Source organism: Solanum dulcamara, chromosome 6, assembly GCF_947179165.1.
Source record: "Solanum dulcamara chromosome 6, daSolDulc1.2, whole genome shotgun sequence".
In the NCBI taxonomy this organism is placed as follows: Eukaryota; Viridiplantae; Streptophyta; class Magnoliopsida; order Solanales; family Solanaceae; genus Solanum; species Solanum dulcamara.
In genome coordinates this window covers 77212011-77284099 of record NC_077242.1, presented here as the reverse complement: position 1 = coordinate 77284099, position 72089 = coordinate 77212011, and the positions used below count along the sequence as shown (strand labels likewise).

At 35.8% G+C, this 72089-nt stretch overlaps 3 protein-coding genes across 3 annotated transcripts; 1 reads left to right on the top strand and 2 right to left on the bottom strand.

The window, feature by feature from the left end:
• Window positions 1-28213: 28213 nt before the first annotated feature.
• Window positions 28214-51692, bottom strand: LOC129891626 (diacylglycerol kinase 7-like). Its single transcript, XM_055967039.1, has 12 exons — window positions 51175-51692; window positions 46479-46601; window positions 46230-46367; window positions 46042-46127; window positions 41897-41984; window positions 34896-34971; window positions 34588-34670; window positions 33164-33234; window positions 32232-32309; window positions 31883-31970; window positions 30730-30846; window positions 28214-28597 (listed from the first exon to the last, which is right to left on the bottom strand). Exons 1-12 carry the CDS (start codon window positions 51526-51528, stop codon window positions 28439-28441), a joined length of 1461 nt encoding a protein of 486 aa, XP_055823014.1. The 5' UTR covers window positions 51529-51692; the 3' UTR covers window positions 28214-28438.
• A 1214-nt stretch (window positions 51693-52906) lies between these two features.
• LOC129891625 (ribonuclease S-4-like) lies at window positions 52907-54508 on the bottom strand. Its single transcript, XM_055967038.1, has 3 exons — window positions 54215-54508; window positions 53242-53768; window positions 52907-53139 (listed from the first exon to the last, which is right to left on the bottom strand). Exons 1-3 carry the CDS (start codon window positions 54476-54478, stop codon window positions 53133-53135), a joined length of 798 nt encoding a protein of 265 aa, XP_055823013.1. The 5' UTR covers window positions 54479-54508; the 3' UTR covers window positions 52907-53132.
• Window positions 54509-64285: 9777 nt separating this feature from the next.
• LOC129891623 (ribonuclease S-2-like) lies at window positions 64286-66652 on the top strand. Its single transcript, XM_055967037.1, has 3 exons — window positions 64286-64572; window positions 65416-65880; window positions 66451-66652. The coding sequence occupies exons 1-3, from the start codon at window positions 64318-64320 to the stop codon at window positions 66517-66519; spliced, it is 789 nt and encodes a 262-aa protein (XP_055823012.1). The 5' UTR covers window positions 64286-64317; the 3' UTR covers window positions 66520-66652.
• The last annotated feature ends 5437 nt before the right edge of the window (window positions 66653-72089 follow it).

Genomic DNA, 72089 nt, shown 5'->3' with positions numbered 1-72089 from the left:
TGCCAGTTTTTTGTGTATGTATTAGCCCACAGATCTTTTAGGTGCCGGAGGTCCGGGTCGAATTTTCTTAGATTCTTCCATATTAGCATATGTAACTATCTGGGGAACGACTTCAGTAGCCCCGGTGGTGCTTTAGATGGGTTTATGAGCATTTTATTGGCGACGCAATAGAAGTTCGTCAATTTTCCCAGTTTTTCGTGTGTGTTAGCCCATGGAATTTTTAAGTGCTGGGTGTCTGGGTCGAATTTTCTTAGATTCTTCCATAGTAGCATCTGTAACGACCTGGGGAACAACTCCAGTAGCCCCGATGGAGCTTTAGAGGGGTTAAGGATCATTTTATTGGCATCGCAATAGGAAATAGTCAATTTTGCCAGTTTTTCGTATGTGTTAGCCCATTGATTTTCTAGGTGCCAGGGGTCCAGGTCAAATTTTCTTTTATTCTTCCATACTAGCATTTGTAACGACCTACGGAATGACTCCACTAGCCTCGGTAGCACATTAGAGGGGTTTAGGAGGATTTTATAGGCAACGCAATAAGAATTAAGTGATTTTGCTAGTTTTTCGTGTGTGTTAGCCCACGAATTTATTAGGTGCTAGGTGTCCGGGTCGAATTTTCTTAGATTCTTTTGTAGTAGCATCCGTAAAAACTAAGGTAACGACTTAGATAGCCCCGGCAGCGGTTTAGAGAGGTTTAGGAGCATTTTACTCGCGACGCAATAGCAATTAGGCAATTTTGCCAATTTTTCGTGTGTGTTAGCCCACGGATTAATTAGGTGCCAGTGGTCTAGGTAGAATTTTCTTGGATTCTACTATATTAGCATATGTAACTACCTGAGGAATGATTTCAGTAGCCCCGACGGTTCTTTAGAAGGTTTTAGGAGCATTTTATTGGCGATGAAATAGAAATTAGTCAATTTTGCCAATTTTTCGTCTGTGTTAGCCCATTGAATTTTTAAGTGCTGGGGTTCTGGGTCAAATTTTCTTAGATTCTTCAATAGTAGCATCCGTAACGACCTAGGAAACGACTTCAGTAGCCCCGACGGAGCTTTAGAGGGGTTAAGGAGCATTTTATTAGCAACGCAATAAGAATTAGTCGATTTTTCCCATTTTTTATATGATTTTAGCCCATTGATTTTTTAGGTGCCGGGTGTCCTGGTGAAAGTTTTTTGAATTCTTCTATAGTAGCATCCGTAACGACCAAGGTAACGACTCCAGTAGTGCCGACGACGCATTCGAGGGTTTAGGAGCATTTTATTAGCGACGCAATAGGAAATAGTCGATTTAGCCCATTGATTTTTTATGTGCCGGGGGTCCACATCGAATTTTCTTGTATTCTTCTATTGTAGCATCCGTAAAGACCAAGGTAATGATTCGGTAGCCCCAACGGCGCTTTAGAGGGGGTTTAGGAGCATTTTTTTGGCAACACAATAGGAATTAAGCGTTTTGCCAGTTTTTCATGTGTATTAGCCCACAGATCTTTTAGGTGCCGGAGGCCTGGGTCGAATTTTCTTAGATTCTTCCATGTTAGCATATATAACTACCTGGGGAACGACTTAAGTAGACCCAGTGGTGCTTTAGAAGGATTTAGGAGTATTTTATTGACGACGCAATAGAAGTTAGTCAATTTTCCTAATTTTTTATGTGTGTTAGCCCATGGAATTTTTAAGTGCTGGGGGTACGGGTCGAATTTTCTTAGATTCTTCCATAGTAGCATCCGTAACAACCTGGGGAATTACTCCAATAGCCCCGGCGGAGCTTTAGAGGGGTTAAGGATCATTTTATTGGCGTCGCAATAGGAAATAGTCAATTTTGCCAGTTTTTCGTATATGTTAGTCCATTGATTTTCTAGGTGCTAGGGGTCCGGGTCGAATTTTCTTATATTCGTCTATATTATCATCCGTAACGACGTAAGGAATGACTCCAGTAGCCTCGGTAGCGCATTAGATGAGTTTAGCAGGATTTTATTGGCGACGCAATAAGAATTAGGTGATTTTGCCATTTTTCATGTGTGTTAGCCCACGGATTTATAAGGTCCTAGGTGTCCGGGGCGAATTTTCTTTGATTCTTCCATAGTAGCATCCGTAACGACCTAAGAAATGACTCTAGCAGCCCCGGCGACGCTTTAGATGGGTTTAGAAGCATTTTATTGGTGACACAATTGGAATTATTCGATTTTGCCTATTTTTCGTGTAGGTTAGCCCATGGATTTTTTAGGTGCCGGGGGTCCAGGAGAAATTCTCTTTGATTCCTTCATAGTAGCGTCTGTAACGACCAAGATAATGACTCCAATAATCTCGACGGCGCTTTAGAGGGGGTTAGGAGCATTTTATTAGCAACACAATAGGAAACTGTCGATTTTGCTAGTTTTTCGTGTGTGTTAGCCCACAGATATTTTAGGTGCTAGGGGTCCGGGTCGAATTTTCTTATATTCGTCCATATTATCATCCGTAACGACGTAAGGAATGACTTCAGTAGCCTCGGTAGCGCATTAGACGGGTTTAGCAGGATTTTATTGGCGACGCAATAAGAATTAGGTGATTTTGCCATTTTTCATGTGTGTTAGTCCATGGATTTATAAGGTGCTAGGTGTCCGGGGCGAATTTTCTTTGATTCTTCCATAGTAGCATCCGTAAAGACCTAAGGAATGACTCTAGCAGCCCCGGCGACGCATTAGAGGGGTTTAGAAGCATTTTATTGGTGACACAATTGGAATTATTCGGATTTGCCTATTTTTCGTGTAGGTTAGCCCATGGATTTTTTAGGTGTCGGGGGTCCAGGTGAAATTCTCTTTGATTCCTTCATAGTAGCGTATGTAACGACCAAGATAATGACTCCAATAGTCCCGACGGCGCTTTAGAGGGGGTTAGGAGCATTTTATTAACAACGCAATAGGAAACTGTTGATTTTGCCTGTTTTTTGTGTGTTAGCCCACAGATTTAGGTGTCGGGGGTCTGGGTTGAATTTTGTTGTATTTTTCCATAGTAGCATCTGTAACGACCTGGGGAATGACTCCAGGAGCCTCGATAGCGCATTAGAGGGGTTTAGGAGAATTTTATTGGCGACACAATAAGAATTAGACGATTTATCTGTTTTTTAGCCCTAAAACTTTTTAGGTGCTGGGGGTTTGAGTCGAATTTTCTTGGATTCTTCCTTAGTAGCATCCGTAATGACCTAGGAAACCACTCCAGTAGCCCCGATGGCGCATTAGAGGAGTTTAAAAGCATTTTATTGGCAACGCAAAATGAATTATTCAATTTTACAAGTTTTTTGTGTGGGTTAGCCCATGGTTATATTTGATGGAAGGGGTACGGGATAAATTTTCTTGGATTCTTCTGTAGTAGCATCCATAATGACATAGGGAACGACTGAAGTACCCCCGGCGATGTATTAGTGGGGTTTAGAAGCATTTTATAGCGATGCAATAGGAATTAGTTGATTTCACCTGTTTTTCGTGTGTGTTATTCCACAAATTTTTTAGGTACTAGGCCGGGTCTAATTTTCTTGGATTCTTACATAGTAGTATCCGTAACGACCTGGAGAATGACTCCAGTAGCCCTGGCGGTGCTTTAGAGGGGTTTATGATTATTTTATTAGCGACTTAGCAGGAATTAGGCAATTTTGCCAGTTTTTCGTGTGTGTTATCCCATGGATTTTTTAGGTTCCGAGGGTCCGAGTTGAATTTTCTTAGATTCTTTCATAGTAGAGTCCGTAACGACCTAGGTAACGACTCCAGTAGATACGAAAGCGCATTAGAGGGCTTAGAAGCATTTTTGTGGCGACGCAATAGGAATGTTTTGATTTTGTCAGTTTTTCGAGTGGGTTAGCCCATGGATTTTTTAGGAGATGGGGTTCCAGAGTAAATTTCTTGTATTTTTTCATAAATGCGCCTATAATGAACTAGGAAATGACTCTAGTAGCCTTGGTAGCGCATTATAGAGGTTTAGGAGGATTTTATTGGCGACGCAATAAGAATTAGGCGATTTTGCCAGTTGTTCGTGTGTTAGCCCACGGATTTATTATGTGCTAGGTGTCTAGGTCGAATTTTCTTGGATTCTTCTGTAGTAGCATCCGTAACAACCAAGGAAATGACTATAGTAGCCTTGGCGGTACTTTAGAGGGGTTTAGGAGTATTTTATTGGCGACGCAATAGGAATTAGGCGATTTTTGCCAATATTTCATGTGTATTAGTCTACGGATTTATTAGGAGCCAGGTGGCTGGGTCAAATTTTCTTGGATTCTTACGTAGTAGCATCCTTAAAGAACTAGGGAACGACTCTAGTATCCCCGGTAGTGCAATAGAGGGATTTAGGAGCATTTTATTGGCGAATCAATTAGCATTAGTTGATTTTGCCAGTTTTTCGTGTGATTTTAGCCCATGGAATTTTTATGTGTCGGGAGTCTAGGTCGAATTTTATTGAATTCTTCCATAGTAGCATATTTAACGACCAAGTAAACGACTCCAGTAGTTTCGGCGGTGCATTCGAGGGTTTAGGAGCATTTTATTGGCGATATAATAGGAAATAGTCAATTTTGCCAGTTTTTCGTGTGTGTTAGCCCACGGATTTTTTAGGTGCCGGGGTTCAGGTCAAATTTACTTAGATTCTTCCATAGTAGCATTCGTAACGACCTAGGGAATGACTCTAGTAGCCCCGATGGCACATTAGAGGGGTTTAGAAGCATTTTATTGGCTACGCAAAATGAATTATTTGATTTTGCCAGTTTTTCGTGTGGGTTAACTCATGGATTTTTTAGGTGCCAGGGGTCTAGGTCGAATTTTCTTGCATTCTTCTATAGTAGCGTCCGTAACAACCAAGGTAACGACTCTAGTAGTCCTGGCGGTGCTTTAGAGGGGTTTAGGAGAATTTTATTGGCGACGCAATAGGAAATTATCAATTTTGCCAGTTTTTTATGTGTGTTAGCCCACAGATATTTTAGTTGCCCGGGGTACGGGTTGAAATTTCTTGGATTATTCCTTAGTAGCATCCGTAATGACCTAGGTAATGACTCTAGTAGCCCCGGCGGCACATTAGAGGGTTTTAGAAACATTTTATTGGCGACGCAAGATGAATTATTTGATTTTGCCAATTTTTCGTGTTGGTTAGCCCATTGATTTTTTATGTGCCGGGGGTCTAGGTCGAATTTTCTTGTATTCTTCCATTGTAGCATTCGTAATGACCAAGTTAATGATCTGGTAGCCCCGACGGTGCTTTAGAGCGGTTTAGGAGCATTTTGTTGGCAACACAATAGGAATTAGACGATTTTGCTAGTTTTTCGTTTGTGTTAGCCCACGGACTTTTTAGGTGCCAGAGGTCTAGATCAGATTTTCTTTGATTCTTTAATAGTAGCATTCATAACAACCTGGGAATGACTCCAATATCTTTGGCAGCGCTTTAGAGGGGTTTAGGAGCATTGTATTGGCAATACAATAGGAATTAGGCGATTTTGCCAGTTTTTTGTGTATGTATTAGCCCACAGATTTTTTAGGTGCCGGAGGCCCGGGTCGAATTTTCTTAGATTCTTCCATATTAGCATATGTAACTATCTGGGGAACGACTTCAGTAGCCCCGGTGGTGCTTTAGATGGGTTTATGAGCATTTTATTGGCGATGCAATAGAAGTTAGTCAATTTTCTCTGTTTTTCGTGTGTGTTAGCCCATGGAATTTTTAAGTGCTGGGGGTCCGAGTCGTATTTTCTTAGATTCTTCCATAGTATCATCCGTAACGGCCTAGGAAATGACTCCAATAGCCCCGGCGGAGCTGTAGATGTGTTAGCCCATTGATTTTCTAGGTGCCAGGGGTCTGGGTCGAATTTTCTTGTATTCTTCCATAGTAGCATCCGTAATGACCTAGGGAATGACTCCAGTAGCCTCGGTAGTGCATTAGAGGGTTTAGGAGGATTTTATTGGCGATGCAATAAGAATTAGGTGATTTTGCTAGCTTTTCGTGTGTGTTAGCCCACGTATTTATTAGGTGCTAGGTATCCAAGTCGAATTTTCTTGTATTTTTATATAGTAGCATCCGTAACAACTAAGGTAATGACTCCGGTAGCTAAGGATGTGCTTTACAGTGGTTTAAGAGCATTTTACTGGCAACGCAATAGGAATTAGGCAATTTTGCCAATTTTTCATGTGTGTTAGCCCACGAATTTATTAGGTGCCAGGGGTCTAGGTCAAATTTTCTTGGATTCTTCCATATTAGCATATGTAACTACCTGGGGAACGACTTTAGTAGCCCCGGCGATGCTTTAGAAGGGTTTAGGAGCATTTTATTGTCGACGCAATAATAATTAGGTACTTTTGCCAAAGTTTTGTGTGTTAGCCCACAGATATATGAGATGATATGGGTCCGGGACAAATTTTCTTGGATTCTTCCGTAGTAGCGTCCATAACGACCTAGGGAATGACTGTAATACCCCACCGATGCATTAGTGGGGTTTAGGAGCATTTTATTGGCGACGCAATAGGAATTAATCGATTTTGCTAGTTTTTCGTATGTGTTATCCCACAGATTTTTTAGGTACTGGGGATGGGTCAAATTTTCTTGGATTCTAACATAGTAGCGTCCAAATGACCTGGGAAATGACTCCAGTAGCCCCGATAGTGCTTTATAGGGGTTTAGGAGCATTTTATTAGCGATGCAATAGGAATTAGGCGATTTTACCACTTTTTCATATGTGTTATCTCATTGAATTTTTAGGTGCCCGAGGTCTGGGTTAAATTTTCTTGTATTCTTAAATAGTAGCATCCGTAACGACCAATGTCATGACTCTAGTAGTTCTGACGGCGCATTCGAGGGGTTTAGGAGCATTTTATTAGCCACAGAATAGGAATTAGGCGATTTTGCCAGTTTTTCGTGTGTGTTATCCTGCGGACTTTTTAGGTATTGGGGGTACGGTCGAATTTTCTTGGATTCTTCCATAGTAGCATCTGTAACAACCTAGGTAAAGACTCCAGTAGCCACGATGATGCTTTAGAGGGGTTTAGGAGTATTTTATTGGCGACGCAGTAAGAATTAGGCGATTTTGCCAAATATTCATGTGTGTTAGCCTACGAATATATTAGATGCAAGGGGTTTAGGATAAATTTTCTTTGATTCTTCCGTAGTAGCATCCATAACGACCTAGGGAATGACTACAGTACCCCCGGTGACGTATTAGTGGGGTTTAGAAGCATTGTATGGCGACGTAATAGGAATTAGTCGATTTTGCTAGTTTTTCGTGTGTGTTATTCCACAGATTTTTTAGGTACTAGGGGCCGAGTCAAATTTTCTTGGATTCTTAAATAGTAGCATCCGTAACGACCTGGGAAATAACTCCAGTAGCCCCGGCGGTGCTTTAGAGGGGTTTAAGATTATTTTATTAGCGACTCAATAGGAATTAGGCGATTTTACAAGATTTTTGTGTGTGTTATCCCATTTAATTTTTAGGTTCCGGGGGTCCGGGTCAAATTTTCTTGGATTATTTCATAGTTGAGTCCATAACGATCTAGGGAACGACTACAGTAGAAGCATTTTCTTGGCGACGCAATAGGAATTATTCAATTTTGCTAGTTTTTTGTGTGGGTTAGCTTATGGATTTTTTAGGTGTTGGGGGTCCGGGTTGAATTTTCTTGGATTCTTCCATATTAGCATCCGTAACGACGTAGGTAATGACTCGAGTAGCCCCGGCGGCGCTTTAGAGGGGTTTATGAGCATTTTAGTGGCGACGCAATAGGAATTAGGCAATTTTGCTAGTTTTTCATATGTGTTAGCCCATGGACTTTTTAGGTGCTGGAGGTCCGGTTGAATTTTCTTGGATTCTTCCATAGTAGCATCCGTAATGAACTAGGTAAAGACTCCAATAGCCCTGGCGGTACATAAGAAGGGTTTATGAGCATTTTATTGGCGACGCAAAGAATTAGGCAATTTTGTCAGTTCTTTGTGTGTTAGCCCACAGATTTATTAGGTGTCGGAGATTTGGGTCGAATTTTCTTGGATTCTTCCATAGTAGCATCCGTAATTACCTAGGGACCTATTGCAAAAGCCTTGGAAGCGCTTTAGAGGGGTTTAGGAGCATTTTATTGGCGATGCAATAGGAATAGGGCAATTTTGCCAATTTTTCGTATGTGTGTTAGCCCACAAACTTTTTAGGTGCTAGGGTCCGGGTCAAATTTTCTTAGATTCTTCTATAGTAGCATCCGTAACAATAAATGAAAGACTACAGTAGCCCCGAGTGTGCTTTACAGAGGTTTAGGATCACTTTATTGTCGACGCAATAAAAATTAGGTAATTTTGCCAAATTTTCGTGTGTCAGCCCACAGATATATTAGATGATAGGGGTCCGGGACAAATTTTCTTGGATTCTTCCGTATTAGCATCCGTAAAGACCTAAGGAACGACTGTAGTACCCTCGGCGATGCATTAGTGGGGTTTAGGAGCATTTTATTGGCAATACAATAGAAATTAGTCGATTTTGCCAGTTATTCGTATGTTTTAGCCCACAGATTTTTTAGGTACTGGGGACGGGTCAAATTTTCTTGGATTCTAACATAGTAGTGTCCAAACAACCTGGGAAATGACTTCAGTAGCCCCGGTGGTACTTTATAGGGGTTTTGGAGTATTTTATTAGCGACGCAATAGGAATTAGGCGAATTTGCCAGTTTTTCATATGTGTTATCTCATGGAATTTTTAGGTGCTCGAGGTCCGGGTCAAATTTTCTTGGATTCTTTCATAGTAGCATCCATAACAACCTAGGGAACGACTCCAATAGCTCGGCGGTGCATTAGAGGGGTTTGGAAGTATTGTTTTGGCGATGCAAGGGGAATTATTCGATTTTGCCCATTTTTTGTGAGGGTTAGCCCATGGATTTTTTAGGTGTTAGGGGTCTGGGTCAAATTTTCTTGGATTCTTCCATATTAGCATGTGTAATTACATGGGGAATGACTTCAGTAGCCCCGGTGGTGCCGTAAAAGGGTTTAGCATCATTTTATTGGCGACGCAATAGAAGTTAGTCAATTTTGCCAATTTTTCGTATGTGTTAGCCCATGGAATTTTTAAGTGTTGGGGGTCCGGGTTGAATTTTATTGAATTCTTCCATAGTAGCATCAGTAACGACCTGGGGAACAACTCATTTAGATGGGTTAAGGAGCATTTTATTGGCGTCACAATAGGAAATAGTGATTTTTGCCAGTTTTTTGTGTGTGTTAGCCCATTGATTTTCTAGGTGCCAGGGATCCGGGTCGAAATTTCTTGTATTCTTCCACAGTAGCATCCGTAAGGACCTAGGAAATGACTCCAGTAGACTCGGTAGCGCATTAGAGGAGTTTAGGAGGATTTTATTGGCGACGTATTAAGAATTAGGTGATTTTGCTAGGTTTTCATATGTGTTAGCCCACGGATTTATTAGGTGCTAGGTGTCCGGGTCGAATGTTTTTGGATTATTCCATAGTAGCGTCCATAACAACCAAGGTAACGACTTCGGTAGCTCCGGCAGCGCTTTAGAGGGGTTTAGGAGCATTTTACTGGCGATGCAATTGGAATTAAGAAATTTTGCCAATTTTTCGTGTGTGTTAGCCCACAGATTTATTAGATGTCAGGGGTCTGGGTCGAATTTTCTTGGATTCTTCCATATTAGCAAATGTAACTACCTGGAAACCTGAATAAGTATTCATTTTGACTTTGAACCATAGTACCTGATGAGAGTTTGAAGGTGTTTGAAATGGTAGGAAGGCAAGGCTAGAGGATCTGCAGCAGATTAGGCTTCATACTATATAGGATGCAGTTGATACTTCAACTTTATATTTATCTTGCTTTTAGGATAGTTTCTTCTCCGTTCTTTTCCTCTGTTCTGTTTCTTAATCTTAATATACAACCAAATTGACTTGGTGGTTAAAAAATAAAAAAAGTAACTATCTAGGGAACGACTTCAATAGCTCCAGCAGTGCTTTAGAAGGGTTTAGGAGCATTTTATTGGCGACGCAATAAAAATTAGTTAATTTTGCTAGTTTTCGTGTATGTTAGCCCATGGAATTTTTAAGTGTCGGGGGTCCAGATCGAATTTTCTTGGATTCTTCAATTGTAGCATCCGTAATGACCTGGGGAACGACTCCAGTAGCCCCAACGGAGCTTTAGAGGGGTTAAGGAGCATTTTATTAGCAACGCAATAGGAATTAGTCGATTTTGCCCATTTTTATGTGATTTTAGCCCATGGATATTTTAGGTGACGGGGGTCCTGGTCGAATTTTCTTGAATTCTTCCATAGTAGCATCCGTAACGACCAAGGTAACGACTCCAGTAGTCCCGATGGCGCATTCGAGGGGTTTAGAATATTATGGTGAACTGGATTCTGATTGAGTTTACTCCAAACTTTTATGGGACCATTTTTAGGTATTCGATAAATCAGTACGTGTAGCCTCAATATAATCCATGATGTATTGATAGAAGTTAGAGGCCGCACAAGCAAAATTAAGTGATTTTCTCATTTATTCATGTGTGTTAGCCTATTAATGTTTTGGTGAACTAGATTCAGGTCAATTATTTTTCTAAATTCATTATGGGATCCTCCATAGGTACCTAGGAAATTAGTATGTGCGACCTCGATATAATCTATAGCTATTCATAGCATTTAGGAGCACCACAAGAAGAATTAGCTGATTTTCTTATTTTTTTTTGTATGTGTTAGCTTATGAATATTTTTGTGAACTAACTTCTGATCAATATTTATTCGAAATCATTATGGGATGCTATGTAGGTACCTAGCTATTAATACGTGCATCATTGGCATGATTCACGATGCACTCATATCATTTAGAGGCCGCATAGGAGGAATTAGTTGATTTTCTCATCCTTTTCGTGTATGTTAGCCCATGAATATTTTCATGAACTGGCTTCTGATCGATTTTTGTCTGAAATTATTATGGGACCCTTTGTAGGTATTTGTGGGATCTGTACATATGGTCTCGGCATTATCCAAGGATCATTCATAGCATTAAGGGGCCAAACAAACGGAATTAGGCGATTTTCTTTTTTTCATATGTTACTCCATTAATACTTTGGTAAGCTGGCTTGCGATATATTTTGCGCCAAAATTGATCTAGAACCTTCATTAGGTATCCGACATATTATTATATGCATCCACGGCATGATCTATAGTGCATTCATAGCATTAAGAGGTTGCTTAAGCGTAATTATGCGATTTTCTCATTTACTCGTGTATGTTAACCCGTGAATATTTTGGTGAATTGGATTCCAATCAAAAAAAAATTCAAAACCATTATGGGACCCTTCAAAAGTACATGAAGGATCAGTACGCATAGCCTCGACACGTTCCATGGTGCATTCATAGTATTTATTGGCAGCACAAGCTTTATGATAAAATAGATGTAGATATAAACTTCTTATATATGACTATACACATACTATACATAAAGAGTGTAGTTGGAATGAAAACAAAATCATGTCAAGATAATTTATATCTAATCTAGCAAAACAATGTGAATTTTTGTAGATATAATCGATACATCTAATAATATTTATTATGGACTGTATAATTTTGAAAACTAAATTTTTTTTTCATAAATTGCATTCAGTAAATGCAATTTATGCCTTATCATTCATCTCTTTATTTGTTCTTCCATTCTTTTCGATATTTCAACTGAGGTTAGTAGAGTTAGGAATATTTGATCAAAACCCTCCATGACTAAGCATAAAAACATCCTCTGTAAGCATTTATAAGCCACATAAGCATAATTAGGCGATTTTCCCATTTTTCGTAGGTGTTAGCTCGTGAATATTTTAGTAAACTAGCTTCCAATTAATTTTTGTCCAAAACCAATATGGGACCCTCTAAAGGTACCCGAAGAATCAGTACGTGCATCCTTGACACACTCCACAGTGCATTCATAGTACTTAGGGTTTGCACATGCGAAATTAGGTAATTTTCTCATTTTTTTCGTGTGTGTTAGTCCATGAATATTTTGGTGAACTATATTTTTGTCAATTTTTGTCTGAAATTGTTATGGAACCCTCTGTAGGTAACCAAGGGATCAGTACATGCGTCCTCGGCACGATCCACGATGCATGCATAGCATTTAGAGGTCGCACAAGTAAAATTAGGCGATTTTATCATATTTTCGTGTGTGTTAGCACATGAATATACTTACAATTAATTTTTGTCTAAACCCAGTATGGGACCCATTGTAGATACCCGAGGGATCATTACGTGCGGCCTCATCATGATTTACGGTGAATTCATAGCATTTCGAGGCCGCACAAACTAAATTAGGTAATTTTCTCATTTTTTTATGTATGTTAGCCCATGAATATTTTGAGCCCATTAATATTTTGATGAACTTCTTTCGATCATTTTTTTTAAGCCATTATGGGACCCTCCATAGGAACATATAGGATCAAATGTGTGGCCTCGGCATGATCCACAGTGCATTTAGAGCCTTTAGGGGATGCACAATCAAAATTAGGTGATTTTCTCTTTTTTTTTCGTGTGTGTTATCCCATGAATATTTTGATTAACTGGCTTCCGATAAATTTTTTTACAAAACTGTTATGAGACCTTCCGTAGGTACATGGAGGATCAGTCAGTGCGGCTTCGGTATGATCCAAAGCATTCATAGTATTTAGGGGTCATACAAGTGGAATTAGATAATTTTCTCATTTTTCATGTGTGTTATCCCATCAATATTTTACTTAACTGGCTTTCGATTGATTTTTATCCGAAAGTATTTTGGGACCCCTATTAGGTAACCGATGAATTAGTATATGCAACTGTGGCATGATCCATGGTGCATTCATATCATTTAGGGCCGCACAAGCGGAATACGGTGATTTTTTTATTTTTTGTGTGTTAGCCCATAAATATTTTGGTGAATTGGCTTCAAGTTGATTTTTGTCTGAAACCATTATGGGAACCCTCATAGATACTAAGGTATTAGTACATGTATCCTTGGCACGATCCACAGCACATTCATAGTATTTAAGGCCACCAAGCGAAATTACACGATTTTCTCATATTTTTCGTATGTTAGTCCATTAAGATTTTAGCGAACTTGCTTTTGATAGATATTTTTTCGAAACCATTATGGGATCCTCTGTATGCAACGCAGGGATTAGTACGTGCGGCCTTGGTATTATGCAAGTGTTTTTCTCATTTTTTTCGTATGTGTTAGCCATGAATATTTTTGTGAACTATCTTTCGGCCTATTTTTCTCTGAAACCACTATGGAAACCTCTGTACCTACCTAAGGAATCAGTTTGTGCGGCCTTAGCATGATCCACAGTGAATTCATAGCATTTTGAGGTTGCACAAGAAGAATTAGGTAATTTTTTCATTTTTTTTGTGTATGTTACCCCATTAATATTTTGGTGAACTGAATTCCGATTGATTTTACTCCAAAACTGTTATGGGACCTTTCATAGTTAATCGGGGGATCAATATGTGTGGCCTCGACATGATCCACGGTGCAATGATAGCATTTAGAGGCTGCATAAGCAAAATTAGGCGATTTTCTCATTTTGTTTTGTGTGTATTAGCCTATGAATGTTTTGATGAACTGAATTCTGGTCATTTTTTCTCCAAAATTGATATGGTATCCTCCGTAAGTACTAGGGGGATTAGTACGTGCGGCCTTGGCATGATCTGCAGCGTATTTATAGCATTTAGGGGCCGCACAAGCAGAATTAGGCGATCTTCTTATTTGTTTCGTGTGTGTTAGCTTAAGAATATTTTGGTGAACTAACTTTTTGATGATTTTTATTTAAAAGAATTATGGTACCCTCCGAAGGTACTTGGGGTATCAGTACATGCAGTCTTGGCACGATCCGCGATGCATTCATGTCATTTAAGTGCTCCACACAAGTGGAATTAGTTGATTTTCTCATTCTTTTTGTGTAAGTTAGCCCATTAATATTTTGGTGAACTGGTTTCCGATAAAAAAAAATCTAAAACCATTATGGTACCCTCCTAGGTACCTATAGGATCTGTACATATGGCCTCAACACGATCCGAGGTTCATTCATAGAATTAAGGGGCAGCACAAGTGGAATTAGGCGATTTTCTTTTTTTTTCTATGTGTCTTAGCCCATGAATATTTTGGTAAACTGACTTTCGATTGATTTTTCTCAAAAATCATTATGGAACTCTCCGTAGGTATCTGAGGTATTAGTACGTGCAGCCTCGGCATGATATACAGTGCATTCATAGCATTAAGAGGCTTCACAAGCGGAATTAAGTAATTTTCTCAATTTGTTTATATATGTTATTCCGTGAATATTTTGGTGAACTGACTTCCAATCAATTCTTTTTCAAAACCCTTATGGAACCCTCTAAAAGTATATGGAGGATCAGCACGCATATTCTTGACATGTTTCACGATACATTCATAGCTTATATTGGTCGCATAAGCTGATAACGCTCAATTACACCTCTCAAAAGAGATATAAATGATCGTTAGCAGTATATTTTATCCGACTAAGAGTTGGGGTCGAACCTACAAGGAATAGGTTTAAACAAGTTCTATTAGCTATCACTATTCAGTTGTAATTACTACTTCCCGAAAATAAACTTGCATAAAGTAAAAGTTGGGGTTTTGGTTTTAGTTTAGGACAAGTAACAATGCAAAGACAAGTAAATAAGATTAAAGTTGTAAACATATGAAGACTAGACTAGGGTTATTGTCATGACCCAACCCTGTAGGCCGCGACTGGGGTCCAACCTGAACCCCCTTATGCGTATCTATCAGCTACACTTAAGTTGAACCGTGTGCGATGTGATACTATACACAAAAACCCCAATGGGTCAAAATATTTCTTATCTACCTGTAGCCTCTTTCACATGTATCATAACATGAAAGGAAACGCAAGCCGACAAGGCCGCCATAACACAAAAACATTTATAATATGCCGTATGAGCACAACTGAAACAAACTTACAATCAACCCACATACATATGTCTACATACCTCTAAGAGTAATAACTGTATAATATGGCGGGACAGGGCCCCCGCCGTACCCCCGAATAAATAAATATGTACATCAAATAAATAGTATTAAAAGTTAGGCTCCAGAATAGTGGAGCACTTCCAACATAGCTGAGAGAAAATCCTAAGCTAACGGATCTCCAAAACAAACATCTGTACCTGCGGGCATGAAACACAGCCCTCCGGGGAATGAGGGGTCAGTACAACATATGTACTGAGTATATAAAGCATAACATATCATAAATGAAACAACAACTGAAATGGAAATGCAGAAAATATGCATAACAGTTAACAGATTATTGTACCTGCAGCTTAGGACATGCAGTCATATACCTTATCATACCTTGTACCCGGCCCTCTAGTGAACTCGATATCATAATCATTTTATCATAATCGCGGGTCGTCATATCATCATGTATATTATTTCATCATGTCATCATATATGGCATCATATCATCGTATACGGCATAATCTCATATGTCATCATAGTATACCCGATCCACTCTAGGGATTGGGGTCACAAATGTATTCCTATATTTTCATATGCATGCCTACATAAAGTATCTGAACCATCATGGGACTCAGTGTCAGAAATGTTTTATAAGGTCATCATATGCATCATGTGTCATACCCGGCCCTCTGTGAGGGACTCGATCAATAATCATACTATCATAATAGCCATACTATCATATGTCATACCCGATCCTTTATGGGACTCGGTTGTACCTGGCCCTTTATGGGACTCGATGAATGCTCATATCATCATATATTGTACCTGTCCCTTTATGGGACTTGGTCATACCCGGCCCTTTATGGGACTCGGTGAATAATCATGTCATCATATATCATACCTGGCCCTTTGTGGGACTCAGTTATACCCGGCCTTTCATGGGACTCGGTGGAAGATGTATTAACAGCATGCACGAGTAGAGTAGTGAGTCACCATATTCAATTAGCTCATCATCTAAGACTCGGTATAACAATCATCATGAACTATCATTTGAGGATCAAAATGATCATCATCCCAAGTATCCTATAAATGCCATTAGGGGGCCATATCAAGTAGAGTCTCTGGAATCATAGACTTGTATTAATACACTGCCAAATGGCTTATGAAATCAGAGACACTTGTTATTATAGAGTCCTTAGTCATAGGGGCTCATACATTCAATTACTAGTTCACATATAGAAGGCTCGAGGGTGATAGCTCAACTACCTTAAGAGCCTTAGCATTTAGAAGTGAACACGAGTTACATGTTATACTCGGAACTTACAACTGAAACTACCTCCACACTCATATCATATCTCATTTCATATATATTTAAGACATCCCAAAATAAAGGAGCAATAGGCTCTACATATATTACCTTTTATCATATAGAAGCCTTAAAAAGGCAATAGCTCAACTATTATAGAAGTTTTACCATCACGAAGTGGATATGAATTATGAACTCTACTCGGAGCTTTACGAATGGAATTATCCCCATATTTCATATACAAACCATTCATAACTTATATCTAAGACATGCCAAATGAGAGGAGAATAGCTTTACATACTTATGCCAAAAATATCCCAAGAGAAAGAAGGTAGCTTCACATACCTCTTATCGATTGCTTTTAACCTGGCTTGTCGCGTCGTCCTCTGAACCTATTTAACACGAAGGTAATACTAATATTAATAACCTTTAACTTTTCAGCTTCTAAATCCACAACCAAGCACCCACATGAATCAATTTCTTATCCACTTTGCTCGACTAGTCTCAACTAGTCTTTTAGTTAGTTAAGGAGTTAGTGGAAATCGGGCAGCATCTCCTCTATAACTTGCCCTATCCGAACTTTCCATTTAATCCCTAAACCTTAGAAGTCAACCAACAACAACAATCAGCAGCTCATATGCAATTAAAATATGGAAACATTATGCAATACAAGCTTCCAACAACTCGCTTAAAATTATGAGACCAAAATAGGCTTTTTACTCGCTATTTCATAAAATCTTTAACCACACGGAACGGAGGGTCATGTGGCTGCAACCAACAGCTCCCACACACCTTTTGGAACATTTTCCATCCCTGCAACATATAATAAAAGCACCTGCAACCCCAGCACAACAGCCACAACACCCTACTCGACATTCGATTTAACTATGATGGCTTTAGTTTAGTTTGTTTCCAACGTCAAGCATTCTTGTGCAATTTTTATAGTTCCATCCACGTATAAGATGTGTAATACACTCCATAACCACACCATAAATTCCAAATTGAAAGAAAAACTCTTACCTTACTCGAAATTGGCCAAAGCTTGCCAAAATTTGCCTCGAAAGTTCTCTAGTTGCGGCTGAAATTTCGTGGCTGCTTGTTACCCTTTTGATACTGCTCCAAACAGAAACTTTACATTATTAACACCTTCATATAATGTCTAAAACCTTACCAAAACGTGGGAGAAGAGGACCAAGCCATACCTTGCTAAAACTTGCAAAAACTTGTCTCGGAAGTTCTCTTAACATGCTGAAAGTTAGCGGACTGTTTGTGGCTCTACTCCGCTGCCCCAAATAGTTAATTTACACTATTAAACACCATTATATCACCATAGGATACCTTAAATAATTAATTCACGAAATGAAATCGGAGCTTACCTTGGCAACCATGCTTGGCCGTAGCTCTCCCTCTCTAGTTCTAGGGTTTTCTCTATTTTTTTCCAAGCTTAAAGATGAAGAATGAAAATATTCAGCAACTTACATGTATATATACCCTTTTTAAGAGAGTGACACATGGCAGCCCCTAGGGGTGACATATGGCAGCCCCCTAGGGCGCCACCTCAGCCCATGCGGCCACTCACATACTGCCACGTGGTAGTGGGGTCTACCTCAAGTAGGTGAGTCACCTACTTACTCTGAGTAGGTGCATAACCTACTTGTCACCTACTTGCTTCTTTTCATAAATTCGAAATCTAGTTTTTGCTCTATTTCGTAGGTTCGTAATCTCGTCTCACTTCAAGAGCCTATGTATTCCTTGCTACTTAAGATTGACGTGTACTCAAGTAGCTTAGTTATGTAAGACGTCCAAGTTGATAGCCTACGCAAGTAAGTCGAGTCCTACAACTCATTACTTGGCCTCCAACTCCTTTCAAATTCCTATAACCCTATTTCCAATCTTCGCTATTATGGGGCATCACACCCTCCCTTCCTTAGAGTTATTTAGTAACGTTATAGATAATGTGGATCATATGATAGCTTTAGAGAAGCTAGATAGGTGTTCCCATGTACCAAAAGTGCGGGGCATAACAGTTATGATCCCCATGACATATGACTTAATAGACGACTCGTATTCATGGTATCGTTCAATATTTTGCATGCAAACTCTAGCGAGTTATGTAACATCTAATTCACCTCCCGGTGCATCTTAGATGTATCTCATTCATCTCTTCCCGGTCTTAGAATGTATTCTTTACTAAGCCTCGCTCTAGATCTTAGAGTACTATCTTCTCCCGGTCTCAAGTAACTTAGATGAAGTTTATCCCTTCTTACGAAGCCAAACTCTTCGAATTACTGTTGTGATAGTCTTTTCCTAATCACTACCTCCCTCCCAAGCAAGCAATAAATACGGAGAAGTTCTTAATACATGCACTCACTAATAAAGACATTTGAATGAAGAAATCACAATACATGCAAAAATAAATCACGAGTAACAATCCTACTTTTGCCTAATCTAGTTAAGTCGTCATGGATCCCACAACCCTAGTTGTGGGACTAGCTATGCATAATTATAAGTAAAGCAACAAGAACTTGTGTATAATTCATGAAACAATACTTACAACATGATAGGAAATCAACTCAAGAATCAAACAAGGTAAACTAGCAAGCAAAACTTGATTCGAGTCTCCAAAGATAGCCAAGAAACACAAGTTGTTGTGTGGCTCCTTTAGCTACTGCCTAGCGTGTGTTATCAAGAAAACAAGACTCAAAAATATATTTTAGGTCATGTATAACTGTCTTCAAACAGTAGGAGAAACATGGGAGAAAGAATGAATTAAACCTAGAACAAAATAAGGTATTTATAAAAGTCTAAAACTAGTCCTAAACCAACTAGGAAAAGGATACTTTATGGACTTCGGATTGATCAAGACGGGAGCCACCATGGCCAGTGGTGAGAACCACGTCTTGTGGTGTCCTTCCTTTGTGGTTACCTTAGCCTTTTATGGCTGGCCATCCCACCACGGCACCCACCACGGCCAGTGGTGAGGACCACGGATCATGGTGAGGCCCTTGGTTGTTACCTTGACCATATTGCTCCTTGCTTTGGCTCTTGGTGATTACCTTGTCCTTGCCACTTCTTTCCTTGGCATTGTGATGGCTGCCTCTTCACTCTACGGAACCCACCACGGCCAGTGGTAAGAACCACGGCTCGTGGTGGATGGGTGTGGTGCATGCCTTAGCCCAAAAGCTGACTGCGTTCTCCACGGATGGGAGCTTTCTTTCATGGCCAGTATTGCACAACACGGCCCATGGTGATTGTCATGGTTTGCATAATTGATCAAAAGATGATTCTTTCACCTCCTCATATATCAGTACACTGTCCCTCAAGGCCCGATGAAGTTTATTCTTTGAGTTCACCTTTCAAGTTGACGCGAAACCTTACCAAACTAAAGTCAATCAAGAACTTCTTGCATATTTTGCTTTCCTTTTGACCTCACCTCAACACCAAGCTACCAACATCCTTCAATATAAATCAAATTTCCACATGAACCATGCCGAATACCATCAACCCAAGCGTGCTTCAATTTTCCTAAAAACTAACTAAAAATACATATCAAACTAACAAAATGCACTTGAGAACTTGCAATAACTCCTTGTTTTAGGCGTCGTAAATGTCGTATTTTGGTGACACATCAACATCGTCAACTTATAATTGTTGCTTGTCCTCAAGAAATAACAAAACGTAAACCAAACGATGCACAAATTCAAGCAACTCTTAGGAAACATATAGCAGCCCCACAACATAAAACTCATGCCCAACTACACGCATGCTATGAACTCATGCTCTAACCAACTCGTGAGGATTACTTCATGACATTGTAATATCCACAGCTTAACCAAATAAATGCAAATAGTCATAGACCAGTCAATGTAGCAACCAAACAATACAATCACAGTGCCCTCACTATAAAGAAGTCTCTCACACAGTGTATATAAGCAAAGAGACTGAAACAAGATTACTCGCATTGTCAAAAGAAGTTCAAAGCAATGCAAAAGTAAAGACCATAAGCTTGCCCTTATTTTCAATACTTTAACTCTTGAATAACTTTTTTAGGATCATAATAGGACTTTTTCGGCTTGTAATGTAGGCTTGGGTTTAGATCGGATACATTTAGGATAAAAGTGACTATTTTACCCCTCTAAACACTACTTTCACTTAGCTACTTATTTTTTAATCCCCCAAACTCTTGTTGTTCCCTTATTTTCTCATTCTTTCCTCTTGGTAGTGATTTTTGCTTTTGTTCAATCGTATTCTTTCTTTATGACTCATTTATACATTTATTTTCTTTTTCACTTGTGGCCACAACCCATGTTTTTCTTTTTTCTCATCCCACCATTCTTTTCATACCCTAACATTTCTACTTTTCCTTATGGTAGTCACCCTCAACTTAGACTTTTGGCCTGAGTTGAAGTACATAATCTCCTAAGAGGGACCAGGGCCAAGATAAAGGTTCACAAAACTTATTCTCCTTATCGTAGCCACCCTCAACTTAGGTTTTTGGCATGAGTTGAGGTACACATTGTCCTTAGAGGGACCAAGGCCAAAATTTGGATTCACAAACAGCAAGAGAAGGTGAATTTTGTTTAATCAAAGAAAAAATTTATTAAAGCTAAAACTTTTGGATCAAAGGGTACAATTTCATTTGGTTGGTTAAATTTAGGCTAAGTGACTCATTATCAACAAAATCCTATGATCTTGTCCTAATTCAGCTATCCAATTGTTTTAGTGAGACTAACCAGGCAAGTTCTACCTTACAGATGCATCAATCAAACTACACAAGATGCATCACTCAAACTACACAAATTAAGCTCACACACACATGGCACCGATCTTATGCTATTTAACACTAATCAACACAGTCATAACTAGCAAATTACTATGTAGAATGTTACAAAGATCCTAGAAAATTAGCTATCACATTTGAGATGCAATCACATAGTTTTTCAAAAAAATTGAAACGGGCCATTTTTTACTTTCACGGGCTACTACAAACTTCTATAGGTACTCATATTCAAACAAACATCCTAAACATGCCAGTTCTACTAGATAATACACCTTCAGAGAAAAGAAACATGCAAGAAAAACTCCAAAGGATTTCAAGATGTCCCACTCGCCACTAAAATTTGTGCATTATCTCCAATGCACTCAAAAACTACAAAATTAAAAATAAGGAAAGTGATCATACATGTGATGCCCTAGGAATCAGTAGTAGGTTACCTGACTACTCAGACTTCATCAAATATCCACATGGGCTGCCTCTCATAAAGCGCCTAATTTAGTGTCACGGCATGACATCCTCGAACTGCTCTATTTCTCCATTCTTAGATTTTGAACTGTTTCATTACGTAGTGCACCATTCTTCCTTTGATTCACCATAGCTGACAATTACCCCCATTTATTGCTCCAACTGCTTGATAGAGGTTGAGTGAGACTCTACCAGTTGGTTCATTTTGTACATACCGCCCTTTAGCTCCTTGACCACTGATTCTGTAGATTCTGTCTTTTGCAGCACTTTAGCCAAGATCTCCTCCATCCTTGAGTTTTTTTCTCCACCTCTATCTCTGTTTACAGGATGCACATAAATACCACTCTGATCATTTGTGTATTGATCCTTATTATGCAAGTTTCCTTGGTCGCGGTGTTCTGCCCTATCATAGTATCCATCCCTTCGAAAGCTCCAACCTTGGTTTCCAGAGTTGTATGTTCGGAAAAACCCCTGGTTCTTCATATACTTTTCCACTTCATCACTAGGTAGGTCGTCATAGAGACTTGTAGCATCAACATTAACCTTTTCTAGACCTCCATTTAACAATCGTTTGGTCAGCAGGTCCATCAGAGTCCGCATATGGACCATAGCTTGATCAAGTTCCTCCTCTCCTTTTCTGCTCCGCTGACATCTTAAATTGGAATCCAAAACCTCCCATATTAGTGTCTCTAGTGTACCATGCTCTATTATTCTTTGCAAATTGATCCACTATTGTTTTGGCTTCTTAAAATGTCATGGCCATGAATGAACCTCCACATGCTGCATCAATAACTAGCTTAGTCACAAAGTTACATGATCTGTAAAATAACTCCTTCAAGTGCTCATTTGTCAGATTATGATTAGGACACTACTTTATCTTCTGCCTAAATCTCTCCCAAGTTTCATGCACCGCCTCAGAAGGTAGTTGTTTGTGAGCATTAATCTCATCCTTGATTTGTAGCTTTTTATATGGTGGGAAGAACCTCTCCAGAAACGCTTTCCTTAGCTCCCTTCAGGTGGTGATAGAGTCATGAGGAAACTCATTCAACCACTTCATTATCGCTCGAGACAACGACAATAGAAACAAACGCAATCGTGTAACTGATTGGCTAACCCCAGGAATTTCAAATGACTTGTAGATGGCAATAAAGTTCATCAAGTTTTGGTTTGCATCATCACTTGCTGCTCCACTAAATAGCCCTTTGAAGTTCAACATCTGCAGCATGATGCTAGTGATAGTGAACTTAACACCTTAAGGTAGTTATGGAAGAATTATAGCCCCAGTAGCTCCTGTGCCATCTGTATCAACATCATCATCCATTAGGGAATCATCCTAGACTTGATTCTCCTCAAGCTTTCTCAGCCTTTGTGCCTCACGCTCTTCCTCATTCATCTTTCAAATGGACTTTTGCAGTTCAAAATCATAGGGAAAGAGTGGTTCACCCATACTACTAGTGTTTGGAATGCACTATTTGATCCCTACAAAAACAAAAATAAGAAAACAAAAGTAAAATTAGGAAATAGAACTACAAATTGAATTAGCAACTAATAGACTATTCTAAAGTTGTATTCACCGGCAATGGTGCTATTTTGATAACGCTCAACTACACCTCTCGAAAGAGATATAGACGATCATTAGCAGTATATTTTACTCATATAAGAGTCGGGGTCGAATCCACATGGAATAGGTTGAAACAAGTTCTATTAGCTATCGCTATTCAGTTGTAATTACTACTTCCCGAAAATAAAATTGCATAAAGTAAAAGTTGGGGTTTTGTTTTTATTTTAGAACCCATGACATATGACTTAATAGACGACTCGTATTCATGGCATCGTTCAATATTTTGCATGCCAAAATCTAGCGAGTTATGTAACATCTAATTCACCTTCCGGTCCTTCTTAGACATATCTCATTCATCTCCTCCTGGTCTCAGAATGTATTATTCACTAAGCCTCGCTCTAGATCTCAGAGTACTATTTCCTCCTGATCTCAAGTAACTTAGATGAAGTTTATCCCTTTTTACGAATCCAAACTCTTTGAATTACTGTTGTGATATTCTTTTCCTAATCACTACCTCCCTCCCGGGCAAGCAATGAATACGGGCAAGTTCTTAATATGTTCACTCACTAAGAAAGACTTTTGAATGAAGAAATCACAATACATGCAAGAATAAATCACGAATAATAATCCTACTTTTGCCTATTCTAGTTAAGTCGTCATGGATCCCACAACCCTAGTTGTGGGACTAGCTATGCATAATTATAAGTAAATCAACAAGAACTTGTGTATAATTCATGAAACAATACTTACAAAGTGATAGGAAATCAACTCAAGAATCAAACAAAGTAAACGAGCAAGCAAAACTTGATTCGAGTCTCCAAAGATAGCCAAGAAACACAAGTTATTGTGTGGCTCCTTTAGCTACTACCCAGCGAGTGTTGTCAAGAAAACAAGACTCAAAAATATAGTTTAGGTCATGTATAATTGCCTTCAAACAGTAGGAGAAACGTGGGAGGAAGAATTAATTAAACCTAGAAAAAAATAAGGTATGTATAGAAGTCTAAAACTAGTCCTAAACCAACTAGGAAAAGGAAACTTGATGGACTTTGGATTGCTCTAGACGGGGGGCCACCACGGTCAGTGGTGGGAACCACGACTTGTGGTGGCCTTCCTTGGTTGTTTCCTTAACCTTTTGTAGCTGGCCATCCCACCACGGCCAGTGGTGAGGACCACGGCTCGTGGTGAGGCCCTTAGTGGTTGCCTTGACCATGTTGCTCCTTGTTGTAGCTCTTGGTGATTGCCTTGTCCTTGCCACTTCTTGCCTTGGCATTTTGATGGCTGCCTCTTCACTAAGAACCCACCACGGCCAGTGGTAAGAACCACGGGTCGTGGAGGATGGGCGTGGTGCATACCTTAGCCCAAAAGCTGGCTACCTTCTCTTGGCCGCATTCCTCACGGATGGGGGCTTCCTTTCACGGCCAGTATTGAACACCACGGCCCTTGGTGGTTGTCTTGGTGTGCAAACTTGGTCAAAACATGATTCTTCCACCTCCTCATGTCAAATACACTGTCCCTCAATGCCTGGTGAAGTTCGTTCTTTGAGTTCTCCTTTTAAGTTGACGCGAAACCTTGCCAAACTCAAGTCAACCTCGAACTTCTTGCATATTTTGCTTTCCTTTTGACCTCACCTCAATACCAAGCTACCAACATCCTTCGAGATCAATCAAACGAATCATGTCAAATACCATCAACCCAAGCGTGCTTTAATTGTTCTGAAAAACTAACTAAAAACACATATCAAACTAACAAAATGCGCTTGAGAACTTGCAATAACTCCTAATTTTGGGCTTCATAAATATCATATTTTGGTGACACATCACAAGCTTTTAAGATAAAATAGATGTAGATATAAACTTCTTATATATGACTATACACATACTATACATAAATAGTGTGTTTGGAATGAAGAAAAAAATCATGTCAAGATAATTTATATGTAATCTAGAAAAACAATGTGAATTTTCGTAGATATAATCTTATATAGTATTATATATTGAGATAGTTATCATAATATTTATGTTGGACTGTATATTTTTCAAAACCACAAAGTTTGTTCATAAATCGCATCCAATGAATACAATGTATGCATTATCATGCATCTCTTTATTTTTGCTTTCACTTTTTTTTGATATTTCAACCCTCCACGACTAAGCATAAAAACCTCCTCCATAACATTTATAAGCCACATAAGCATAATTAGGCGATTTTCTCATTTTTCGTGTGTGTTAGCCCAGGAATATTTTATGAACTAGCTTTCGGTCAAATTTTGTCTGAAACCATTATGGGACCCTCCAAAGGTACCCGAGGAATCAGTACATGCATCCTTGGCATGATTCATGATGCATTCATAGTATATTAGGGGCCGCACATGCCTAATTAAGTGATTTTCTCATTTTTTTTTCGTGTGTGTTAGCCCATGAATATTTTGGTGAAATGGTTTTCGATCAATTTTTGTCTGAAACTATTTTGGGACCCTCCGTAGGTAACCGATGGATTAGTACGTGTAGCCGTGGCACAATCCATGGTGCATTCATAGCATTTAGGGTTCGCACAAGCGGAATTAGGCGATTTTCTCTTTTTTTGTGTGTGTTAGCTCATTAATATTTTGGTGAACTAGCATCAGGTTGATTTTTGTCTGAAACCATTATGGGACCCCCTGTAGATACTTGGGGGATCATTACATGCGGCCTAGACATGATCCACAATGCATTCATAGCATTTAAGGCCGCACAAGCAAAATTAGACGGGTTTTCTCATTTTTTTGTATGTTAGCTCATTAATATTTTAGTAAACTGGCTTTCGATCAATATTTGTCTGAAACCATTATGTCACCCTCCTTAGGTAACTCATAGATCAGTACGTGCAGCATCGGCACTATCCACAACGTATTCATAGCATTTAGGGTCGCACATGAGGAATAAAGCAATTTTCTTATATTTTTCTTATGTGTTAGCCCATTAATATTTTAGTGAACTGGCTTCTGGATGATTTTTCTCTGAAACCATTATGGAACCCTCTGTAGATACCTGGGGAATCAGTATGTGCGGCCTCGGTATGATCCACGGAGCATTCATAGCATTTAGGGGCAGTACAAGCAGAATTAAGTAATTTTCTCATTTTTTTGTGTTTGTTAGCCATGAATATTTTGGTTAACTAGCTTCTGATTGATTTTTCTTCAAAACTATTATAGGACACCTTTTGTAGGTACCCATGAGATCAGTATGTGTGGCCTCGATATGATCCACAATGCATTGATAGCATTTAGAGGGTGCCCAAGAAAAATTAGGCAATTTTCTCAATTTTTCCAATGATAACGCCCATGAAGATTTTGGTGAACTGGCTTCAGGTTGATTTATGTTCAAAATCATTATTAAACCCTCCGTAAGTACTTAGGGTATCAGTACGTGCGGCCTCGGCATGACCCACGGTGCAGCATAGCATTTAGGGGGGTGCACAACTGAAATTAGGCGATGTTTTCAATTTTTTCGTATGTGTTATCCCATTAATATTTTGGTGAACTGATTTTTGATCATTTTTTCTCCGAAATCATTATGGACCCTCTGTAAGTACCCAAAGGATCAATATGCGCAACTTCAGCACGATCCACGGTGCATTCATAGCATTTTGGGGCCGCACAAGTGGAATTAGGCAATTTTCTCATTTTTTCGTGTATGTTAGCCAATGAATAATTTGGTGAACAGATTTCCAGTCAATTTTTTACCAAAACCATTATAGGACCCTCCATAGGTACCCGGGGGATTAGTATGTGCAGTATCGACACGATCCATAGTGCACTGATAGCATTTAAAGGCCGCACAAGCAAAATTAGGCAATTTTCTCATATATTTTTTTGTGTGTTAGCCCATGAATATTTTCGTGAACTGACTTCCAATCAATTTTTGTCTTAAACCATTGTGGGACCCTCTATAAATACCCAAGGGATCAGTACATGCAGCGTCGGCACAATTCACCGCGCATTCATGGCATTTAGGGGTCGCACAAGCAGAATTAGATGATTTTCTCATTTCTTTCATGTGTGTTAGCCATGAATATTTTGATGAACTGGTTTTCGATTGATTTTTTTTTTGAAATTATTATAGGACCCTCTATAAGTACCTAACGGATAAGTATGCGAGGCTTCAGCACGATCCATGATGCATTCATAATATTTTGGGGTTGCACAAGTGGAATTAGGTAATTTTCTCATTTTTTTCGTGTATGTTAGCCAATGAATATTTTGGTGAACATCGAAACCATTATAGGACCCTTCGTAGGTACCCGGGGGATCAGTAAGTGCAGTCTTGACAGGATCTACAGTGCATTGATAGCATTTAGAGGTCGCACAAGCAAAATTAGGCGATTTTCTCATTTTTTTTCGTGTGTTAACCCGTGAATATGTTAGTGAACGGGCTTCCAATCGATTTTTGTCTGAAACTGTTATGGGACCCTCTGTAGGTATCCGGGGGATCAATACATGCGGCCTCAGCACAATCCACAGCGCTTCATAACATTTAGGAGCCACTCAACATAAATTAGGTAATTTTCTTACTTTTTCATTACTGTTAACCCATGATTTTTTTGTGATATGACTTTCGATTGATTTTTTTGCAAAATCTTTACGTGACCCTCTGTAATGACCTGGGGGAACAGTATGTGTAACATCAATGTGATCTACGCCATTTTCTTAGCATTTCGGGCCACTCAACATGAATTAGACGATTTTTTTAATTTTTTGTGTTAGCCTATGATTTTTTTTTGATTATATGGTTTTCGATCATTTTTGTTTGCCAAACCTTTATGGGATCCTCCGTAACAACCTGAGGAATAGTACATGTAGTCTCGGCATGATCCGCACTATTTTCTTGACATTTAAGAGCCACTTAATTGAAATTAGGCAATTTCCAGAGTTTTTTTGCGTGTTAGCCCATGGTCATCAGACGATTTGACAATGTGTATGAAATTATATATAAACTCACCCATTAATTTAAAAATAATATCAATAGAATCAAGTATCATTTTGAGACAAGTAAAACTTTAAAACTACCGCACTCGTTCACACAAATCTTACTGACAAGGCAAAAAATGACAACCCAACACTACAACAACAAATACTTCAGTCTCAAACAAGTTTGACCAACAGCTGGACACTTGTGTAAAATCATACATTGCTAACTGTCAAGCTGCGTCAATTTCTCAACTAATTTCTTTACATAACCAAATCATGAACAAATCTACAATATTAACATGTTTGGCAAATAACCTCTTGAATTACATAGCCCAGATTTGATTCAGTTTCCTGATCTTGGGAGCTAAATGAGTTACTTTACACAAATTTACGGAGAGGGAAAAAAAACTATCTAGGACAGGAAAAGAAGAAAGAGAAAAACAAAATGCAAAATACAATTGCATATATACTACTCTCCATGGACCATAGGAGACTGAAAGGGTACTTTCTTAATTTCCACAAAGGTTGAAAATTCCTTGTTCATAGGTTGTTTCCATGGTTCACCATCTACCTGCATATAGGCTTCTTTCCATTCCCCGCCTCGTAATTCGAACCTAATTGCTGAAGCCTATATAGAACAGATATTTTGTAATTCAAATGACTCGGACCAGCAGTACTTCTGGTGACAATTTCAAATAAATGAACTGATGAAAACATGAATATGATCTATGGAAATTCTCTTTGCAAGTGTGTGTGCGCGGTGGTTATTTCACCTCCTCTCAGATGTGACACCCCCCAAAGGAATCATACACTTAATTGAAACCTATCAGGTCTAGACAGTGGGAGTAAGCACCATTGGGTGGCTTGGCAGGAACTTTGTTACCCCTACAAAGAAGAGCAGAACGGCTTCGGTGTCGGTATGCCTTCCCCTGCCGGGCTCAGTTTGGACTTCCCAGTCTCATTCCCTTTTTTCTTATGACAAGGGAAACCCGCAGCCGCTACCCTTTGGGTGCGCACAGGGTAAAACCCCGCTCCTATGCAATAGCTCACAAACCACACATGAGAGATAACCCGCACTAGGCAAGCGGAAGTCTCGTTCCCTTTAATCGCATGAGATATGGAAAATGAGATATCAAGAGGGAAGACAATGACGGTGAGGGAAAGGCAAGGGGGCACCAATTTCAGGAGATTGTTTGATACATGCCAAGCCTTTAACACTAAGCAATGATGGATTTTGAGAACTACCAACTCCCTTTGGAGTGACTTCATGAAAGCCAAATACCTCACTAATATCCATCCTATCTTGATGCAAAAGCAAGTTAGCCATTCTCATAGCTAGAAAGCTTTGAGTGATATTAAAGACTGCTGAAGCCAACAGCTTATGGTAGTTAGCCAAAGGAGACGTTATGATAAATAGTCTAGCATTGGACCTTTTTACCAGATGATTACCCCTGGCCTTAATCTTGGGAACAAAGAGGTCGAGAAGAATGGCCAATGGAACTGGAGGGTTCTGCTCACTCAACTCCCCATTGACACAATGAACAAGACCAGGGAGCTCCAAATCTCCCTGAACATTGCAAATGATGATGGACATATGGATGCCATCCTCCACAGGCAGTTATCTGTTGGTTCAGCTTGGGATAATCTGAGGCAGAAGTGGGTATAACAAAGTCTGGCACAAAAGCATCCCTTTTAAGATGTCTTTTATCACTTGGAGAGCCCTTCATAAAAGACTAGCTACTGACCAAACAGTAGCTAGCTTCGGTATCACTTAAAGTGTCCCTCTTTAATTGGTGGAATCATAAGACCCCCAACCCTTTCCTGGCATGCATTGCTAGGATACTTCCCATTTTCATTTGCTGTGAAGCTTGGAGGTCTAGATGTAGAAGCAAATTTGATGATGAAAAACCTTCTATGTACAAGTCAACTCTTAACATTCTCTTTAACATAATGCAGGTACTCAAGCCTCAGTTTGGAAGAGCCAGAGTTGGAGACACTTGGGAGTTCATATGCCAAGCATGTGATAGACATACACCAAAGAACAATCACAGCAGTCAAATGGATCAGACCTAGGGAGACTGGAATCAAGCTAAATACTGATGGTAGTTGCATTCCAGGATTATGGGGAGGGGGGATAATCAAAGATGGTCTGGGCAGCACCATTTTTGCCTACTCTATTACTCTGGGACAAGGCACCAGAAACATGGCTGAAGCTGCTGTGTTACTCTTTGGCATCAAATGGTGTGTCAACAATGGCATCAACCATGTTTGTGGAGAAACAGACTCCGTACTGATTGCTAAATGTGATAACTAAGAATGGAAACCACCCTGGAGGATCAAAAAGTACATAGAGGAAATTCAGAAGCTAGTTGAGGATCATGGATTCTCCATAAGCCACTGCTACAGAGAAACAAATAAACCTGCTGACAATTCAGCTTCTATTAGCCATGCAGCCCAGGGGATCCAAGTGTTCAACTCCTATTCTGAATAGCCTATGCAGATCAAATTCAAGATCAAAGGGTTGGTTACCATGGACAGATGAAACTTTCCATCATTCAGAAACAAACAAACTAAGCCTAGCAACATCATCTCTGATCCCCCCATGAACAAATAAGCCAAAGGGTCTCTTTTAGTTAGGATAGATTAGTGCAAATTATAGCATTCTCCCAATTTCATTCAGCATTCTACACGAAACTCTGTGAAGCAATGCATGTGATGAACTCATATGACAGAGAGAACAGTTTCCAGTGAGTAAAATACCTGGGCAATATGTTTGGCAGAAATGAGTTCAACCATAACCATAGAAGCATGCCATCCATGTTTCAGGCCAAATATTTCAACATATCCATCATCCGCGTGGGCTTCAACAAAACCTTTCTGAAGTTTCAAAAGCAAGTGAAAAGAAATCAATATTATTGTTTAAAAGAGTATTACAGTGGATAATGCATTGGTTCCATCAATGGTTGTGGAAAATTGACAAACTGATCAATCCGACTATTGAGTAGCATCACAATATTATGAAAACCCTTTTCATCATCCCCAAAATACAGTTTGTGATTTTTCCCTGAAGTTTATGATGAAGAGTTTGCAATGCCCAGGCCAATAATACGCAGTTTGTTGCATTTCAATAGAAGATCAGAAACAACAAAACATTAGACAATTTGGCACATGGGGATTTCGACGTCATTGTGCTCTAAAACATTTTGCAATAGCACAGAAATGTACCAAATTAAACGACCTCAAAGACTAGTAGCTGAATTGATTCACTCTTATTATTTTTATGACAAGGGAACCTACAATCCTTCAGATGCGCACGGGGTAAAATCCGCTCCAGTGTAATAGCCCGCAAACCACACAGGAGAGGTAAACCGCACAAGGCAAGCCCAATGCAACGAGCTCGACCGAGAAAGCATGCAGGGAGTTTCAAACTTGAGACCCCCATTTGGGAGATCCCTGCTCAACCAACTCGGCCACCCTTGCAGGTTAAATTGATTCTTTTTTTCAATAAGCATGCACTACCATATTCAGTACTTGAAGCAGAAGCTGGACTAAATACAAATTGCTTGATAAAATGAAAGGAACCATCAACTCGTTCTACTTAAATGCCCAACAAATTTCAAGCAAAAATCCTAATTGATCATTGGTAAAAGAGATGACTAACTCAAAAGTTTCTTAAAGAAGAAAGTAGCCATCAAGTTCACATTCCAATACAAAAATGATCCAAGTTTTCTGTTTAATAATGATCTCAACTGCCCAAACAAGTCTATTTGTCTACTAGGGGCATCATTCAAGTCCATTAAGGTTCTTACAGCCCTCTACAGACATAATACTAGAAGCAAATGGACAAATGCAAAATGGAAGTACATCACTAGTATCAAATTTACCATCCTATGTGCCTAATACAAAAAAATACCTTCTCCAAGTACTCTGGCTTCAAATTTCCCCACGGATTCCTCCCACTGCCATAGCTAGGAAGATTTAAAGTCACTATAGACCGAACACTGCAACATGAAAAAGGATTAGGAATGTAAGGTCAAGCATAAGGAATGTAGAACTATAAATCTTCAAAACATGTAACAACTCATTAGGAGCACTATAGCTAGCATTATTTTTCAGTATGACGACTATATTTGCCCCAAAAAAAATTTTTTAAAAAAAAGGGGACAAATATGATGTTTGAGGTATCCAAGCTATTCTGCACTTCGCGCTGAACTTTATAATATATTGCTCTATTTAATAGACACCATAGTATATATATGAACCTTGAAGGTAAAGGGACTTGCTCCCACTTCGAGCTATTGACCTTCTTGACATATAACCGCAGAATGTTATTTAAACCCCTGCATCAAAAAATCATTTAGGAATCAAAGATATGCTTCAGTATAGTAGATTCAATAACCATTAGATTTTCTAAGAAGGAACAATTTTTTTAAAATGGCAAAAAGATCTTTCCCAAGATATTTTCTAAATGAGGTAATTACATGACACCAAAAACAAGTAGAATTGTTTCCAAAACAAGTTTGGAAGGTCAAACACCAAATCTAAAGCCATGATATATCAAAAGAAGAGGAAGAGGGCATACATCACAATGATCAATTAGTAAAATTTCAAAATCAAGTGTATCGCAAGACAAGTATCTCTGTATTTGATTTAAGACACAGAAATCTTCAAGACAAGCTACATGTATTTAAGTGGTTTCTAGTGCATGATTTTTGACCAGAAAATCATTAGTTTTAAATAATACTACAAGAAAAAAAATTCAAAAAAAACAGATGTTAAACCAATCTACAAGGACATTTGTGGTCCATGATAATTGATCTCTTATACTAAAATGATCTCGAACCTGTCCACATTTGCTATCTTTCATCCTAACAATATCAGTGTTCTGCATTCATTGTTAGATGTATGTAAATTATGATAGGCCAGCTAAACTAGCAATCCTTCCTTCTGATCTGAGGTGCAAAGAAAAATATGTCTTTCGAAGATTAGGACTAGTCGATCCCAGCTAGAAAAGTGCCAAGCAGGGGTGAAAGAAATGGTTTATATCTCTATCTTGCTCTGAACCCAATATATGATGAACTAGATAAGTGAAATAAGCAAATTGTATGATTATACATGTAGGAAAACAACAAATAAAAGCAAACAGCTGTTGCATGCGGGATTTGAGTGGATGATTGAGTGAGGAAGGTCTAACCTTAAACCAGGATCACTGCTACAAGGTGCAAAAAACCAGCCTTGCTTGCAACTATATCCTGAATAAATCAACTGCAGAAAATATTCTTGTCAGAATCTAGACAAGTGATAAAATTAAATATGATGTACTTGTGAAAAGTTAAAACACCTATTACTACACACTTCAAAGTTGGCTAAGCCTTTGTGAACGAACTAAGACAAGTAGTGGCTATAAAACATCAAAGGATGGCAACAGTTATGCCACAGTACAACAACAACAACAACAACAACAAACTCAGTGTAATTCCACCATGTGGGGTCTGGGGAGGGTAGAGTGTACGCAGACTTAACCCCCACCTTAAAAGGTAGGGCGGCTGTTTCCGAAAGACCCTCGACTTAAGAGAGAAGAACAAGGGAGGAGAAACAAGGAAAACAAGACATAAGTCAGTAAAGCCAGGCATATAACAGACAATATAAAGATATGAATAATGAGAGCGATAAAGCGATAAAGTCAGGGTAGGAAAGATCGGGGATAAAGGAGCATTAACTACTATAGATAAAATAGGATACCCAAAGTAGACTGGGCCAACTAATATAAGCAGTAATCTCATGCAAAATCATATGTTAAGACAAATGAGCGCGACTACGACTACTATGGAGAACCGATAGGCCACCTAGCCCACTATCTTAGTCTGAGTCCTCCATAGCCTCCTATCTAAGGTCATGTCCTCGGAGAGCTGCAACTGTGCCATTCTTACAGTTATGCCACAGTAAGAATGATAAATCATCTCACAAGAACTACTGACCATAGAAAAGCTAGTCTCCATATCCATAGCACAAGAATCTTACATAATTTTTGGTAGATTATTGCATAATACAAAAAGAACCTTATCATAGGATACATCATAATTTCAGTAATCACCCAAACACCCCGAAGTCTTTCAAGAGAAGCTGAAGAATTAAATCTTCTACTAAAAGTAACCCAAGCAGAAGAAAGTGAGTGATAAGCTTAGTTTGATTCTACATGGGATATCCACATGTAGACTTGTTAGAGAACTTTACTTTATTCTGTTAGCAGAGGCCATTTAGTGTTCATCAAATGTTACACATCTGTGACTAAAGTTTGCTTCACTTCAGACGAGTTTTGGCATTTCTCTTTTACCAAATTTTCTATATGCCTTTCCTTGCTGGAGGTGTTGCTGCTACCACATTTTTTTCATTTTTACAAGTATATATGCTTTTATCAAGTAGATTTTAGCAAAATACAGTCTCTATACTTCTACGAGGTAGTGGTACGGTCTGCATTACTCTATCCTCCTCAGACCCCACTTGTGGGATTCCACCGGGTATTATGTTGTATTTTAGGAAAATAACAGATCAAGCAACTTCATAAAATTAAAACTACAATATGTAAACAAGTTTATGATCAATAAAAAGGGCAGCAACCTTGTTTGAAAGTGGACCTTGAGCAAGGTAAGGCTTTTCATTGCGTAGATGGTGAAAACCATAGGCAACTTGTGCATCCATTCCTGCAATAGTTGAGGTAAAGACAATTGTCACAGCTGCTTGTTCATCAGTATTGTTGACCATAAATAAAAGAAAAAGTTGTCAAGTGAACAATGTCAAGTTGTGAACACTGATATAGACCAGTCATATGCCTTGCCAAGATAGCAACAATAGATGTATATAAAGTAATAAATCATGACATGGAAAGTATTTTGATGCTTTAGTTAAACCAAGTTAGTGTTGCACACCTATGCTAAAGTAATTGTAAAATACTCCTTGATAATAGAACGACTTCTCTGGTAAGTCCCCATCAATTTCCAATTCCTGCACAACCAATGTCGTGGATGAATCAACAAAAATCGCAAGAAAAATTACATCTGCTCATTATGACTCAATTTTTAGTCAATAATTGAAAAGGTAGAAGAAGTTTATCCTTAAAGATAGTTGATTGAAAAAATGAACTTTTGGCATATGCATTCAATTAAACAAAGAATGAAATCAACAAACATATCATAGCTTGCAACTTGCAAACACTGCCCTACAAGAGAAAAGATTCATGTACTAAACCAATATGTGGAGATACTCATTCTAGTTGATCATCTAATTGTACCAAAACAATACTCACATAAGCAAGAGTACATAGGAATTGCTGTAATATTACATTTAGAATGAACACCTTGCAAGTGATACTAGATGCTAAATTCCCAAAACAAGTACCTGTAGTAAAGCATACCCTTCGAAGCTTAACTAATTTACTAGGACCTACAAAGTATCACTGAATGAACGATGAATAACTTTCATCAAGAGAATAAGTATCTATTAACAAGTCTACAGCGCATTGATTTCCTTAGGACCATATAAAATATCACAGAACAAACAATAAATGATTTCCATTTGGAGAAGCATTACTATATATTATCAAATTTACAACACTGAGATTTCCTTAAACTCCAAATTGGCTAGGACAAATTGCTGGTCTCTCGGAGGACTTTTGGGCCCTCTGTAATAAATTAACAACAATGAAGTTGGTAGCTTACCTGCATTCATGACCAAAAGTGGGTAGGATCAACCCATTGACAAACTCACAATTTGTCAACTAGGGGAAGACATGCAGTATTGATGCTTCTACTAATGGTGTGCATACTTAGTAAATACCGAATTACCGTATCGAAATCGAATTTTTTGGAACAGTGATTTCGGTAGTACGATATTTGGTATGCATTTTAAAAAGTTTGGTACTCAGGTATTCAGCATTTACAGAGAAAAAAAAGGAAATACCGACTACCAAACTGAAATTTTAATTTCATATACAATTAATATACAAGTTTAGTGATGTAACCCACGTGGAAGATGTGGAACTACGAATTAATACACAAGTCATCTCCAAAAAAGGAAGCTTCAAGTATTTGGGGTCAATAATCCAAGGAAATGGGGAGATTGACAATAATGTTACACATCGTATTGAAGCGAGGTGGATATAATAGAAGCTCTTAACTGGTGTCTTATGTGATAAAAAAATGTCACCAAGTTTTAAAGGTAAGTTCTATAAAGTGATGATTAGACCTATTATGTTGTATGGGCCAGAGCATTGGTCAGTCAAGAACTTGCACCTCCAGAAGATAAGCGTAGCGGAAATAAGAATGTTGAGATGAATGTGTGACATACTAGGATAAATAAGATCAGGAACGAAGTTACTCGGGACAAGGTGTGTGGCCTCTGTAGTGGACAAGATAAGGAAGGCGGAGCTGAGATGGTTCGGACATGTGAAGAGCATATGCATCGATGCCCTAGTGAGCAGGTGTGAGAGATTGACTATAGTGGGTACAAGGAGAGGTAGATGTAGGCCGAAGAAGTCGTGGGTAGAGGTGATTATACAAGACATGACACTCCTGCAGCTTCACATCCTAGATAAGAAGACATGGAGTTTGACGATTAGGTAGAAGGTTAGTAGGTGGTTGAGTGTTGTCTAGTTCCCCTATCAATATTGTTATTATTACTTTCCTACTATCTTATTTTTTTATTTTAGTATTACATGTTGTTTCTTTGCTTCAGCTATTGTATTATTTGTTGTTGTCACTTTTTCTCTTCTTAATTGTTTTCAGCATAGTTTCTTCACAATTGTATTTGTTTTACATACTTACTTTTTGATCCTTTAGGCCAAGGGTCTAATGAAAACAGACACACAATCTTCACAAGGTAGGGGTAAGGGTTAGTACACAACACCCTCTCTAGACCCCACTTGTTGAATTACATCAGGTATGTTGTTATACAATTGATGTATATTATATTATTATAGAAAAAAAATAATCTAAATATAAGATACTTGTCCAAGGTTTGCCCCTAGATTGAACACTTGTAGAACCCCTAGAATCTCATGTATGGGGCTTTGTTTTGTAAGCCAAACACCCTATTGTGCGCATTAAACACGCTTAATGCTCAACACTCGGAGCTTGCTCAATAGTTCATACCAAAATCATGTGTCAAATTCCCTAACTAACATTGCTAACCCTCAAATTCTTTAACAAATGAATAGTAATGTTCAACTCATGTTTAGAAATATGAAGATTGAAAATAACTCAAATAACGAGTAATAGTATTGCATAATTACTAATTGAGAACGTCGTGAGCATGAATATCATTTGAACATCATGAGGATGAATATCATTTGAACATCCTTCCGAAAATAGCTAGACAAGTGAAATTTCATATCCCTCATTTTTATTGATTTTCATATCTTAGTTCTATGTCTCTCAAAATTATCAAACTTCTATTATTTTGCTATTTGAAAGCAATTTTGTATTTTTCATGAAAGAGTAATATTTTAAATTATAGCACCGATAATGTTTAAATTATGTATCTTGCGATGGAGTATTCAGCATGGTATGAGGAAGTCCTTAAAGGCTCAAGTCTTTAAAATCATCAAGGCAGAATATGTGTATGGTCTGTAGATTGAAAGGAACAATAGAATTTTTTTGAAGAAGAGCAGAACCGTAGAGAGTTTGGCCAAAGAGTTAGCCTACATCACTGTTGTTAGATCTCACCCTGTGTAATGATTGTTACTGGTAATTAAATACAACTGTTAGTTACCAAAAAAATGTTTAAATTATGTAATTTGATAAAAAAAAAATCAGAAACTACGATTTTTTAATGCTTAGAAGTTAAGAAATATTTTGTATCTAATGATTACATTATTGTGCTGTTATACTTGTAAAAATATGCTAGATATTTTGTTTCCAATGAATTATTTAATTCTTTAACTTTTAATGTACTTTATATATTCATTTTGTTATTATGCTATTTTATTGAAGTGTAAATTAAAAGATTAAAGATCCATGGGGCATACCTCGATACGTACATCCCCCCCCCCCCCCCCCCGTAACACCCCACAACTTTCCCTTATAGAATTCGAATCTTTCTTCTAAGCATCTAAGCTTGAACCGGGCAATGTCCTACTTGTTCTTATGTGTTAAGGTTCATTACAATGAGTGGGAAGTGTATTGGAGGTGATTTAGGGTCATAAGAGACCTCTATTACTGAGTTGAGTTCAAAACCATTCTACCGGTTAAGTTTTTCGCCTTAGTTCATGCAAGGGTCAACTTTAAATGATCATAATTTTTTGTATATAAGGAATTAGGTGGCTCATGACCTATCAAATTAAAGGTCTATGAGTCTTCTTTCCAACAACACCAAGTTTGCCGTATTTGGAGTTCTGAGTAAAAAGTTATGTATGTTTTACTAAAGGACTTTCAAATTGGTCGTGCGCTCCGCGCGCCTGGTAGCGCCAGGCCATTTTTCCAGCAGTCTCGTTATATTTTTAAGTGGTTGTGCGTTCTACGCAGCCAATAGTGTGTGCGCACCGCGCCAAGCCAATTTTGAGGGTCTAGATTTTTAAATTGCTATATTTATTAAGTTAAGTCAGTGGGTCACTATAAACTTCATCTTGGACGACCTAGGGCTTATTTTCTCTCAAATTCTCTCCTCTCCTCCATCTCCAAACACCAAGGTATGTCCCTCCTATGTATCTCAAGTATTTCTAAACATTCTCAATCTCTAATCGTGAATTCTTAACTAGATTCTAACATCAAATCCTCATCCCATATCTAGTAGAGACAAGAACTCATCCCAAGGTTCAAGAAGGAACTTTTGGGATTCCTCTTCAACGTTAGAGTTTCAATTGGAGCATGTAAGGTATGTAAGGCTATCATAACGTTGAACTAAGTTCGTCCTCGTTCCCTACATCTCTATATAGTCAAGGTGAGTTTCACAATTGAGTTTTTAATTCCGATAACGCGAATTCTTGAGTTTTCTATATAAATTCCATTGTATTCTTGTATATATTTAAATATACCTTGATGAGTTTCATGAGTTGAGTTTTTGAGATTATGGATTCATGTTTGCATTTACATAAACCCTAGTTTAGTTTTGCTTTAATTATTTTATGCACTATTTTGAGTTTAAGCCTTGGAAACAGCCTCTGGCAGAAATGCAAGGCAAGGCTGCGTACAATAGACCCTTGTGGTCAGGCCCTTCGCCGGACCCCGCGCATAGCGGGAGCTTTAGTGCACCGGGCTGCCCTTTTTACTATTTTGAGTTTAAAGAATGACTGTTTTCATTATTTAATTCAGAAAGAGTTTGACATGAGCATGAGTTTGAGAAGTCTCTTAATTATCATTTTTGAGCATGAGTTTGAGAAGTCTGTAATTATCATTTTGAGCATGAGTTTGAAAAGTTTTTTAATTAACATTTTGACCATGAGTTGAGGAGTCTTTTGAGCATGAGTACTAGTACATTGAACATTTATTTTGAGATTGAGTTGAGGAGTCTAATTATGTTTTAAAACATACATTCATTGAGTTGAGTTTATGTCTATTTTAAAGAGAAGAATTGAGTTTGAATTAAGTCCAAAAGAGACTAAATGAACTAATTGAGTAAATACACTCATTTGAGTTATGAGCATAATAATTCATATTTTGGGAGTAGTACTGAGCACCGATTTGGGTAAAGAGTATAGAACTCGAACCCCATAAACTACATAGCCAGCGTAGGATAGAGGTTATGCCTCTCTAGCCCAAAAAGAGGACTTTGATTGATTGTGGATCCAATGAGGTTGATCGTCCCTTACTCTGGCAAAGTATTGGACGGCTGCGGCAACGACAGTGCAAAGCGTTGTATCATCACTAGCTCATAAGTGATGGTTGTTGGTTAGAGAAAATCCCTAAAATTGAATGGTTTGATTTGGTCGAGTTGCATATTATTGAGTCTATTTTAAAAGCACTATTTATTTTTAAACTGCATGCTTATTGAGTTGAGTTGTTTTCATAATTGAATCCCTTGAGTTGAGCTGCATGATTTGAGTATTGTTGATTGTATTTCCTTCCAGCAATTTTACATACTTGTACATTTCATGTACTGACGTCATTTGACCTGCATCGTTTAATGATGCATATACATGTGCTAGAGATCATCAACAAGTGCTCCGTTGAAGATCCATTTCCTTCCTGATAGTGGTGAGACCTCCTTGCTTTCAGAGGAATCATAATTATTTCATTCATTGCTTATAAGTAGTTTCTTTTTTCTTTTGAGGTAGTCGTGCGCTTGTCTCGGCACCTTCTTGATAGTTGATAGAGGTTTCATAGACATAGACTGAGTAGATTGGAGTTGATGTCCCTTTTAAGTCTGTTTTTGCAAAAACTATTATTTATGAGATTGAGTTGACATTTTAAATTGTTTATTTAAAACTATTCCTTCATTGAGTATTGATTGATTAGCCCACTTGAACGTCTCCTTATTATTGGATTGAGTCTTCCACTGAATGATTGAATGAGTGACCGGACCAAGTGATTCGCTTGGGGACCAGCAATGATTTCTGAGTGCCGGTCACACCTAGGATACCCTCTCGGGGCGTGACACCCCCCGGGTACTAAGTAAAGCATCTTGCCTTTCAAAATCTGATATATCATATAAGCTAATAAAATTTAATTCATTAGAGAATATTAAGGACTTATAATATAATTATATATTTGATTAGAAAGAAAAAATATTTATATAAAAAAATTAAATAATAAAATAGTACAAGTACAAATCAAAATCTCATGTAGTGTCATCTTGAAATTGTCACAGTATTTGTTTCAGAAATCCAACTTAATATTGGTATTTCTATTTTACTATCTTTGTATTTCTAATTTCTTTTTTGTTAGAGTTGTATACATTTGTATTCTTATTTATTAGATTATGTTAACTTTATGATAATTGTTTGTCTAGATTGAAATGTCCTTTTTGTGATAATTAATCAATAAAGGAAATTGCTTTTTCTTTCCTTGAATATTTCTCTATGTGTAAGGTTCTAATATGATATAATTGAGAGGTTTCATGAATAATCGAAGTCATAATTCTCATTACATGTAAGTTGAAGTTGAACAAACTATGATTACCGACTTACCATACTGCACTTTACCAAAATCAAACTTAAAAATGACGAACCAAACTAAATTAATTTGGTATGGCAATGGTAGTAGTATTTTTAAAACCGAAGTTACCGAACCGATATTTTTAATACCGTACCATGAAAACCTCTAGCTTCTAGCGAGTGGTCTAGCATACTGGAAATAGCAGAGTGGGAGATATTTTTGGCTCAATAAACACATGCTTTAGATTGTAGGTCTTTCAGTATCAGCTTTCTAGCCGGTGAGAAGGTCATTGGATTTAATAGGCAGTAGCTGCATGCTGTTTGGCCAATTATAAGCTGAGGTCAGTTGAATGGAAGAAAACTTGAGCAAAGTAATGAAACAAATTTTAGCATTGTGGACTGCTGCTCATACTAACAAGATCAACCACAATCGGTAACGACGTACAAGTACTTCTAGGAGCCAGGAGAATCTGGGTGGAGGCTTTTGGCCACCATGTAGTAGGTGGGAGCACAAGGATTTAGTAAATCACGGACTGGGGGTACTAGTTACACATGGGTAGAAGAAGATTTTGTTTTTTAAAAAAAAAAGTTACAAATCCAGATAAGTCACTCATCCAAGTATAATAAAAAATCAAAAAGACAAGTTCAAATATACTTTTGACTAAACGTGATAACCTTTATGATTAAAAAGAAGTGGAGAAAATTACCAGAGACTAATGAAACTATGGAAAAGGATTGATTCCAGATTACTATATTATTAAGGGAGATAATGACAGATTAGGACCAATGCATGTTCATATGCAATACCAGTATCACTTTCAACACAACAGTTACATCAATTACCTGATCAAGAGATGCACAGTCCGAAGGTTTTAGAGAATAAGGCGTCTCCATATCCTCCCCAGCTGGCATTGATATTACAAGATTCCAGCTGCAAAGAAAAGCTGCTAATTGATAAAGTTGCTAAGAGTATAAATGAGGCTCAAATAATTAAGGTAGAAGACAAGAAAGAGGAAACGACAACCAAGTCTCATATATCCATCCTTAAGTAAACACTTTCGTAACCGCATGAAATTGATATAAAATCATGCCTGTTTTACTAATTACCTCGATTGACACATTGGTTTAACAATTGATGGACAAGGAACAATAAATACTAACACTTTCCACCATTAATACAAAGAAATGTGAACCTTACTCGTGTTTTCAAGTACATTACGATAAAAGACACTAGGTTTCAAATATTGCAACGGGAATCAGCTCTTAGTTTGTTTCTGTTTGCCTTGATGATGTGTCATATACAAGATGAGGTGTCATGGTGTATATTATTTGTATATGACTGATTGACGAGACTCGCAATGGAATTAATGCTAGGATGGAGGTTTGAAAACAGACCTAGAGTAGGGGTGCTCACGGTTCGGTTTGGATCGGTTTTTAATTAAAAAATAATCAAACCAATTGAGTCGGTTTTTCAAATTGTCAAATCAAACCAAACCAAACGATATCGGTTTTTACTATTCGGTTTTTGTCGGTTTTTATCGGTTTTTTCGGTTTTTTCGATTTTTGTCGGTTTTTAAAATACCTTGTAGTCACTATTTGAATAAATAGAAAATAAATTTCAAAAGTATTTTCTTATTATAAATTTCATTGTAGCCAGTAGCTACTAGCCAAGATTGATGCATACATGTTTAATAATAGAGAATGACTAGCCTAAAGTTTTACTATTTGTAATTGTGAGTAGCTTTTCTGTGTATGAAGTCTATATTTTATTTATTTTTACTTTATTTAGTATAATTCAAAAGAATGGCCCAAGATCAAAAATATAAAAAATCAATATAAATTGTATTTTTTTCATAAAAAAATTAAAATACACACACATATATATACAAATTTAATTTTTAAAATATGTATATATAAAGTCGGTTTGGTTCGGTTTTTTCGGTTTTTTTTAGACTTGAAACCAAAACCAAACCAAATATAGTCGGTTTTTAAATTTAAAAACCAAACCAAATCAAACCAAATAAATGTCGGGTTTTTTTTCCGGTTTGGTTTGGTTATCGGTTTGATTCGGTTTTTTGATTTTTCGTGTTCAGCCCTAACCTAGAGTGTAAAGGTTGAGCAGGACCAAAACCGAATACTTGTAGTGCAAGTTCAATGATGTAACTTATAAGGTTCGCATGGAAGTGAGACTTGATACACAGTTCATCCCCAAGAGAGAAAGTTCAAAGTATCTTGGGTCTTTAACTCAAGGAAATGGGAAGATCAGCGATGACATCACATATCATACTGATGCGGGGTGGACGAAATGGAGGCTTGCCTCCAGAGTCTTGTGCGATAAGAATGTATCACCAGATCTTAAAGGTAAGTTCTACAAAGTGGTGGTTAGGCCGATTAAGTTGTATGGGACAAAGTGCTAACCAATTAAGAACTCTCATGTTCAAAAGAAGAGAGTAGCGAAAATGAGGATGTTGAGGTGAATGTGTGGGCTCACTAAGAGAGATAAGATTAGAAGTGAAGATATTCTGGACAAGGTAGTAGTGGTCTCTGTGTTGGACAAGATAAGGGAAGCGAGGCTTAAGATGGTTCGAGCATGTGAAGAAGAGATGTGCACATGCCCCAATGAGAAGGTGAAAGAGGTTGGTTATAGTTGGTTTAAGAAGAGGTAGAGGTAGTCCAAAGAAATATTGAAGAGAGGTGATTAGAAAAGACATGTCGCATCTTCAGCTTATTGAGGACGTGACCTTAGATAGGAGGATATGGTGGTCGCGGATTAGGGCAGAAGGTTAATAGGTAGATTGAGCGTCATCTTGCTTTCCTGCAGGATAGGCTTTGTGGTAGTTTGGAGCATTGTACCTGTTTCTCGTTTCATACAGGTAGTATTAACAGTATTCTCATAATTCTTGTCCTTTGAATTTTGCTACTACCTGTTGTTTCTTGTGCTTCGATTATCGTATTATTTTTGTAGTTATTGTTCTTTTTTTGAATGTTATGTAATGTTGTCCCTATTATTTGCTATGTCTTTTGTAAATTTGTATTTTACTTTTCAAACTGTTTTGGTATGCGTTACTTGAGCCGAGGGTCTTTCGGAATCATCAACTCTACCTCCACGAGTTAGGGGTAAGGTATGTGTACATTCTATCATACCCAGACCCCACCCGTGAGATTACACTGGATATGTTTTGTTGTTGTTGTTGAAAAACATAGAAGTTGAAATTTAAACTATATAATAAACTTCAGAAAGCAAACTCTGATACTGATTCCAGGTGTTGACCTAGAAAAAATATATGATAAGAGTACCAAGAAAGGTCCTTTGGCGAGTTTTTGAGAAGAAAAGAATTTATATTTAACATATAGTGATATAAAGGACGTGTGAAGGCATCAATAACATGAGAGCAGTAGTAAAAGATAGAAGGGATATATTCATAACCATGGGTTTACACCACGGATCGACATTGAGCTTGTAACTGTTTGCCCCCTTGTGATGGATGAACTAATTAACACAATACATGATGAAATTTAAACTATACAATAAACTTCTGAAAGCAAACTCTGCTAATGATTCCAGGTGTTGACCTAGAAAAAAAATGATAAGAGTACCAAGAAAGGTCCTTTGGCGAGTTTTTGAGAAGAAAAGAATTTATATGTAACATATAGTGACATAAAGGACATGTGAAGGCGTCAATAATGTGAGAGCAGTAGTAAAAGATAAAAGGATATTTTTATAACCATGGGTTTACACCAGGGATCGACATTGAGTTTGTACTTGTTTGCCCCCTTGTGATGGATGAGTTAATTAACACAATGCATGATGAGGTCGTATGGTGTACGTCATTTGTTGATGATATTATGCTAATTGACAAAACTAGTGAAGGTGTCAACCTAAATCTTGAATTATGGAGGAGCCTTCTAGAGAATAAGTGTTTTAGGGTAAGTACAAATAAAATTTGAATATATGCACTGCAAGTTAAGCCTTCTAGAGAGTAAATGTTTTAGGCAGGTAGAAAGAAGATTGAATAGATGCACCACAAGTTTAGTCAACATAAGAAAAGCGAAATTGAGGTGAGATTAGACGGGATTGTGCTTCCTAAATGTAAACAATTAAATATGTAGGATCGTTGTTCCAAGAGAATGAAATGATGAAGATGCTATATATAGAATCAAGATCGGATGGATGAAATGGAGAAGTACTACTGGATGTTATGTAGCAGAAGAACGCCTACCAAATAGAAAGGGAAGTTCTATAGGAAGTTATAAAATCAGCAATGTTACATGAGAGTAAGAATTAGATCACTAAAGTCCTATGCATTCACAAGATGAGCAGAGATGTGAATGTTAAGATAGATGTGCATAAAATACTAGAAAATATCAGAAATGACCATATTTTTAAGAGGTTCAAGTAGCATCGAGGATAAATGAGTAAATACTGTTTGAGATGGTATGGTCGTGTCCTGCATCAACCGCCAGATACACCGCTAAGTAGATGTGAGACCATTATGAGTAAAGGTGAAAAAGACTAGGTAAATCTAAAAGCATTTGGAAGAAAGTTGCCTTAATGGACCTATAATTTCTAAGGATTCATGCAAATGTAGCGAAAGATAGGACACAGGGGAAAGATAGATCTATATAGAAAATACCTATTAGTTGAGATCATGTTTTAGTCATGTTAGCATTTTTACTTTATAAGCACCATGCTTTTCTAGGAGTTATTTAGACATTCAAAGAATTATATGTCACTAGAAAATATAAAGAACTTCTGGTACTTTTTCTTTTTATTTTTAATTATATAATATTGATTTGAGATGATTTTAAATGGAGTAACATGGTCACTATTGGTCAGTGAAGATTGATATAGTTGAACGGGACTGAAGCATAGTTATTATATAAACTTCAAAAAGCAAATAGCACTTCATGTTTATGCTTTTAGGAGATTAACATCATGGAAATAGAAAATGACTTATTAAGAACTACCTATAAAATAAAATATTCACCTATCTAGATGGCAGATAGGACCATTGGCAACCCTGTCAAGAATTCTTTTCGTGGCTGTCTTCCAATTAAAAGGAAATGAACCGCCCTGAAATGGGAAGCTCCAAAAATTTCATAAATAACTAGTCATAAAAAGACAGTAAGAACTGATTATCAAGCAAGTCGAAAAAAGATACCAATAGGAGCTTACCCAACCAAAACTCCTGGACAAGTCATTTCCTGTACCAAGTGGAATAATGCCAGTCGGTGGAACTGGATCCCGATCCTGTCTCTTGAGCTCACCAAGGCAGCCAAGTACCCAGCCAACAGTACCATCACCTCCTGCTGCCTGCAAAACCAGAAAATTGAACATGCAACTCCTTGATAAGAATGCACTGGGAGAATATGTACTGTATAAGAAGAAAAAAGGGGCCATAATTATGTTGCATCGTATGCATACCACGACCCTTATCTTTTCACGAGTCTCTTTCGCACAGGTGTCACCAAGAGCAGCAAACTTCTCCAGGCAACTCAGTCCATATTGAACAAACTCATTAGGCTTCACAGCTGAAAGGTCAAAAACCTGGCACAGTTTAACGCAAAGACACAAATAAGATCAAAAGAAAAGAAAATCAATGTGATTTCTAAAAGAAATGACTATTTAATATAGGTTTTGTTTTTGGGAAAAGACATAAATTCCCCTCGAAGTTGTCTCGAAAAGTCACTTACACTCTTAAACTATCATGGCGACCTATTACACACCTTTACTACTTAAAAGTGAAGTTATTTACACAAAAAAATGATGTGACAAAAAAAAAAGCATCAGATTAAAAATTAAAGTAAAATAAAATAAAATCCTCCTTACACCCACCCCCACGTCTCATCATCTTCACACCCCACCCTTCTCTTCCTCTTCACATCCACCCATTATCCTCATCTTATTCATTCTTTGTTTTTATCAAAATTTTATATTTTTCATCACACGCTCAAAGTGTGAGACAACAAAACAACATCGAAAAACCTCCCTCTGGCCACCACCGCCCTGTCGTCGGTAAATCCTTCAATGGAAACTTTGCTTTTCTTCATTTACCCCCCATTTTGAATTTTGATTTTCTTCAAAACCCAAAAAGAAAAAAAAGAAATCTACCTGAAATTCATAAAGAATTGAACTTTAATCCAATGGGGTTGATGAGAAACGAGAAAATCAAGATTCTTTTGTAAAAAATAAAAATCTAACGCTTTGTATTTGAAATTTTGAAAATGATGGTGGTGATATTTGGTGGTGGTGACGAAGACGAAAAGAATTGAAGGTGATATAGTGATGGTGAAGAACAAAGAATTGATAGTGAAAGTAGACGGACATTATTTTTCCGGTGAGATGAGAGATGAAGTGGGTGGAATTTAGTGATGAAGAAGATATAATTATTAGAAAATTTTAATAATTAACTAGAAATTATTTAGTGTAAAATATAGTTAACAAAAGAAAAATTAATTAATAAAGAAAACAAAACAAAAAGAATATAAAAAATTATAATTTCTGACATGGAGCTGACGTAGCGCTGGTATGGCAGTGAGTGTAATACATCATATACTGTGAGAGTGGTGTTACACTTCTCAGGGTAGCATTAAATTCACTTTTAAATTGTTAAGGTGTGTAATAGGTCATTATAATAGTTTAAACGTGTAACTGACTTTTTGAGACAAGTTCAAATGGAAATTTATGCCTTTTCCCTTTGTTTTTTGACAAGTATTTAATATAGATTACACTATTTAATCATCGAACTAGATTTTTTCATACAAACAACCTACTAACAACACAACCAGCTACTTTCCCCCTCCCAAGGAATATAATTGCCCCATCAAAGAAACCCATAAAGCTCAAAGTTTAGACAATATGCAAACAAAATGTAAATGAACAATATTCAGGAAAAAGAAATGAATTATTTCTGCTATTACAACTATAAGCAGTTTCTCTCACTTCAGGCAGCACATAATTCTATCACTGATTAGTTTGCAGTAAGTAGAAAACAGATAGATAGAGAATCTATCATTCCTAGTTTCCTGTTTGATCTCATGTTGATCCATTCCACTATATTAAATAAATCGATATTTATTTTACCCAGACGCATCACATGGAGATATCTAGGCTCGTTCCAAGAGAATGGAATGATAGATGAATTACATGGAGATATCTAGATTTGTTGTTCCAAGAGTATAGAATGATAGATGAAGATGTAACACATCGAATCAAAATAGGATAATTGAAATGGAGAAGTGCTATTGAGGTGTTATGTGATAGAAGTATGCCTACCCAAGTGAAAGGTAAGTTCTATCAAACAGTTATAAGACCAAAAATATTATATGGGAGTGAACTTGAGTCGTTAAAGTCTAACACATCCCCCAAGATAAGTGTTGACAGAAATGTGGATGTACAGCCATAAAAGATTTAGATAAGATCAAAATTGACCATATTCACCAAAAGGTGCAAGTAGTAGACATTGAGTATAAAATCAGAAAATGTCGCTTGAGATGGTTTCGGTAATATTCTGCGAGACATCCAGATGCACCGGTCCGTGTATGTTAAACAATGATGAGTGAAGGTGTAAAAAGCTGACGAAAAAAACAAAAATAAATGGAAGAAAGTTGTCTCGAAAGACCTAAAATTCCTTCGAATCTATGCAGTCTTAGCGAAAGAAATGGCACAATAGAAGAGGGAGAGATAGTTGGGAATATGCTCTAGTCATGTTTTTTTCTTATGACCGGAAAAATCCATTTGGGGCCCATCATTAGGATCAATCGCATCCTTGAAACTCGAAGATAATAGTTCTAGTATCCTTCTTCACTTAAATACCAGGTTTAGTTCACATGGCGTAGGGCTCAAACCTGTGACTTAAGTCACAATTCCCTCAACCTTTGCCAGTTGAACTAAACCTTGGGAGTTGGAATGTACATTTGTTTTAGGTTCTATGCCTTCTAAGAGTCTTTTAACCCAACTAGATATTTTTATGACAGTATAAAATATATAGCTCTTCTAGTACTTTTATTTGTATTTTTATTTTGTATAATGTTGGTATGAATGAATTTAAATGGGAAAACATAGTTAGTGAGGATTCAAATAGCATACCTCAACTTCTTTAAGTATGACGTGTAGTTGTTGTGTTGCATCAACGTCTCACAGGGTGTAGATACTTTGAATTGATTCTTAATTTTCTTGGGTTGGGAAGAAGAACAGATATTATTGAATTAAAACCTAAGATGGTTCAGTACATGCTGAAACTGACCTTGGAGTATCCCTTTTTTTCTAACCAAAATAAATGTTTTCCCCAATACAAGATCAAACTACAGACCTTCAGATTACAAGACAGACGCTCTACCAACCACTGAGCTATAGGGGCTGTGGTTGTAGAATTTCTTGAATCTATTAAAAACATTTGCAAATTACCGTGTTGGAATCATGCACTACATCTGTTATTTCAGCCAATATAACAAGTTTTTTCCATTAACTCAATTTTTCGTCCACGAAAGTTGGTTGGAACAACTTTAGCCAATAGATAAATGCTTTAGGCATCAAATTCACAAAGTAAGTTGAGCACTTGAGCTACTAAGTAAAAAGAAACTTCAAGAAAGAGAGATCAAAAGTTAAACCTTTTAACTTTAAATAGCTCTATTAAATAGGTTTACCATCTATTCATGTATGTGTCTTCACTACCTGCAATGTTTGTACTTTTATTTTTTTTCTTGTCGTGGTTTTAACAGCTAAACTAACCTTGCACGAACCAAAAAAAAAGAACTAGAGAACAGTGCACCCTCAATGTTTTACTCTGAATTCGCTCAACAAGAAACAACTCACATGTACCCCGTCTAGTTTCTCCTGTTAAGTAATATGCACATTTTACATGAAAATTAACCACGGCGTTCAGAGGAGAATAGGAATTCAAATGTATGTTCTCAAAAGTAACATTATAACATGGGTTACAACTAATTTTATTCCAGAAGTCTCCAAAAGCAACTCAAAAATAGGCTGAAGTCAAAAGTTAATTCTGACACTTCCATCTTTCTTGGTAACTATGGAAACATGCATTAGTAGCTGCAATTTTATGAAGAAATCCAAAACTGAACTAAAAAAGTTCACTTCTTCTATCATCATTTTGTTTTGATGACCGTGGTGTTCGGGCCAGCTTTCGTGCACCTTGACTAATTCAATGGGATACTTGTAATCTCCCACCAGCAACATGTACCAAGTAACTCTATCATCTTTTCTATAAGGAGTTTACTTCTTTTAACTAATCAAAAGAAAGAGCTTTCTTTTATCATCTGCTGGAATCTGAGTCTTGAATTACAATGTCCCACCATTTCAACAACCTTTCACTTTCATTAATTTGAAAAAGTACTCCTGAATCAAAGTGTGCGTAGTAACGCGAAGTAACCACCATAAATATTCAATAATAATTAAAACCAAAAATCGATTGATCAATTCCCAAAAATGGTATACTGACTTTTCAATGAACAATCAGAGAAAGAAATAGATAAAGGAAACCCACAGAAAAAAGAAAACTAAAATTGCATCATTTCCTCACTAGCACATGCCTAGATGGCTAGATCATAACTCCAACCAAAATAGTTGCACAATAAATACCCACAAATGGTCAATGAAGTGGGTTTAAGAACCATAAAATCTCAAGTTTAAATTCCAGCAGAGACCAAAAACAACGGGGGATTTCTTCCCATCTTGGACAGCCTTGCTGGACAGAGTTACATGGTACCTGTGGCGGTAGGTACCCTTGGAATTAGTTGAGGTGAACAAAATTTGGCCTGTACACCACGGTTATTAAAAAAACAGAAATGGTATATTTAAGAAATTACTTCAAAGAAAAAACTGCAACTACCAACTGTAAACATACACAGACCTTACCCTACTTTGCCCTACTCTTTGCAAGTTAGAGAGTTGTTCCCAATAGAAACCAATCAAAAAATTCCATAAATAACAAGAAGAAAACCAAACAAAAGACAACTTTAATATTAAACTCATAAATAAAATTGACACCAATTTTTTTTCTTTTCCCATACACATAATGAAAACGAATCCTTTATCAGATTGCAAGCACATAATTCATAATTCAAACGCAATGCAGTAAAGGAGAATGGAAAAATGTTACCTGTTCTTCACCCATGAGATCCTGCAACCTAGCTTTAAGTTCAGGTCCATGTCTACCACCACTTTTCGCATTAATGAAAACGATGATCGGCGATTCCGACGGCTGAGAAGGTTCGGCTCCGGCAGCGTTAGCCATATCATAATGCCGCATCACAGAGTCAACATCCTTATTCTGAATAGCTTCTCTCATCGCTACCCTTAAATACTCCGGTATCGTAATCCTCTTCCTCAAATCATCCTTGTGTATCATCGACCCCGTACACCCCCATATTGAATCTATCACCGATGATCTCCCTGACGCCGCCGTGCTCCGACTCGTTGATAAATCTGTTGTCGTTAACTCCGGCGAACCCATGGGAATTGACTAATTTACCCCTCGCCCCTTTTTTTTTCAAATTAAATTATTATCGAAAATTGATTAAAAGCTAAAAGAAATGTGTTGAATATGTAAAGGAGGAGAAGCGTGGGGTTGTAGGGCGAGGGGGGTGAGGGGAAGTGAAGATGAAGAAAGGCATTGAAATGGTGTTTGAATTTGGTTTTAAGAAAAGAATATTTAAAGTTAAAATTTGGAATAAATATTAAACACAAACATAAGATTTATATTTAATTAATGCAATATATATTAAGAGTTTTGACGATTAAAAAATATTTACGGAATCAATAATTTATCGTATAATTAAAAGTAATCTCTATGATAATTATGGCTCAACTGTCATTTATATATTTTAATTATCATAGTGACCAGAGTCCAGATCGACACCTTTTATAAATAGTGTCGCAAAATGAAGACATTAGTAGTACTAGATCGGATTTACCAATAAATAGTTGAAAGACGGTCTAACATATAACCTATCTCTATTGGTGGGACAGGATTCTTTTTATTTAAAAAATCAAAAAAAATTATAATTTTATAGCAATAAGATGGCATCAAATATTATGAAACGTCCAAAATAACGACAGTGTCATAGTAATTGGAACAAAATGCAATATAATCAGAGTATTTGTGTATTAATTATTCATTAGTAAACATTTCATCTTCGAAATGCCTTGTCAAGACTCAAGTGATATTTAGTCTTACAATAATTCTTTGTAATTGGAAATAAAGAAAGAACTTCAAAACTTTAATTAATTGCGCAAAGGAAGAATATATTGACCATGCTAATGTTAATATTCTTTTAAAATCAAATAGGACTTTGATCCAACTCATTATTATATTAATTAATGTAATATTCAATACATAATATATAGTTTTGATGAACCGGACAATTTTTTGAAGATTTGTCATTTTGCTAGGATGTTATGTTATTTTTTTTATAAAAAAAAAGAGAATTTTGATTCAACTTTATATCAAAAGCAAAATGGTCAAATTTGTTGAATTTTAAATAATACGAGCAAACTTTGATATTTTCACTCATATTACTAATTTAAGTATTTGTTAAAATTTAAAATATAGCTTGAAAATGTTTGACGCAATTTATTTTAATCCCCTTTACATTATTTAACTTTGAAGATAAATTTAGATTAGAATCACTCACGTTTAAATAATCATCTATAACTCATTATAAGGTACATTAACGGATATTTACGATAAAACATATACTTGTTTTGCTTGTAAAATTACTTTATTATCGAATTTTAATAAACGTAATTGACCCAATCTTGAAAAGATTGACAAACATGAATATTGTGCTAAACTTTTGTTTTAGAGACTTTGAGTACCATGGAAACCAATATTAAAAGAGAGAATAGAATAAAACTTTTATTCAAGACAATAAGTTATTTTCACTCTGTGAGTGTGCATTATGCTTACATGTCATTAGCTACATCATATTCCATTGTCTCTTTTTTTATTTATTTATTCTAAGCCAAACATTAATCTCAACCGTTGAATATATATTTAGTCCATGATCGTTCAAACTTAAGATATGTCCCGTCTATTTCTTCATGAAATCTCCGCGGTCATGGCCTACAAAGAAATGAATAAAGGTAAAATCAATATAGAATCAGTTGGAAATTGGCTGATATAAATATTGAAAGCGAGTAAGTTTTTAGAGAATTAAAGTTTTACCGTTGAGGTTTTGGATGAGGTAGCATAATCCTAGCTCCACTAGAACAGCTTGTTGGAGCAGCTTTTGTAGGGCATGCAATGAAACTAGTGCCAGCCAAATTAGTGCACAAGATAACCTCACTCAAGTAAACATGAGTTCTGTTTGTTGAATCAATTGGAATACATCTGAGGTAAACATTAAGAGCAGGCGGAGGAGGAGGAGGAGTACAAGGAGGAGGCGGTGGAGGAGCACGAGGAGGAGAAGGAGGTGTTACAACAAACACCTTTTGGACAGCCTGAACAATATCTTTTCTAGCAAAAGACAAGCTATCACAAGCAATAATCCCACTTGTTTTCAAGTAATTGAACAAGTTGCCCTTTCCAAGCATGTTGTTGATCTTTATTGCTGTGTTGAAGTATACTTGTGCTGTTGTTCCTCCACACGATCCATGGTCGCGCCACTCGTGCTTCCATAGGTCCCAATTTTGGGCGTTTTCTCTAAGTGGTGGCCAAAATGCCATGAGTTGATTTTCTACTGTTCTTGTAAACTGCAAAAATATTTACACGATCAAATCATTTAATAATTAATAGGTAATTGCATGTAAATATATCTTTCTAATGAGCATCAAACGATCGATGACCTGATAATAATGTCACCTCATCAAAAGCTTGATTATAAGAAACCACTTCTTTTTTTTTTTTGCAAATTTTACAAACTTTACATCTAAAAATGCGACTATTTTTTTAATAAAACCTACTACTATAGAAGAATGAAATAAAAGTCAAAATGTTAAAGATTTGACCTAAAGAAACAGTAAAACATACACAAAAAAAGGAAAAATCTCAGGTTCGATTAAAAAAAATAGGTATTTTTACAAGAAGTAATCCCTTATTATATACACTTATATGTGTATGTCCTGATTATATAAAAAAATAATTTAATATCTTCAGTGCATAAAACACAAACTCTCGTTACTGAAAGGTCAATACGTACAATTTGATTCCAATTTGGATCTGGTGTCTCAGGGCACTTAATGCTATATCCGTCTTGATCTGCTGGCCAAAGGCCATGGAGTGTCAAATTATGCTGAAGAATTGGTTCTTTGCACCTGCCTGGTGTTTGTGCAGAATTCAGTTGAATACAGAAAGTTGGTGGCCATTGAAGCACAAATTGCAAGAGTGATGGATTTTGAGAGTCAACAGAAATTGTTATTTCAAGTAGCAAAATGAGAAGAAGTGAGAAGGGAAGTTTCTTCATGTTGTTTGTGTGTGGAGATTGGTTGACCAATAGAGTGGAAGATTTATAAGAACATTGATAGGATTTTTTTTTCCTTTTTTTTTTCCAATTTCATAGTATCTAACATCCTTCCGTCCATTTTTATCTGTCATATTTTAAGGAAACAATGATTGACATGACTATTTTACCACACTATTAAAATTTATTGATGTTTATTATTATGTCTTGAAAAATAATTTGGAGAATAAGTAATTAATATTAAGAGTAAAACATAGAAAAAATAATTGTCGTTTCTAAATATGTTAAAGTGACAAATAAAAATTAAAATCTATTAATAAAATAGTGGACAAGTGAAAGTGAACAGTGTCATTTACGACTAAAAATGGGATGTCGAAAAGGAGCTCGTCGGTCCAAAAAAACCAGCTGAGATGGTTGATTTTGCAGTAGATTTTTCATATATAAAAAAAATCGGCTTTTACTAAGACACGATGTTAAAAAAAATGATCAACTCAGTTTGTTTTTAAAATTATACAATTATAGAAAATACGCCATCTGGGGATCATTGTTCAAAATTGAACCATAATCGATAACTCAACTACAAAATTAATGTATTTGTATTGGGTTATCGAATTAATTATTAGTGAACAAATCAAAATTTTATAATTAACGACTTATCAATGTGGGGGTGGATTACTTAATTTCTTTATCGAGTAATTAAGTGCTGATCTTTAAAATTCATCATATTTATATTTTTACCCCTAAATATATGAGCGTCCATTATAAATCCAAAAGATAAAGCCCCATTCAATATTCTATTCATTTCTCTAACTTAGGAAATAACGAGTCACTCCTCATCAATCGTCCCTTCTGACCCTAAAACACATCCACTTTTAATAAAATTGGTATTATAAAAGAAAGATTTGTGTAAAAGAACTTGCCACAAGCTGAGGAGTTGTGTCATTTATTATCTACTGGTTGTTTTTTCTATACCACATACAATGGTTTCGATGTTTTATCTTTGCAAAAGCAGTTGTACAAAAGAACTAGAAGCTGTAATTTTAATTTTGTTGGTGAAAGTTGAATTACATGTTGTGATTCTAATTTTCATGATTTTGATTTAGTTTGTATGCCGTCTGATAATTGCTTGCCCGATATCGAATCAATCACGACATTTTACGGATTGGCTAACAGATTAGTACATTTAAAAGTTGATAATTAACCGATAAGCTGAACCGTTAAGCGTAATTATTCATCCGATTTGCCTGATAAGAAACCTAAATCGAACCCTTGTATTTACCTTGATAGAAGCCCAAAACCATTGGTGCTTGCTAGTTTAACACTTTCGTGTTTTTTTTGAATATATATGTCACGCCCCGGGAGGGTACCCTAGACGTAACCGGCACCCGAAGGCCATTTCTGACCTCCGAGCGAACCACCTGGTACAGTCACTCATTTATTCAAGCACATTCTCTTAGTGGAAAACTCAATTCATGAAACACTATTCGTAATATAAGGGACGAAGGCCAAACATTTACAATCCAACAAGACAATAAATTAAGACTCCTCAACATAACAGCTCGACCTCTCCACACTCCAATCTATGAAGCCTCTACTCAAGTCTAAGAGGTGCCAATGACAAGCCCATGGCTACCAACAATCTAAATAAAAGGAAGAACAACAAAACTATACAAGAAGGCTCAATATCCTCCGGGAATTAGGAGGACTCACTGACTGGCTGGAAGTGTATGTGGATCTTCAACGGAGCGTTGGTTGATGATCTGTAGTACATGTCTCTGCATCATGAAACGATGCAGGCCAAATGGCATCAGTACATGGAATGTACGAGTATGTAAAAATGGTCGAATACAACGAACATCAAGGAAGAATCAATCAAATCGGGAGCTCAACTCAAGAGGAATGACAACTCAATCAAATGTCCTAAGTCTAAACAAGAATATGATTTAGACGGGACCAATCATGTGCAATTCAACTCAATCTGACTCAGAGTACTATCAACACCTATTTGGGAGTTTCTCTTAACCGACAACCAACACTTATGAGCCAGTGAAGGTACAACAAAACGACGTTGTTGCCACGCCCGTTCATACCTTGCCAGGGTATGAACGAATCAAACACTCATGGATCCAATCCAACCAGGTCCTATAATGTCAGGACAAAGCTCTCGGGGAAGCATCCGATTTTAACGGTTCAATCCCCCCCTACGTTTGGCAACACAGGTATTGGGTTCGAGTATGGACTATACTCTTGCCCAATTCGGTGCTCGATACTCCTTCCAAGACTCAATGCTCATAAAACTCCATCCAATCAACTCAATCAACTCATATCAACAAGTCTCATTACAACCTTGTCAACTCATCAACTTTATCACAATCAATTCTCTTCCAAGCATACTATTCGTTCAATCTCAATCATATCTTCAAAAGAAATTCTAAATGCGCATATATAACATCATCTAGATATCATCAATCATTACCTCCATCCATTTGAGAAAATCCTTGTGACTCATCACATCTTCAAGACTTCAAATCGATATTTTTATAATAGGCAACATTTTTAAGAAAATAATATACTTTATCAAATCTACATAATTAAGAAGATCAATGAAACATATTTAGCAACTCATTTCTTCATCATCTCATACTCACATAAGGGCTCGTTTTAGGAACCTCTTAGCTCAACAACATTGGCACATAAATAATTAAATAAAATGGAGACAAACTCATTCAAAACATGTACCATACCAAGAAACTTCATTCCCATAAATATCTAACCTCAAAACAAGAGTAGGGCACATGGGTAGACTCAACCCATGTTTTGGATAGCCTTACATACCTTAGTGAAGACTTGGAGAAAACCTTGATGTTGGGACTTCAATGGAGGACTCCAATCTTGAAGCTCTTGGACTCCTTTTTGGGTGGAAATGGAGGAAAAGAGAAGAGAGAGGATCTAGGGCTTTTAGAGAGAGAGAGGGGCTCAAAGAAAATGATCTCAAATATACAAGGCTAGTGTATATATAATTTGGGAAAATTCCCAAATTGCCCTTCCTCCAAAATTCTGAAAATTAGGCCAAAACGCCCTTGGCGCGATAGTGGCGCGTCGCGCCCTTACAGCGCCAAGGCCAATTATGCCTAAAACCTGCACAACTTTTAGTGGCGCATCGCGCCAAGGACCAAACTACTGAGGCATGTTTCTGGCGCGATAGTGGCGCGTCGCGCTCTTACAGCGCCAAGCCTATTGTTCTGAATTCTGGGAATTTGGCCTAAAAAACCCTGCACAACTTTTAGTAGCGCGTCGCGCCAGGGACCAAACTACTGAGGCATATTTCTAGCGCGATAGTGGCGCGTCGCGCCCTTACAGCGCCAAGGCCATTTTCCCAGCAATTGCAATCCAGGCCAAAAATGAATTTCCTGTCGTGCTAGTTCCTCTTAGGATCGTCATATCTTTTGACTCCGAACTCCAAAATTCACGTTCTTGGTGGCGTTGGAAAAAAGACTCGACGATCTTTAATTTGATAGGTCGTGGTCCACCCTGATTGACGTCTTTCAAAAGATAAGGTCGTTAAAAGTCGACCCTTACATGAACTCGTCATAAACTTAGCCACGACGGATCTTTTGGACTTAGCTCGGTCCTAGGGGTTCTCAATGACCCCACATCACCTCCAACGCTCTTAAATTTCTCAGGGACTCATCTTAACTCAAGCACATACTTCGAATTAAATGCGATGAGCCCCACACGTATACAAAGAAGGCCCGAATATTAGAGAAAATTTTGAGGGGTGTTACAATATATTCTTCAAGCTCATTTTTTGGTGAAATAATTAACGACGGACTCAACTTTTTTAAAGAAATAAATAAATTACCTATCGCATTGGTCGGTAATTCGGTCATTTTATTTAATAAGTTGACAAAAGTTTGACCACTCGATCGATTTCTTTAAAAAAAATTACAAAATAGATCGAATTTGGTCGGTTTTGGCTTGTTTTTAGTAGTGTATCTATCTTTATATATAATAATGATATGAGTTAAGCTTAAATGAAGAAATGAGGATTCGTACGATCGACTCCAACTTGTTTGAGATTGAAGCATACTTGTTATTGTTATTTTTTTCATAGTCATTCAATATTCAAAATTTACTAGCTTGACTAATTTGGATTCACCACCTAGGAGGACTCAATAGAGGTTGGAGAAGTTAGCGCACCCTACCAAGAGTTTCTCCATTCCCACGACTCGTGAGAGTAATTTTTGTTGCTTATTGACCAAATATCATGGTCATGATTTTGGTTGCTTATTTGATCAAATATCATGGTCATGATTTTGGTTGCTTGAAATTTAGAGCGTATTTTTATATATTTTAATTATGTATTTAATACGTTCTCATATTCTTTTTCATAAGTCAAATATTAAATTCTCGTTTGAAGTAGTAGAATTTCACTTGTACATAATATGAGTTGAGATTGGTTAGTTTTAAGGGTGTCAAATAGGTGGGTTGAGTTGAATTTATACATGTTAAAAAAAGTTGATTTAATAAATTAAATGTATGGGTCATTTACTTGCCTAAATTTTACTTTGGCTGAAATAAGTTAGATCAAAATAGGCTAAATAATGTTAAATATGGACGACATATTCTACAAAGATTGATAAGGCTAAACGATCTCAATTTGTTTGGAATATAGACGCAACAATAGTTGTTGTAGCTCTATAACATTTAGATTACAAAATTAGAATTCTTATACGCAGCTAACTGCTATTGTAATGCCTTTGAAAGGATATAAAAAAAACTGAAATTTTAGTGCTAAGTTTCAACTTTAGTAACTTAAAAGTAAGTTTTAGTATCACAATGGTATATTCTTTTATAACTTCAATAATAATAATAAAAAATCATTCTGATTTAATCGTAGCATCAATAGAACAAAGTGTCAATTATTGAATTTTGTACCTGTACTGGAACCACGTTTACAATATGGGATAATATAGGACCACCCCCTTGTCTTAAATGGTTTCATATTTGATACATCTAATCCATCTTATTCACTTTTTATAATAAATAAATAATCAACATCTACCTATCGTTTAGATCATCTCCTATATAAAGGTCAGGAGCTCCTGACCTTCTGGTCACATGGCAACAACTTTACCAGTTACTCCAAGATTCCCCTTCCATCCTCTCCTATATATGTATACATTAAAGAAAATCTCTAGGTTTGCTCGTGCCTTCGGATGTGTTACGATTTAATGAATGATTTTTTCCTCTGCGCTCACCACCCATGAAAAGACAGATTACAAAGGCCTTTTCAACCGTCTAGTTTAAATACCATTTTATCCTACCGCGATCACCACTCCTCAGGCTTAAAAGTCCTTTCGTTGTCACCGCTTACCTAGATCAATATAACTAGTTTTCTAGTAAAATGTTTAGCTTGAGTTAATGATTTGAAGCCCCTCCCCTCTTGGATATGAGGTATGGGATCAAATCATGAAAAATTAAGAAGGTTCGGTGGTCATATGATTTTCAAGCGACGATCACTCTAATCGCAATGAATTATTGAGTCATATCTCTATATATATGGTACGCAAATCTCAACTAATTACTACCTAGCTAGATCCTAAAGTATATCATATCAAACTTCGTCATTCTTTAACTCATACTTGTGAAATTATTTGAAGTGCTTGATTATACCTTCTGCAAGTTTGAAATAAATAAGAACATGTAATGGATATATATATATATATATATATATATATATATATATATATATATATATATATATCCATATTCTTATTTATCTTTTTTATAAAATAATCAATATTGTCTACCTCTAGTCAATATATTATACATGATCTTATTTGTATATTCATAATAAATTTATTATCATAACTTAAAATCATAATTTTCTAATGATCAAGCAGCAACAATTATTACTAGTGGACCATTGAAATTGTGATTTTGCACAAATAAGACACGTTATTTTTAGGGAAACTAACATAAATATACAATATTAAGAAAATATTTATCATTTATAGCAATAAAAAAATAATTTCACTAAACACTTATAATACATTTATAATACAGTTTTAATACATATTGCAGCGAACTATTTATAAAACATATATAATACAAGTTTTATAGATAGATAATACACTTATCACATATTTTAATAGACTTATAATACATTATGTCAGTTTCTTACTACACAAACATAATATATATTTTAAAATATTTATAATACATTTATATTGTATGCATAATTCACTTTTAATACAAGTGTAGATTTATCATAATATTGCAATGTATTGCTACAAACGGTAATAAATAAAAAATATCGCTAAAATTAGTAATTAATTTTTAAAAAACACTCAATCAAGTAATTTTTTCTTATTTTTAGTATATGAAAATGAAGCAAGCAATTAATAGTTAATGTATAGTAGTTGTTGTCTTGCGAATCGCATAGTTGGTTGCTTCATTCCTATAAATATTTGCCCGCATTGAATATTTTCAAATTAATTTAAATTTATCATGATAAGTATATAATAAAATATAAGTATGCATTAATTAATTATAACTAAGTGATGATTATATATATTTACATACATATCATGCATCTATTGGTGTGAGTATGTTTTTTCAAATGAGAATTAAACTTCATATGCCTGTACCTCATTCTTTTTATGAGCGTGATCCAAAAAAAAGTTCATATATCATTATCTTACAATTTTTCTAACAAATTTATCTTTACAATTCAAACACCTAATTTTCTAATGATCATGATAACTCTAATCCTTGCATACGTTAATATCTTCCATTTGGCAAATCAGTGTTCATGGATAGATGGTCCTATTTGAATATGGGTAGGAGGAATAGTCCATTTGTTGTAATAGTGACCTTCAAAGCCACAAAAATATCATGTTAATTATATTAAACTAATGATTTTGCAATATTGATTTTTTACATGCACTTTTATTCATTTACTTCCACCTTTATTTATCACCTTATCATAGTATATAAATATAATATTTTTTTTGTCTTTCTTTTCGTTTTTTGTTATCAGTGGGGTCCAAGAATGAGTGGTCCACGTCTATATATTAGATATGATCTTATCTTGTATTTTTGTGATAAATTTAATTTTGTGATTATGACAACTATTATGCTTGCCTACGTTAATATCTTCATAGTGGACCAATTCATGAAATTGTTGTTTTCTTGCATAAATAAGACACTTTTTTTTATAGTTGTGATAGAGAACCAAACAATTAATAATTGTACAATACTTGCCAGAAAAAATACATCATAACCAAAAAAAAAAAAAACCAATTCACGTGAATGAAAAGTACTTTCAACATATCAAACATTTTTAGGTGTGGTCCAATTTAAAAACACTTTTCATTCACGTGAATTGGATTTTATTTTTTTTTGGTTATGATGTATTTTTTCTGGCAAGTATTGTACAATTATTAACTGTTTGGTTATTTATCACAAATATTAAAAAAAAAGTGTCTTATTTATGTAAGAAAACAACAATTTCATGAATTGGTCCACTATGAAGATATTAACGTAGGCAAGCATAATAGTTGTCATAATCACAAAATTAAATTTATCACAAAAATACAAGATAAGATTATATCTAATATATAGACGTGGACCACTCATTCTTGGACCCCATTGATAACAAAAAACGTAAAAGAAAGACATATATATATATATATATATATATATATATATACTATGATTAGGTGATAAATAAAGGTGGAAGTAAATGAATAAAAGTGCATGTATAAAATCAATATTGCAAAATCATTAGTTTAATATAATTAACATGATATTTTTGTGGCTTTGAAGGTCACTATTACAACAAATGGACTATTCCTCCTACCCATATTCAAATAGGACCATCTATCCATGAACACTGATTTGCCAAATGGAAGATATTAACGTATGCAAGGATTAGAGTTATCATGATCATTAGAAAATTAGGTGTTTGAATTGTAAAGATAAATTTGTTAGAAAAATTGTAAGATAATGATATATGAACTTTTTTTTGGATCACGCTCATAAAAAGAATGAGGTGAAGTTACAGGCATATGAAGTTTAATTCTCATTTGAAAAAACATACTCACACCAATAGATGCATGATATGTATGTAAATATATATAATCATCACTTAGTTATAATTAATTAATGCATACTTATATTTTATTATATACTTATCATGATAAATTTAAATTAATTTGAAAATATTCAATGCTGGCAAATATTTATAGGAACGAAGCAACCAACTATGTGATTCGCAAGGCAACAACTACTATACATTAACTATTAATTGCTTGCTTCATTTTCATATACTAAAAATAACGTGTCTTATTTGTGCAAAATCACAATTTCAATGGTCCACTAGTAATAATTGTTGCTGCTTGATCATTAGAAAATTATGAGTTTAAGTTATGATAATAAATTTATTATGAAAATACAAATAAGATCATGTATAATATATTGACTAGAGGTCTTTGATATTTCAAACTTGCAGAAGGTATACCTCTACCCCTACCGAAACTTATCGGACGGAATCGAAACGATCGATAAGTTCCGATTCACTATTAGAAAACTAGGTAAAAATGAGAGTGAATTGTTTTCATAGGTAAAAAACGAGAGCAATTTTTTTTCAAATAAGAATGAAACTTGATATACTTGTTACTTCACATCAGTCTTGTGTTCCTAGAAAAGATCGAATCAAGTACACAATTTTATGTTGCATTTTTGCAGTAAGTTTATTTTTACAGGTTAAATTCGCAATCTTCTAATGATCAAATGAAGACAGCTCTTATCCTTTCATACATCAATATCTTCCTAGTGGACCAATTGAAATTGTGTTTTCTTTCATAAAACATAAGACACATTTTTCATATCATCATTTTAGGCGTGGTCCAATAAAAATACAAGAAACCAGTATTTATGAATAAATGATCCTACTTGGATTGAATTAGAGTAGTCTATCATAAGTAAATATTTGCGATTAAATTTAAAATATTTTCTTCAATATATTCTTAAGAAGTTTTCATCTTTTAAATCTATCATAAGTACATATTTATCATGTTCATTAAATATTTAATAAATTCATATAGTTTAATTTAATAGGAGCCTAAATTAATCAGAATTATCATGAAAGTCCCATATTTTTATAGAAATTACAAAAAGAGTATGTATGTTGTCATTTTAAAAGGATTAAAAAGCACCGAATTATGTAATATATAAATTCAATGATTTAAAATAAAATAAATATAACGGATCCCAAAACAAGGAAACAAGAGCTAATTAAGATAACGGATCCCAAAACAAGGAAACAAGAGCTAATTAAGAGACTCACAATTCTATAGAAAGACATCACAATTTGTTGTAGAAAAAAATCAAATTTTAAAAATTACAACACCCAAAAATTGTACTTGACAAAAAGTAGATAAAATAGCAGAATCTGCACCTCCTTGGACGAGGTTGTCAATAATAGATTACCTAGAGAAATCGGTAAAAGAAATTTTCATCCAAGATTTAATAGTTGGTCCATTCTCAGCCTCGATATAGATCAAAAATATCAGAAATTGCAAAACTTCATTTCCAAATCGGTGTTTTGGTTAATCTTTTTTTATATTTTCTGTAAAACCTAACTATCAGAATTTGTTAAATATTTGATGGAGATAAAAAATGTTCAATACTTTTGTCTTGCCCCAAAACTAAGCCAGTCGGGGGGTGGGGGGGAGGGGGGATTTTAAATAGACAAAGGACCTTATAAGCCATCTATATATTGTCATGTGGTTCATAGCAAGTTTTTTCCTCATAGACTATCTTAAAAATAATATATGAAAATGACTCATCTCACAATCTTATTTCTCACTCATCTCACACTATTTTTCATTTGTGTTTGTTCACAAAATATAGCACAAACACAACTTGTTTATAAATGGTCAGAAACTTACTGTAATGAGGTTCCCACAGTGGGATGTAATCAAATTCCTCCTCTCAAATTCACTTTGGTTGGTTTCTGGGGCACAGATTCCAATGGAGTTATTCAACAAGGTTGCAAAGATACAGTATCACGTGATTGGAATAAAGTGGTATGGTTTTTTTCATTAACAAATTATTGCTAAACTGGTTTCCAAAAGTTCATAAAAAATTATTGGTAATTGACCGATGTGAGAAGCAAAAGTATTATGATAAAGCGTGGTTCTCTTCTTTCATCCTCTAAAATGAAGTCCCAAATTTTATAGATACACGTGTTTTTCTATGGATCGATATATCCTGTCAGAAATTTATGATTTTTTATGAAAAGTCATTAGAAAACAGTACAGCCAAGATTTCGTTGAAATTTCATTGAAAATACGTATATTTCTAGTAAGCGATATTGTCGTATAATTTGGAAAGTACAAATATAATTTGTGACTATCTTTTATAAAAGATTATTTTTCTTAAAAGATATTATTATTACTATAATATCTTTCATAGCTCATATCTATATTGATTGCGTGCCAACCTCTTCTAAAAGATCAAATTGTTAGGTAGGATATGTTTTTATTTGTTTGATTACAATTTCAAGGGATATGTTTTTATTTGTTTGATTACAATTTCAATGCAGTTCCCCTTTACCTGTGAGCCTGATTATTTTCTATAAGTTAAATACATGAAAATTATTATTTTTTTCTTCCTAATGGGTGGAGCTCATGAGATTCAGACCCTGGATCCCTATCTGCTTTGGTGTACCACATTGAATAGCGCAATCATCTTATTTCATTTAAAAGTTAGAACTATCAGAAAGATTATATTTTTATTTAATTATATCTTCAATAATACTAACAAGCATTCACGTTTATTAAAGAGGGTCAATAAATCACCTTAGCCTCGAAATTTAATTTTTCTCTCCACCATTGCTAACAAAATAATTTTAATTTTGTGTGTCACAGTTTGATACCGCGATGGTAAACCAACTCAGCCAGTTTTGGCCCTCTCTCACTAAACAAGATCCCAAAGACATGTGGAAGGAAAGTTGGAATACATATGGAACATGCCTAACACAAAAGTTCAAAGGTCCAACACAATATTTCAATAGGGCTTCAAGATTGGCTAATGAAATTGGAGATTTACTACAATGTCATTTAATAAACTCAAATGGAATTGTCCCTTGTGACTCTGCTACGTACAACAACGTTGAAATCTTGAACTCATTCAAACAAGTTGCAAGCAATAAGGATGTGTCTTTCACTTGCAAAAAAATTAATACAACTCATGCTTATTTGAATCAAGTTACATTTTGCTACACAAATGATGCAAAGAATTTTGTGAATTGTCCAACTTCTGTCACTAACAAACGTTGTAGTGTTCAAAACATTATTGTTCCTCGTCCTTCACCTCCTGCTCCAGCTTCACAGGTACGTGCGACATTTAATGATAATAGATTTTCCTTCACAAAAATATTTAGCGACAATTATATTGAGTTAATGTTATTACATCCAGAGTCGTTAAAGTCTTTATTGGCATTTATATAGAATGTTGGTTATAAATACTCATGTTTATATATTATTGCCGCTAAATTCGTTATTTTTATAGTGAGAGTTTAAGTAATTATACATATTGACGATAATGTAAAAAAATATTAAAATTTGATTGGCCTTCCTTTTAGAAAAAGCAATTGTCCTGCTATACCCACAATCTATCTGAATGAACTGTCTTGGAGAGGAGCAAGAAAGCAATACCTTGGGGAGTGGAGTACTTTGCCCTAAGTCTTGCTCCTCTCATCTTTTTTCCTCCTATATCCACTTGTAATTGGCCCTTTCTTTTCTGCTATATCTATCTCTCTGTCAAATTGACATCCAGACAGGCGAGTGATAGCGGTTACTGTTTACTAATAGATCTGTCTCTGTTAGTATAACAACAACAACAAAAAGCACAAAAGCACTAAGAGTCTTAGTCTAAGACAAAGCTTTTTTGTGTGTGTGCAGGCTCTTCAAATGAAAGGAGAAGAGCTTCCATCCAATAGCTTATGGGAGATCCTTGGTCAATTATTTTAATTTAGTATCTATGTGAAGCTTTGTAAGAAAGCTTAGTAAGTAATATAATAATGGAAAGATGAATAATGTTCCAATTGTGAGTGTGATGTGTACTGAATAATGAAGCAAATAAAGTGATCATCTTTCTATTTTATTTATTTTGATTCAAGATTTCTCTCTTCTTCTCTATATATAAGGTTAAAAAATATTAATGAACCTTCAGAGCCGCAAAATATCATGTTATATCAAATTAATGAATTTATAATATTAAATTTTTACATGCACTTTTATTCATTTACTAAATATAGGAGTTCGTGTCAGTACAAATTTAATATATGATTTTTTTTCTCAATTTATGCGATACAGATAGAATTTGAAAAAGGTTTTATATTTTTTGAAATATTTAAAGTTTTTAATTATTGTGATTTATAATATTTTTTGTATCATTTTCAAATAATATGTGTGTTCTCCTTGTGTCTTTATTTATGTGGCACATATTGAATTTAGAGAGCTAATCGAATTTTTTTTATAATTTTAAATATTTTAAATTGTTAGTAATTGTGATTTATAATACTTTGACATAATTTTCAAATAATATATGTTATTTCTCAATCTCAATTTATGTGGAACCGATTTAATTTTGATAGTATTGTTATATTTTGTCATGACCTAACACATCGTGTCGCGCGGACACCTACTCTAACACCTAGATAGGAGAATCCTTACCAAATTAACATGCGAAAATTTAACAATTGTCAAATATCAACCTTAAAAGTCAGAAATACACCATAATTGAAAATTTTAAAACTCTAAATTTTATTACTAGAAACATACTAACACCTTTAAGGATACTAGTCTAAACATGTACAAAAACATCTAAGAGTATAATTTATAAGTGATAACAAGATACAGTTCCCACCGTAAGGAAGAAAGAGTAGAAGCTGCTAGAGACTTATCTTCATCTTCACCTATGAAAAATCACTGATCATGCAATCAGACTATGCCAAGTGGCATAACAAGAGTAGTATCAGTACAAACAACACGTACTAGTAGGCATCATCGGTCAACCCGATACCCACCGCATAATATAAAGAAATCAACAAGAAGAAATCATACTCTTAAGGAAATACACCGCCAAACTTTTATGCACAAACTCTTACCATTTTCATTAACCCCATTAAAGTCGTTCAAGCTAACTTTCATCCCTTCTAGTTGGTCCGCTGTCAACTTTAATACTCATTTTTGATTTCAAAAATTTCTTATAATTTAATCCATAACAATTGGAGAACCTCGGACGGTCGTGGCAACTCAGACACACCTGATTCCGATAAGATCAAGGCCTAGCCCTTCTATCACATAGAGGAGTTTTTGAACTACGAGCCACCACTAACACTGTCTAACTGGTCTACTACCTTAGCTTTCACACCAATATCTGGCCCTAGAATAATTAGCATGTTAATTAAAAGAGGGAAACATTTAGGTAGATTGAGGTTCACCTTCTAGCCGTACTGGCCTGCTGTGGCGGGACCTATACCACTCTGACAGCCTCGCCACAATGGGATTCCTCCCGCCAGAGCGGCCTATCCGAAGGCAGAAACTCTGAATTCTCTTCAAATCCCCCATTTAACACATATGTGCACATGATATCAGCAATATCTAACTTTAAGTCACTAATTTCACTTAACAATGCATCGATTGCTCTCCACTTATTTACCCACGACCTCATACCTACAATGCAGACAAGTCTAGCAATCATAACATAATCCAAACGAGCATATACATGAACACGTTATCAATTTACCATTTCAAAGCAATATACAATTTCACATTGTAAATTTCAGATATAACAATCAACATGGTAACACTTGGATATTTGGTCCTTTCATATCAATTATTACACAAGATGGGCATGCTCAATTATAATCGAGTCAATTCTCTATCATCACACATATAGTCAAGATCAATTCACAAATGATAGCCACACAATGGTTCTCTCATGGAATCCATAGCAATATGCGTCGGAACGTAACACCCGATCCAATATATGTGTCGTAACATGACACTCGGCCCTATATATTGTTATGACAAAAAAAAGGTTTAAAATTAATTTCAACTTTATAGAGAAAAAATCAATTTTAGAAAAGAAGAGTCACCACTTAATTTTTTAAAGAAATTAAGAAAACTTAATTTAAAAAACCCTAACAGATTTAAGTCTTAAAAATTCAGAGAAAAGGTACGAGATTCTTATTTTCACTTTGAGAAGGTGTTAAGTATTCAAAGTGGTCGCTAACGCATGGTTATCCAACTATTCGAAAAATTATTTGACTAACTTTTGAAAATATTAATTTAAAAGGAAACAAACACTATTAAAAAATTACCAAAAAATGACGTAAAAAAGCGACGGATTGCGTTGCTTTTTTTGTCAAAATCAACAAAAAAGCAATGTAGTCACTGCCGACGCTTTTGAAGGAGCGACGGACAGGGTCGTAAAAAGCGACGAACTGCATCGCTCCTAATTTTTTTAATTAAAAAAAATATAAAAAAAAAATACGACGGACTTGTCTTTTATTTTTTTTTAAAAAAGAAATTTTTTAATCCAAAGCGACGGACATTTAGTCTCCGTCCGTCACTTTGTTTATCTGAAATTTTTCCAGAAAAGAGACGGACATGGTCCTTTTGTCCATCGCTTTTCTGGAAAAATATTTTTAAAAAAATAGAAAAGCAACAGACTAAAGGATCCTGTCCGTCGCTTTTCTGGAAAAATATTTAAAAAATAACCAAAAAAGCGACGGACTAAAGGACCCTGTCCGTCGCTTTTTTTGCAACACTTTTGACAGCAAAAACCTGCAGTTTCTGCTGCCCACCTGCAATCAAAATTCAATTCAATAGTATTCAATTCAGCCCATTCAAACATAAATAACAACAAACAAAATTCGCAAAATACATAATAACAAACATAATTAAACACTTAAAATGAATAAAATCATAATTTAGAACGATTTAAAGTGTTTTAAAGTTAACAAAAACTATTCAAAATGTTCATAAACAAACATAGGGAACCCTAAGGACTATTTGCTATATTTCATCACTATCGTCGGAATCATCCAGAGTGGACGCTCTTGAATAACGGGGCGGAATCTGACGGACTAGGTTGAGCTCTTGTTCTTTAATTTGCTCAATTTGTTTATTCATACTTTTTTGATCCTCGATTCTTCTTTTCTCTGATTCTGCCAATGCACGTGTAAGTTCTGCAATTTGCTAAGACATTGCATCTATTTGAACTTCGTCAATGGCCTCGGCTTGACGCGATGATTCAATACCTTCTAAACCTGATTGGAGTCATCGTACATTATTCCTAGAGCCCATTCCATATATTCGGCCCTTGTGGCAGCCTCCAACCACTTTTTCTGTCCAAATTTGAGTGGACTGTTCAGGCGTTAGCTGAACCGAATCTCCCATCTCACATATGTGCCGCTCATAATCTTGTTGCATATTAGAAAATAAAAGTTATAATCAATTAATTCATATAATAACTAAGTTCAAGTTATGATTAATTCAAGTTATAATTAATTAATTCATATATTAGTTAAGTTCAAGTTATGATTAATTCAAGTTATAATTAATTAATTCATATATTAGTTAAATTCAAGTTATGATTAATTCAAGTTATAATTAATTAATTCATATAATAATTAAGATCAACTTATAATTAATTCAACTTATAATTATTAAGTTCAAATTCTATTTAATTCAAGTTCTAATTAATTAATTCATATAATAATTAAATTCAAGTTATAATTAATTAATTCATATAATAATTAAGTTCAACTTATAATTAATTCAACTTATAATTAAGTTCAAATTATAATTAATTCAACTTATAATTAATTCAAGTCAGATATTCTAAGTTAAATAAGAACAAAATTACATGTTTCAAGTATATACAAATTAAAGTTCTAAAATAAGGAGTATTCAAGTATCTAATTAAAGTTTAAGTTCATGACAACATAAAGTTCTAATTAATTAGCTTTAAAGTCTAAGTTCTAGTTACTTCTAAAGCTTAAAGAACTCAAACATATACAAACCTAAAAATTTCAAAGTTCAACTTCCAAACTTCCTAAAGTTTAAATTCGTGACTATGAATATGGTCTAACTCTAATTAGCTTAATTTGTTCATAAGTACTACAATTTAACAAGATTTCAAAAGTCAACAAAATTTCAAGTTCAAAGTTCTAAGTTTAAGTTTCAAAATTCAAGTTCTAAGGTCAAGTTCTATATTATATTCAAGTATCCTAAAATTCAAGCATCTAAGTCCATATTAGTTCCAAAGTTTAAAGTTCACAATTTATACAAACCAAAACAATATTCTAAGTTCAAAAATCCTAAAGTCCAAGTTCATAACTTGAATATCTTCCAAACATCAAATATCATTCAACCCAATGTTATTCTAACTTAAATATCTTCCAAACATAAAAAATTCTAATTTCTAATTTCTAATTAGTTCATGTTCTAACCGTAATTTTATCTTCAAAAATACTTCAAGTCCAACTAACACAATACCCAATTCACAATCTAATTATAAAAAAGGGAAACTTACATAAATATACAATATTAAAAAAATATTTACCATTTATAGCAATAAAAATATAATTTCACTGAACACATATAATACATTTATAATACAATTTTAATACATATTGCAGAGAACTATTTATAAAATATATATAATACAAGTTTTATAGATGGATAATACATTTATCATATATTTTAATAGACTTATAATACATTATGTTAGTTTCTTACTACACAAACATAATATATATTTTAAAACACTTATAATATATTTATATTGTATGCATAATTCACTTTTAATACATATGTAGATTTATCATAATATTGCTATATATTGCTATAAATGGTAATAAATAAAAAATATCGCTAAAATCAGTAATTAATTTTTAAAAAACACTCAATCAAGTAATTTTTCCTTTAAAAAAACCACAATTCAAACTAAGGCCCTAAAATTTTCATTCACATTCTCACGTCAAGAACTAACCAACTTAACATAATATTTGAATATCAACAACACTTTAATTCCAACTCCAAAAAATATATATAATTCACAATTTAATTGAAAAAAAAAATCCCAACTCAAACAAAGTACCTAAAATCTAATTTCTAACATTTACCAATTCAAAATCACATATACAAATTAATTATGTTAATAACATACATTAAACAAATTAAATAAAATAAATTAACTAACAAATCAACAAATTAATATGTTTTTTCAAAATTAAAACTCTAAAACTAACTAACCTTATTAACAATACGAAGAGAGAGAGAGAGGTTGACAGTGGGGAGGGGCAGCAGCAACAACGACGATGGGGGAGGGCATGGCGGCGGCAACAGCTATCGGCGGCGAGGAGGTGGAATTTTTAGAGAGAAGGGGGAGGGTTTAAAGAGAGAGAGAGAACAAAAATGAGAAAAAAGTCGGGGCTCTGTTTTGAAGTATTTCAGATGGAGCGACAGACCGTGTCGCTCTGTCCGTCGCTTTTTAAAAATATTTGACCACCTTTGACCAAATAAGC

Bases quoted from the DNA above. Each gene is read 5' to 3' on its own strand.
- LOC129891625 (XM_055967038.1), bottom strand. From the start codon at position 54,478: ATGAAGAAACTTCCCTTCTCACTTCTTCTCATTTTGCTACTTGAAATA. The intron at 53,769-54,214 runs GTACGTATTGAC...ATATTTTTGCAG, and splicing joins ATCCAAATTGGAATCAAATT to TTTACAAGAACAGTAGAAAA.
- LOC129891626 (XM_055967039.1), bottom strand. From the start codon at position 51,528: ATGGGTTCGCCGGAGTTAACGACAACAGATTTATCAACGAGTCGGAGC. The intron at 33,235-34,587 runs GTTGCTGCCCTT...TATTTTCTGCAG, and splicing joins AAGGTCCACTTTCAAACAAG to TTGATTTATTCAGGATATAG. The intron at 30,847-31,882 runs GTATTTTTTTGT...TTGAAACTTCAG, and splicing joins AGCCAGAGTACTTGGAGAAG to AAAGGTTTTGTTGAAGCCCA.
- LOC129891623 (XM_055967037.1), top strand. From the start codon at position 64,318: ATGAAAATGACTCATCTCACAATCTTATTTCTCACTCATCTCACACTA. The intron at 64,573-65,415 runs GTATGGTTTTTT...TGTGTGTCACAG, and splicing joins CACGTGATTGGAATAAAGTG to TTTGATACCGCGATGGTAAA. The intron at 65,881-66,450 runs GTACGTGCGACA...GTGTGTGTGCAG, and splicing joins CTCCTGCTCCAGCTTCACAG to GCTCTTCAAATGAAAGGAGA.